The sequence below is a fragment of the Psittacula echo genome, assembly GCF_963264785.1.
Source record: "Psittacula echo genome assembly, chromosome: 2".
NCBI classification, from domain to species: domain Eukaryota; kingdom Metazoa; phylum Chordata; class Aves; order Psittaciformes; family Psittacidae; genus Psittacula; species Psittacula echo.
The window spans coordinates 28,934,088-28,995,035 of record NC_137737.1 but is presented as its reverse complement, the minus strand read 5'-3'; the positions used below and the strand labels follow the sequence as shown (position 1 = coordinate 28,995,035).

At 39.4% G+C, this 60,948-nt stretch overlaps 3 protein-coding genes across 3 annotated transcripts; 1 reads left to right on the top strand and 2 right to left on the bottom strand.

Annotated features, from left to right (window-relative positions):
* Positions 1-2,295: 2,295 nt before the first annotated feature.
* Positions 2,296-18,142, top strand: TSPAN13 (tetraspanin 13). The gene is made up of 6 exons (XM_080610644.1): positions 2,296-2,404; positions 13,121-13,288; positions 14,604-14,684; positions 15,719-15,832; positions 16,161-16,271; positions 17,415-18,142. Exons 1-6 carry the CDS (start codon positions 2,342-2,344, stop codon positions 17,487-17,489), a joined length of 612 nt encoding a protein of 203 aa, XP_080466770.1. The 5' UTR covers positions 2,296-2,341; the 3' UTR covers positions 17,490-18,142.
* A 4,954-nt stretch (positions 18,143-23,096) lies between these two features.
* Positions 23,097-26,705, bottom strand: AGR2 (anterior gradient 2, protein disulphide isomerase family member; the record flags this gene model as incomplete). Its single annotated transcript, XM_080611428.1, has 7 exons — positions 23,097-23,146; positions 23,756-23,839; positions 24,740-24,803; positions 25,169-25,242; positions 26,164-26,216; positions 26,300-26,363; positions 26,576-26,705. 7 exons carry the CDS (start codon positions 26,703-26,705, stop codon positions 23,097-23,099), a joined length of 519 nt encoding a protein of 172 aa, XP_080467554.1.
* Positions 26,706-52,815: 26,110 nt separating this feature from the next.
* On the bottom strand, positions 52,816-59,606 carry AGR3 (anterior gradient 3, protein disulphide isomerase family member; the record flags this gene model as incomplete). The annotated part of the gene is made up of 7 exons (XM_080611059.1): positions 52,816-52,865; positions 53,798-53,881; positions 54,922-54,985; positions 55,285-55,361; positions 56,003-56,055; positions 57,324-57,387; positions 59,501-59,606. 7 exons carry the CDS (start codon positions 59,604-59,606, stop codon positions 52,816-52,818), a joined length of 498 nt encoding a protein of 165 aa, XP_080467185.1.
* Positions 59,607-60,948: the final 1,342 nt, after the last annotated feature.

Below are 60,948 nucleotides of genomic sequence, written 5' to 3'. Positions count from 1 at the left end.
TGATATGCTGATGGCTTCTTGTGTTCAGGAAAGGGTATACATCCGAGATAGTCTTTCCTACTGAGTGGGCATCAAACAATTTCTGAAACCAGTCTTTACAACAAAATCAAAAGCAGCTGGTAAAATTGCACCAAGGCAAGTGACTTTATACTGGGCTGTGACAGATTTGGGCCCAAAAGATCAAAAGCGTCATCCAGTAGAGGCAGTAGTTCATCAGTAAATCGTGATTCCCAACAGGGTAAATTAGCCACAACAGCAACTCAGTTTAATTAGCAAAGGAAAAAAAAAAAGCACAACAGATTTTTCACTCATCCTGTCACTTCACGAAGTTCAGCAGCAGTGACAGCCTATGTCTGTCAAGCCTAGAAACAAACAAACAGAAAGCTTCAGCAGCTGCTGAGCAGTCAAATTTAATTTGCGGTCACAAATACTGGAGAATTTTGTTGCCTGGCTAGCAGCTGAGGTAGATATACGTCAGTAAAAAAATAATGAGCCTTTGTTACTGAATGAGAAAAAAATGTGCATTATATTTAATTGCAGAAGTCTGGCAAAATATCAGAGCACAAAAAAACACGTTTTTTTTTTTAAAAAAAAAAAAAAAAAAAAACACAAAAACAAAAAAACCCAAAACAAAACAAAAAAAGAGACCTGAGTGACAGACCAGGAAAGACAAAGCCTGCTGCTGCTGAGCCTTTTTCTTTCTCACTGCTGGTAAGGATTATTAGCCTGCTGTGGCTTCCCTTAGCAAACGAAGGGCAGCCAAATTGCATAAACCAAAATGTTTTGGAATTTCCTTCTTAAATTGTTTTGATGACAGGTTCCTATTAAGAACTGTTCTGAATTCAACAGAAAGTAGATGCAGCTTCTTCTGCTTCCTAGGAACTGATCATCACAACTTCTCTGGCACTGAACCCCAATAAAGTAAAACTTCTGTGCTATGTAACCTTACAGACATCCCAGGGGAGGAACGTATGTCTCCTTGCCTCTTTTTGAAGCCCAGCAAAAAGATAGGAAAACATCTTGGACACTAATCCTGCAACACATGTATGCACTGAAGTAGCTGTCAGTTACTAGATTTATTGTGTTTGTTATAAATGTCTGGCCTCGGCAACTGGGGAGGAAGGACTCATGAGACACTACTGAATGGGCACACCACTCAAGCCAATTAGAAACAGTGACAAAAATTTGGTACTGACTACTAGGAAATTACTGGTAGAGATGGAGGATTTTGTCTGACTGCCTACAAGTAAAAATATTTAACCCTCAAACTAAGAAAACACGCAGACGTAAATATGAAACAACAGGCGCAGTGAAAATACAGTCACAGAATCCTAGAATAGTTTGGGTTGGAAGCAACTTTCAAAGGTCATCTAGTCCAATCCTCTGCAATGATCACGGACATCTTCAGCTAGATAGGGTTGCCCAGAACCACATCCACCCTGGCCTGGAACGTCCCCAGGGATGGAGCATCCACCACCTTTCTGGGCAACCTCTGCCAGTGTTTCATCACCCTCATTGTAAGAAATCTTTTCCTCACATCTAGGCTAAATCACTCTTTTTCCTGTTTAAAATCATCACCCCTCATCCTGCCACAACAGGCCCTACTAAAAAAGTCCCCCTTTATTATAACCCCCCTTCAGGTATTGGAAGGCTGCAATAAGGTCTCCCTAGAGCCTCCTCTTTTCCAGGCTGAACAAGCCCAAGTCTCTCAGCCATTCCTCATAGGAGAGCTGCTCCACCAAACATGACTGTTGATAAAAATTTATATTTAAAAATTTTAAAGAGAGAAACAAATATGCAGCTAGCAGAACTGTAACGGCACTCCAAACACTGTAATGTTCTGGAAAAGTAAGCCCCTAGATGTTTCCTTTCGGCTACACATGGGGCTGGATCACCCACTACAGACGTGTTTATCATGGCTAGCACAGGCAAACACCTCCGCCTTCCTGCACAACAAAATGGAGGGCTAAACCACGGAGCAGAACGAACGGAAAACCCGGGAAGGGGAGGGGAAGGGAAGGAGGGGAGGGGAAGGAGGGGAGGGGAAGGAGGGGAGGGGAAGGAGGGGAGGGGTCCGGCGCTGGCACCGCCCCGGAGGCGGGCCCCGCGGTGCCGGCACATAACGGCCGACCGCGAACCCTCCCAACATCCCTTGCACCTCTTATTTGCATGCCCTCACCTTTGAGCCCGGGAGCAGCCAATCAGCGGGCGGGCGGCGAGTGCAGCTCACCTGCTGCGGCCGCGCCGGCCCGACGGCTGATTGACAGGCAAGGGGCGGGGCGGCGGCCTCCTGCTGCGCGGTTCTCGGCGGCGGCTTCCTGGCGGCGGCAGCGGCGGCGCGATGGTGTGCGGGGGCTTCGCTTGTTCCAAGAATTGCCTCTGCGCGCTCAACCTGCTCTACACGGTGCGTGGCCGCCGCGGGAGAGGAGCGGGTTGCTCAGCGGTGCCTCCCCTCCTGGATCTTCACCGCCTTGCGGGTTCCGCTGCAGAGAGGAGAGGGGAAGGGAAGGGAGGAGAGGCGGCGGGGTCGCTGCGGCCTGTGGCGGCCTCTTCTTAGCAGGCTGTTGCTGAGGGTCTGGCAAGTCTCCGGGCCGGGAACGGCGCACGGTTGCGGTCTCTGGCTCGGGGGTGGGGAAGGTGGCACCGGTCAGACTGAGCTTTGTCACCGTGGGGACGTGGCTACTCGGGATCAAAATGCAGGGTGGATCGGGAGCGGGCGGCACGGCTAGCGCTGCCTGCCGGGGGGTTGGGGGGTGGGGTGTCACATCTCCAGCCCTCTTCCCGGCGTGGCTAAGGGACCACCCCTTCGTCAGCCCTCCCCAGCCCGACCCGCTCTGTCTCGAAAGGTCGCTGCACCAACGCAGGCGTGAATGGGGAAGGGGTTATTTTGGTTTTCCTTGGCCAATGACTAGCGCCGAAATAAGGCAGTTCGGTGAGTGAGAAGGCCCCTGACCCTCTGGTAAGCAGGCATCCCCTATGATGGACCAGCGATTTACAAAGTCTGGATGCTTTGGGGTGGTGGGAACATATGTGAGGGGGAAAAAGAAAAGTAGTATGCTACACTGAAATAACTGACTTGCTGGGGAGGTCCAGGCAGGTGCCTGGTTTTGTTTGGGCAAGTTGGAGGACCCGTTTTCAACAGACTACAATAAAATCGTAAAATGGTTTGAGTTGGGAGGGATGTTAAAGATCACGTGGTTCCAACCCTCTGCTATGGACAGGGACACGTGATCCTAATCTCCAACTGTGGTATAGCTGTGCATTTTTTTTTCTAATTATCTATTTTAAAATTACTCATAAATAGCAAGAAATGGGAGCGTATGTAATGGCTTCCTCTTGCAGCACATTTGGAGAGGTAGTATGGCCTCTAATGTTTCATGTTAACAGCCGTGCTTGGAGGTGACTTTAGGTAGACTGCAGTTGGGGTCAGCCAGTGCTTGCAGGCAGCTGTATCAGTGTTTTTCTAAAAGCACTGCATGATCTCGAGTGAAGGTGAGAGAGGAGAACAAACAGGTCTAATGCTGTTCCTCAAAACAGCCAGTTCTTGTAGGTAGCAGTTACTGGACCTGATGATAATCTCCAGGACGGAGCACGAATGGATGTAAAAGTGCCTCTGTTTAAGCCAGTGTTGTTTGTTATTATATTTTTTGGTACATGAGGTGACTCTCATTCCTTCAGAAAAGGGCAGAACGAAAACCTTGGTATAGGACAAGTGGACTTATGTCCCTGGAAAATGCCTCTGGAGTATGCTTAGGGATACTCCGCTGCACACTATGGAAATCACTTGGGATCCTTGTGATGCTGTGGGTTGCCCCTAGCCAGAACAGAGGGGAGCCAGGTAGGCATTGTGTTTTTTGACATGTGTAGTTGGAGGTAAGTTTAGTCTATGTAGACTGACATGGTGAAGTTAATTAATATCATAGAATAGCCCAGGCGGAAAGGGACCTCAGAAGATCATCTTGGCCAGCTTCCTGTGGGATTACCTCATCCCGGTTGATTGTTATAGGTGAATTGTCCCATTTCAGTTTTGCTTTTTGGTAAACCAGAGGTTAATGCAAGACTTCTTTTTTTTTTTTTTTTTATCATTGTTGGTTTTATTTCTGGAGTGACAGAGGAGTGAGAAATCTGGATCTTTCTACCATGATATATGCAGAAATCTCATTTTGATGTCATGTGGACAGCAGGTGTTTTTCTGAAGACAGGATCAGCTATTCTTAAAGCCGCCTATTAACCAGGTGTTAGGGGTCTGGTAGGTCTTTTGATTGCATTTGGCCACAGCAGGGATGGGTTGATTCTGGGGACCTCTGTAGTTCTTTCTGCAATACCTGTACAAAGCACCTATGACCTTAATCTTGTTCTGATGTCTCCCTGACCAGAATTTACTTTGTGGGTGTCCCTTGGTAGTCTTTCATGTGACCTATGCTGAACATATGTTTCTGCTGAAGAGAAGGAATGTCTTTGAATTACAGGAACTGGAATATCTGATCGGTACTGCTTGTGTTGCTTATTAATTATAGTCAAGTTACAAGACTAATGCTTTCAAATTCAGAGTTTCTGAAATAAATAACATTTAAGGTGTTTAGTTGGCCTGGTTGAGTTGATCAAGCAAAAATGTGTGGGCTTCTCTGTTCTTTGGTTAGACAAAATCTTCACAATACAAGACTTCGGTTGCAAGTGAGTGATGGGCTTATTTTTTCCTAGCTGGGAAAAAACACAGAAGACGACTAGAGCAAGAACCTCATCATCATCTTCTTAAACAGCATCAGTTCACTGTGATAATTGATGAGAGGGGAGTAGTAGGGGTGAGAAGGGATATTAGCTCAAACAGGTAACACTTGAATGTTTTTCTAGCTAGCATTGGTGTGCCTGGATCACATGCTAGGAATGAATTAACCCTCACAACTGCATATTGGGGGTTACAGTTTACAATCTGCTTTTCTTTAAAAGACTTGTAGAAAAGGATATTGGAGCTTGATTTTTTTTTTTTTTTAAGTTTCTTTTTATTCTTTTTATAGTAGTACACTAAGGAAAATAGATGTCCTGACAGTAATAAATCTGGCTTAAGGCAAGAATCCAGGAACCTACTAACCTAATTGCTCACTTAATGTTTTTTTCAGATGGTACTTTGCTGATGACTTTTGGTTTTTCTGTGTACTAAGTTAATGTCTTTAGGCCCTGATTCTATTTTTAAATTTCATTTTATATGAGTAATTCTGGCATTTATGCTGAGTTGCTGAGTTCAGTATGGTTCCTTATGGGTATAGGAAGAGTAGAGAAAAAGAGACTGTTGACTCTGTAGTGACGTGTGTTGCTGGAATAGTCTTACATGGAAGAACTGCCTGTATTCAAGGACCTTTAAAATACTAGTTTTGGGTACCTGACCAATGTCGTATTTACTAAATCATATTTACATTTCCTGCTGAATGGCAAATCATGCAAACTGCTTAGAAGGTCTGTCCATGGAATTCAGCCAAATTCAAGGATGTGTGGCAAAGCCTGCCAGGTATGAGAACCGTTGTTGCTGGCTCGACCAATATTTGCTCGCTTTAACAAGATGAGGATTTCCTTAGGTAGACAGTGATCCTTCCAAGGAAGCCTTGAGTAATTGTGTTGAAGTGGGAACAGTTGAGGTATTATTTCAAATCAGATTTTCAGAAAGGAAAAGGAAATTCCTTATTCCTAGCTAGTGGTGAAAGATTGAAGTGGTAGCTGGGTCACAAGATTAAATATTTAAATTAAAAATTAAAATACTGACCATCAGTTCATTTGGATTGTGTGTGCTAGGATTGTCACCCAAGCAGCTACTTAATTGCTGCTGCAGCAGCAAGCATGAACTATTCATTGTGAGGTAGTCAGTCATCATGCATTTATTTTAATGAACAGGTTTTCAGTTTTCCTTGCACCTAGAGAGGCTGTTTGGTTTCAAATAAAACATATGGTACCTTTACCATTAGAAGTGTGTAGTAGTAGCACAGAATTTGTTCCCCAAAAGCATTCATATTTCCTCTTACCACTAGGAAGTACTCTATCAAAGCAATTTACTTTTTATATTACTTTGCTCTCTGAACCTGATTTATTTGATTGCCTATTAAGCATCCTCTGGGGTTTGCTTTCATTTTCAAAGCATTGTATTTGAAAGGTGGTGTTTTGATACTTTTCCCCTATCACTGCCATTTCTCTGGGTGCAGTAATTATTGTCAGTGCAACTAGTGCATTTGTGCTTTCTGCCCTCTTTATCAAAATTGCTTTGCCTGTATTATGGAAATATGCAAAGATGAGTACAGAAATTCTCAGATTTTAACAGCGTGTGCTTAGTGTCATAGGGGTTTTAATAATGTCTGTCTTAAATGCAGAGTTCCCCACGCAGAGGAGTTGAGCATGTTGCATCTTCCATGCAAATTTGCTACCTCAGTCTATTTTTTTGCTGCATAGGGGGAGCCTGGTGATAGAGGCAGTGTGAACATCTGGATTTTCTAAGGGAATGGGGATGTGACTGTTTTCTGTGTTACTTGATGATTCGCGACTGCTGTAGTGGCTGCATATCATCTGAACTGGATGCTCAGCAGTTTCCTTGGAGCTGTCATTCTCGAGGACATGAAGAAGCTTGTTACATGGTCAAAACCAATTAGATCCTACTTACTGACCAATAACTTGAAGAACTAGGCCTGAAACCGAAAGAACTGCCTTTCATGATGACACAGGAATGCTGTCTTTCACATAAATTGCTTATTCCACATCATGTGTCTCAAGGCTGTTCAGTAACCAGACTACTGATCACTTTTCATTTACATTAGTCATTTAAAGGTGGAAGATTTTGCTTTCTTGGAGGTACCCAGGGCTTTCCTTACTCCTCAGCCTTTACTTTGTTTTCAGTAAAGCTGAAGGAGTACTGTAAAGAGATAAAGTTGCTTACAGCTGTGATAGAAACCAATTTAGCTTAGTCTTAACTTGTTTAAGATGCAGCATTATATACTGTCCATACTTTTAATGTGGTGTTTTTAGATGAAGTTCAGGGAACCAGAAGAATTGTCTTCTAGATTCTCTATGGGTGTGGAGAAATGTTTGGCTAAGTTGAAGGCAAGGGTGGTGGAAACCTCTTCTTCAAAATACGTACCATTTGAGTTTTAAACTTTAAAGTCACTTTAAAAGAAGTGGAATATGAACTTATATGTGAAGAGAGAGAGGTTAGGAAGGATGTGTTTCATCATGTGTGTAACCTGGCTTTAGTTCCTGTTCCATGTACAGCTTGAAAGCTATTCTGTAAATATTTCCTTTGCTGATACCAGTGTAAATGCTATATAGTCTCTTTACTTGGGAATGGTGAGGATGTATTTCTTGAAATTTGAGTTCAGAAATGCAGTTTTTAAAAACACCTTTTAGGGCTGAGTTTAGAAGGAAGCAGTGGGAACACTGACTTCTGCATATGACTTCCTTCCTAGTGAGCAAGCAGTCCAAGCTAGCTGAAATAATGAAAAGTTGCTAGTTAGTCTAAACAGCAGATTTGTTTGTGGCTTGTTGAAGAAAGGAGGAAGTGGCTTTGGCATTTGAATGGTTTCTCAGTTGTGTTGTCTAGAGAAATCATTTGTCAGTATCTTGGTTTCTTTTTGTAATGTAGAATACAAGCCTGTGGATAAGCACACAAGGGGTAAATGTGAAGAGAAGTATGTTTTTCGAGTACAGGAGTGAAGGAAATGAGCAGCTGTGTACACAGAATAACTTGGATTTGAAGAACAGAGCAAATTAGGAGAAATTATTTTTTTTTTAATAGAATTTATGCAGCAGTAAGGGGAAAGTGAACCCCATCAAGTGCTGTACAGACTAATGAAGTAGTAAGGTTAATAAGTGAACTGGAGAACAGGACAAACTTGTGATGACTTTACCTATGTGATAAAGAAATTCAGCTTTGTCTACAAATTGTTATTTTTGAAAGAGCTCTGCAGTTGAAGTGTGTGTCTGAAAAATAGAATGGAAATCACTTGAAGTGGAGTCTGATCCACTGATCTTGGAGTCCCTAAGAACTTTCCTGTTACAGATGGAGTAACATTCTGTCTATTGACAATATGCTTGAGTTTCTTTTTTTTTTTTTTTTTTCCCCCCTCATAGGGAAAAAAAGAATTGATCTTCACTTAGGATTTGTGCTACCTGTAGGTTTGTTCCAGTAAAGCATTTGCTTCATTTCAAATTGATGAGTTTAAATATTGGGTTCTGCTAAGCCTGTGTTTGCCTGTGTGCTTTTTAAGTAAGGTTGCTAGGGTTTGTATTGATGGAGAAGATAGTATACAGTAAATAAGGATAGTATATTCAAAATGTCAGTCTGCCACATGCATACACTTCCCGTGGCTCTGTGTTGCTTATTTGTGGACAGTTTGTAGCATCTGTGTGAGAGATAAATTGCTCTAGCTTGAGATTGTAATAAATACTTTCGCTCCTAATGCCTGTTGGCTTTCTGTGTAAACATGCCTTAAATGAATGGGACCTTCTGAGACGAAGATTAGTACTTGTGTTTTTGAGTCTCTGTAAGTACTTCTGAAGACTCATTCATTGCTCTTTTAGTGAGAGACCTTAGTGCTTTTAAGAAGGTGGTTTGTTGATGCAGGGTTTAGGAGCTATTTAATGAGCTAGATGGTATGGAAGAGTCCTTGGCCAGTGTTAAATCTACCACTTATCTGCCTGTTAAACTTTAATTTTTGGTGTGGAGAGCTCTTCCATGGTGGAAGAGCTGGCTGTGGTATGTGGGATGATTGGTTGGGGGGAACTTCTGGAGCTCATCTATACAGGCTCCTGCTCAGACAGGATCACGAATACCACTTGTTTGCCAGCTGTGGCTTTGTCTACTGAGTCTTGAAAACCTCTGAGAAAAAAGTTTATCACCTCTGAGTATGGCACCAAACCACCCTGCTTTGTGCAGGGTATCTAATGCCCAGTCTGAACCTCCTAAACTGTTGCTTGTGATACTGAGAGGCATTTTTCTCCATTGGTTTTGTAATGCATTTTCAGCTTCAGTTACTATTAGATTATCCATTGACTGCCTTTTTGTTGCACTAAACAAACCCAGCTCCATCACCTGTTCCTCAGACATCATCCTCAAGGTTCCAGGCCATTTTGATGACTCTTTCCAGGTTCTCAAATTCCTTTTCAACCTGGGGGGCTTGAAATAGGACACAGCAGTTGAGCTGCAGTCTCACCAGCTTTTGGTTTCCTTTGATTGCGCTCCTTTTGGCTTTTCCTGTTTGCAGTGGGAGCGGACTTGGCTCATATTCAACTTGTAAATCAGTTTGATCTTCAGATCTATCTCAGTAAGGTTGTTGCTCAACTGATCTGTTCCTAGGTTCCACTGAAGCACCTCAGGAGCAGGTTTTGCACTTCATGAAGTTCCTGTTGGCTTATTCTTCAAGCTTATCAAGGTCCATCTGAGTTGAGTCTGTATTTGAAGAGTCAGTTGCTCTTCCTTGTTTAGTATCATCCACAAATTTTCTGAGGATTCATTCTGTCTTAATCACCCAGGTTATTGATGGAATGTACAGCCTTCGTGGTGCTCCTCAGGTACTACCAGCTGGATACTGAGCCATTGATTACTACCATTTAAGCTCAGGGATCCAGCCTGTTACTTAGTCTAATAGCCCATTTCTCTAACCCTTGTCTCTTCAGTTTACTAATAAGGCTACTATGGGAAACTGAATCAGTCTTAATCACTGAAAACTGGATTGCAATTTCATATATTTCTGGTAGGTTTCTCAAGCAAATATTTGAAGCGTTATTAACCAAAGCCATGTAAGTAAAGTGGAGTTTCACTTGTACTTCAGTCTTCCAAGGATGATGCTGTTTTCTTTGGGGTAAATCTGGTTCTCTGAAGTGTGGTTTCAGTAAAATGAAATGTGACATTCAGAAGCTCCATAGGGGATCCTTTTTCCCTTTTTAACACAAGTGACTTTTAGGGTTTTTTTATTATTATAAGTAAATAAAGCTTGTATGGTTAGAATGTGCTTATTACTCATTTAAAAACAGTTAAGGTCTCTAAGTAATTTTGTTTCAAGTACATTTTACTACAGAGTCTTAGGAGCATCACTTTTATAAATACTGCTTTTTAATCCTTGTGTTTCAAACACTGGAGTAAGCCCTGTTGAGCAGCCATTTTTAGTGGCTAAACAGTGCCTGATACTATGAGCCTTGTGTTGTTTTACAGACTTGTAAAACCTCTTCCCAAAACAACGTAAGGTTTTTTTTCCTGTTTGTAGTTGTATGCATTTGCTTTAGTTTTTCACATTATGGCACTATAAATCTATATATAGAGAGAGTTTTATTGCACAACATGCAGAGAGTCCAGTCCAAACCTGAAAATGAAGGAATAACTATAATTTCATCTTTCCCTCAAAATACAGAAGAGTCAAGAACTTCATCTGTTTCTGGAATGGTTTGTACGCCTGCAGTCTCCATTTCAGTTTTGAAACACAGTCAGTTTTCCACAATTTTTAAGTGGCCAAAATTGGAGTAGCCCTTTAGTTAGCTTGATCCAAATCGTGTTGGCCTGTCTGGATCCAGCATTTTCATGTGGCTTGCCAGCCAGAGCCCAGTCGCATGGATCATACTGAATTGCCAAATGTTTTAAGGAACTGGACAATGGACAATTTTGTTATGTGAAAGAAGAGAAAATACAGCTTTAGTATTACGGAGGTAATGCTTGAATATAGGACTAATGGCTCTAAAGCGAGAACGTGATCAAAAAAGATACTAAACTGTTTTATGTTATTTTTCAAAGCTGATCACCTGATTCCTGAACCTCCGGGGTTCAGTAAAGCATTTAAAAGCCAAAGAGGCTTTTTTACCACTTGAAAACCATGATGGTTCTAGATTCAGTATGTGTCTGTTTCTGCCAGAAAAGCTTTTTGGGCCAAGGGGGGTTGTGGTAATAACTTTTAGTGTCATACTCACTGATTTCATTTACATATCATCAGTATAATGGAAGCTGAGGTGAGTAACAGCAGCAAGAAGTAACCAGTACCCTGCAGCTCATGCACTGTGTTTATCGAGTAAGTATTAGGCACAGAATTTGTTTAGGCCTCTCCTTTTAATTTTGATACTTTAACAATAAAACTCATTTAATCAAATTGTTTTAGCCCTCTTATGAAATGAGCAATGCACTGAACAAATACATGTTTTGGTATCCTGGTAAAAATAAAGATCTGCAGCCATAGCTCAGGTGGAACAAAGAAGTATTGGGGAAAAACAGTAAAAGCAAAGTTTCTTCTGCCTTTTTTTTTTTTTTTTTTTGTGTGTGTGTGAAATACATTGAAATATAACATTGCCTTTGAGATTTAATTTTTTTTTTTTTTTTTTAATGAGAGATTGCTTTGAAGAGCTGTGTAGTGACAGTGTGAGTTCAGTGCTTAGACGTTCTTGCAGAGCATGGGATGTCAGCCAGCACTTTCTGACTGGAAATTGGGTTATAAGATTTCTTTTGTTGTTTACTTCTGATGCTTACATGGAAAAATAAACCTTCCCAGTGGTATGAGACAATGAAATGAAGTGAATGGGTATAGATCAGAACAGGTAGGTCTTGCACTTAATTGTCTGATTAGCAAGGCTAATTTTTAACATAATCATATCAGGAAGTTTACAGCCTTGTGCAGCATGCATTGAGAAAATCTGTCTGTAGCAGAGCCAAGGCTTTTGGTTTTATTTTATTCCCCTTCCACTCCCCCCCCTCCCTTTAATTTAGATTTACTGGTTCTGGTGCTTTGGTTTTAAATAAACATGGTGGTTAAAGCATTTTCTTTAAAAGAAACAAAGACAAATATGAAATAATCCTAAAACTCTACTGGTATTGAGCAATTCCTTTGAATTTTATATTGTTCTTTTGTCTCTTCATGTGGTAGGAGAAGCGTAGTTATGACAAACATCCTTTTCTTCTTGCAGTCTTTCTAAGTTTCCTGTGGGGATTACTGGCTTTTGGTTAAAGTGGTTTTGAGATACCTTCCTGTGTGAGCACATGAGAAAAAACAACCCCTGTGTGTTGATCTTGATAAGCATCACTACTTGTTTTGCCAGCTTTCTTGATGTTATCTTAGATTTCCACGTTTCAAAACCAGCATTAGATAGGTCAGTCTTCTAAAAGGTACTTAAAAAAAAAAAATATATACAGACATATTTGGTAAAGTGGAGGCAAAAATGCTCTGCTGTAGAGTAAGTACACTGAAATGACAAGTTGGATGTTCCCTCCCCTTACCGCCCCCTGGCCCCTTTGAATAAGCAGTAAGATGCCAAGAGATTGTCCTGTTTGAATGGAAACTGGTGAGCAAGTGTCATTTCTTGCTCTATATTGTGAAATAATGCCAATTACTTAAACTAGACCAAGTGCTTACTCTTCTGTGGTTTCTTCTGTTGTTTGTTTCTTTATTTATATATATATATTTTAATAATGATACAACTTCTGAGTATTTTTTTGGTGAGGTCAGGGTTTTGGAAAGTTAAAACTTGCATGTTGAATTGGTGTTATTTAACAGATAACGTAATGGGTGATATGTTACACATAGGTCTAACTCTGTTTCAAACAAGAGAGTGTTAGGCATCTTGTATATTGGACATCTGGGTTGGTTTTCCTGCTGCTTTCTTCTGCTGTACCTCATTACAGATTTCTTTGCAGCTTTTCATGATGGAATCCCCCCTCCCACTCTGTTTTGGCATAGAAGCAGGAAAGGCTGGAGCTTCCTGCTCGTATAAACAATAAATCCCAGTAAATTAACTGGGACAGATTCTGCCTGCCTTCCCTGAATACCATCTCTGAATTAAAGCAATGATTTTTGCTTATTTTTCAGTTCTGTTATAATCTACACTTGAGCTTGATGTCTCTAGTCAGTCACAGAGAGTACAACATGACGACTTGCAGGTGGATTAAGTTGCAGCAACTTTACGTTAACAGTGTTGAAGAATAAAAGTGTGTGCCTTAAAACATCTGGAATTGAACTTCTGTGATGAAGTGGAGGATAGATTTGTTTAGGGTTGTACTTCTCTTTGCACTGGAAATTAAAATTGTACCTTTCTAATAACTTTAACAAATGTGGCTCTTTATAGGTTAAGCCTCTTTTAATTTGCAGACTAACTCTTGTTTTCTTTTTTTCCCCAGCTGGTAAGCCTGCTACTGATTGGAATTGCGGCATGGGGAATCGGCTTTGGCCTCATCTCTAGTTTCAGAGTTGTTGGAGTAGCAATTGCAGTAGGAATCTTCCTCTTCTTTATTGCCTTAGTAGGACTGATTGGTGCTGTGAAACATCATCAAGTACTGCTATTCTTTGTATCCTTCTCATGAATGCAGCTTGGTTCAGGCAATATTAACAACCTGCTCTGTCAGCTGAGACTGATGTGGAAGGTGCTTCCAAAGCAGAACAGAAAGTCACAATCTTATTTTGGTCAAGTGCAGTCCAAATTAAACTTCCTTCCCATTTAACCTTATTCCAGCTTCTTTCTTTTCTCCCTTGTGTGTTCGCTGAAGACAGAAGTATCCATGTCTCCTTTTGAAAAATTAGAATACTTCAATTTTTGGAGAGCTTTTTATGGTGGTTCACTGTGTGACAAGTGCTTTGTATTGTGTGCTCAACCCTGCACCAAGCTAGAGTATATGCATTAGTGATGTTTAACAGTAGAGAAAGGTGATACTTCCAGATAGTGAGCTGGTTGTAGCGGCAGGGGAACATGTTGGTAATACAGGCTGTCAAGAAGCACTTTCTTTTCATACCTAGGTTTAATTGCAACCCAGACTAAAAATGAGCACAGGCCTTCTCAGTGTGCTTTGCTGCCCCTTCCTGCATACTGACACTGTGTAAACAGTCTGTTGTGCTGCCTTGCACAAGAAGATTGATCTGTTTGAATGAAAAAAGAGGTTAATCAGATAATTCTAATTTTTCTGGTTGTGCTCTATGGATAAGTCATGACCTCCACTTTACAAATAGTTGAAGTGCATGAGATAAGTATCTGCCTCTGAACACAGCAGCCAAATTGTGAAGACAGTGCCTGACTTCCAAAGCATGATCTTTAGTATCAAAGTTCTTTATTTTGTACTGGTTTTTGATGCTTTAGTCCAAAAGTATGTGAAGCTGTGTTCCAAAAGCAACTCTTTTTTTTTTTTTTTTTTTTTTTTTTTTTTTTACACCTAGGCTAAAATTATCTTTTATAATTAATTACAAGATTCTGTCATTGAAGAAAAAACCCCAACATATTCTGAGTATGCAATGCCTAGAAAAGTATTTTCTTTACTGCTGTAAGTATCTCGAAATGGCAACATGAGTACCTAAAGCTGAAGAAACTGGCTGTAGATTTGTCTCTCTCAGAGATCCTTTTATTAACCTCTCTGCTCATGTTGTCTTGTTAGGCAAGAAACACCTAACCCTGAAATACCAGCTACGTATAATTGTAGCCAAAAAGAGAGAATATATGGTGATTGAGTCCTGGGAACATATTTGGGTCATCTTTTCCTCATCCAGACAATTTACTTTCATAATTCTTTGTTTCAAAGGACTTACTTCTTATTTCATTGGATAATAATACCTTTAGGCCTATGTGTTATAAAAGCAAAATTAATTAGAGAGTATATCCTTAACTACTGTTTCCAGTACATGATTATTCTTTTGCTAGTCTTTATTGTGCAGTTTTCTGTCTCCTGTGCCTGTTTGGCACTAAACGAGGCACAGCAGGTAAGAAAAGTTTCTTGACTTCTTGGTTATCTGTAGCATAATACTATAAACGTGCATGTGCACACACACACACATTATGTAGGCTTCCACAAAATGGGGAGAGGATATTTTAAGAAAAATCAGCATTATCCTTTTAAGGACTAAACCTTAGGTAGTGCTTGGCTCTGGAAGCTAGAAAGAAATACATCTGGGTCCTAGAACGACTTCCAGCTGACTTCTTTTCTTTTATTGTTTTATTTTTAAACAATAAAATAAGGAAACAATAAAAAACCCCAACCAAGGCTTTCTGTGTAGGTTTATGGTCACAGGTGTATCAGTGTGATGTTTTGACTCTGTATTGTGTGTTTAGCTGATGAAGATAAGCTAATGAAATCTACAGTAATCATAAAGTTGAGAAGATAAAGCTATCAAATTGTTCTTGTGTAACTGAAGAGTTTGTAACTATATTATGAACTGAGGTGACCCTGAAGTGTCAGAGTAAAACCAGCTTCCATGGGGTGTGGAGACTAATTCTTTACCTCATAAGTAGCAGGCAAGTGTACAGTGACTAAATAATCAGCTTTTACATGTAAGTGCATTCTTTGTTTAAAGTCTTGAGCAGACCCGGTTAGATTAGTTACATAGAATCATAGAATAGTTAGGGTTGGAAAGTACCTTAAGATCATCAAGTTCCAACCCCCCAGACATAGGCAGGGACACCTCACACTAAATCATGTCACCCAAGGCTCTGTCAACTTGGCCTTAAACACCACCAGGGATGGATGTCCCATTACTAGTGCACTTGTTGGGTTTAGGGAGAAAAAAAAAAAAGGGGGCAGAAGAAAATTAATTAAAACCATGCATGTGCTGCTGCTAGGTGCTGCTGTTTCATTAGCTAAACAGGCTGTTTGAACATTCAAGTAATTCTTTACTATATTATCCTGTTAGACTTCGGGCTCTGAAGGTTTTAGGGAATTATCAGCCTGGCCTACTGTATTGGTTTCTAGTGAAATGTGAAACAGTTCAACTAATACGTATTTGCTTATGCCTTCTAGAGTCAACTTCTGGAGGTGGGATGGAATAACACTAACAGCGCAAGAACAGATATTGAGAGAAATCTGAATTGTTGTGGATTCAGAGTTTTTGATCTGAATGAAACCTGCTCCTCTGTAAGTTCTCCCAAGTGTGGAAAAAAAAAAACTTTTATTGTGTTTGTTCAGAAATGTAGAACTCTTTCCATAGTTAGAGAAAGCAGAGATTTTCAGCATGTAAGGTAGCTGTTACAATTATATTAAGCTCTTTTGTTAATTATTGGAAACATAATCACAGAGCACCCTGCAAAGGTACCCTGTTGTCATTTATATACTGACTCTTTTGGAGTCTTCTAAAGCTGCTGGAGTTTTGTTCATGGGTGGCAGTCTTCTCTAGAGCTAACTGTATGCTTTCAATCAATGAAGTGTTGTCAGAAAATGGAGTACAATTATCTATCTGCTACAGGATTGCTTTAGAAGTCACCAGTGTCAACCATGTGCACCAATAATAGAAGAATATTCTGGAATGGTTCTGAGATTTGTTGGAGGCATAGGACTCTTCTTCAGTTTCACAGAGGTGAGTAGAATGTTAGAAAATGAGTGCTTTTCCTCCACTTCTAAGACTTAATTTTATGAAACAATTTTATGGTGTGTATTAAAAGAACTCCCAGTGCTATCTTGGGATTCAAATAATTAGGACAGATTTTAGTAGGCTATCAGCTTGGTGGAGGGTTTGTCTTTTGCAAAAGTGTTGAATACTTTGTTATTTATCTACAAAGCATGATTAGGCACCACATTAAAATGTGCTGCTGTAAAGTTTAGTTTTTTGCAGACAATTACCTATTTAGGTTTACCATTCTCCAAAACTAGTGTCATTGCCTTAACTTGTGCCCCTCTTCTTCCCACCTTCTGTCACCTGTACACACACAGGTCCCTGGTTTGGGGATTTATTTGTTTTTTGTGCCTCCTGTAGTGCAAAGACACAGTTTCATAATGAGTGAATTGTATTTAAAACATGAAGTTAAAAGGTCTTTGACTCTTTGCTTTAGTGACATACTGATCAGTGAATAAAAATCCTTAGAGTAGTTATTTTGTAACCCCACAGTAGAGCATGTCAGAATACTCCTTGTGCTGCTTAGTACAGTTTTAAGAAGGTTTATAGACAATTACAGCAACAGGGGAGAGAGAGTAACTAAAACAGAATCACTCTGACATCTGCCCTCAATTTCACTACTAAAAATGTGAAGCAGCTGGGAGCTGCAGTGGTAGCTTGGGGGAATGACAAGATTTGAAAATGTACTAGAAAAATAGCCTTGTAGTTAAGTGGTAACTGTAGGATAAAACAATTTGGAGGATTTGTTTATTATTACACTAAAAACAGGGTTATGAGCATGTACCATGGGGGGGAGAAGAGAATAGTTTAATGCTAGACATGCCTATAGGATATACTTTGCACTGCATTGCATATATACTTTTTTTTGCATTTTGTTTTGTTCTTCTCTCTATTGCTGAGTGTGGATTCTTTCTGAGAAGGTTCATTCTTTTTTCTAATTAAGAAAGCTGGCGTGTGGTTGTGCAATTTTACCAGCAGTAAAATATCCTAAACTTGTATGCTGGAAATTCATTGTCAGGATTTTAAGTTTAGAACAGATTTTGTAAAAATGGGAGAAGATGGGGTGGAGACCCTCTGCTTAATGATATCTTTGGTTTTTGTTTTCAGATTCTGGGAGTCTGGCTGACATACAGATACAGGAACCAAAAGGATCCCCGTGCAAACCCTAGTGCATTTCTTTGAGGTTTATAAAGGACTGAATCTTCTCTCTGTACTTTCTACTTCAAAATACTGATTCTCTATAGTTCAGTGTTTCTCTGTAGTATGGGTTCTACATGCTCCCAAAAGAAACCTGTTATTACCATAAAAAACTTGTAGTTTTCATATTTAATTTTCCATTATTTTTCTTCTAAGGATCTTTATCTTGAAGTAGACTAGTGTATTCAGTAGCTGGGCAGAGCAGCTCAGAGCAATTGCTGCTCTGAGCAGGTTAAATAGCTCTGTTACGGCTTTGGTGTGATGGATCTGGTGAACTCTATACAGTGAGTTTTACAGCACTACTGGCTTCTCTGGTGTCTCAAAAACCCCAGAAGTGTTTCCTGCTGTATTTATTGATTACAGAAATTCACATGATTTCTCATTAAAATGATAAAAATATGTGGTGGATGGTTGGCCTGTATGATTTAATTAGGCTTTAGAATGAACCATAGTCACCTTTTTTGTCTACCGCTTTCCTGTTAAGGTAAAAATAGAAGCTAAAGATGTTATTTTCTGTAGTGCACGTAAGTGTATGTTAATAACTACTGTAGTCTTCACCCCACCCCTTTCCTGTATGTTTTGGCTTTCTGGTAGCTTTAGAATTTTGTTGAGAATAAAAAGGATTCTTTACTTTTTAATGAATATCTTCACTATGAGAACAATGAATGAAGAAAACCAGAAGAGTATAATCTGCAGCTGATTAACTTGAAACCTTTTTTTTTTTTCCCCTTTCCAACAACTGAATGAAGTTTGGTATTTGCACAGCATCAGAATCAATAGTGATCTGTCATCTTTAATGTAAGAAACTTGATGTCTGGAAAAGTTGTTGTACAGCTATTTTTTTCAGGTGGTGTAAAATTATTGTTGTAATATCTCAGCAGTGTATATTCCTCTGTCATCCAGCTAGCAGTCTTGATTTCATAAGAGATTGAATGGTGTGTAAAAAAAAAAAAAAAAGTAAAAAAAAAAAAGGTGAAAATGTTACAGTTTCCAGTAGTTTAATTCTTTTCTTTGTTTGAAACAAAGTTAGAATGGTGTGTTATCAATGTAGTAAGTGTTGTCTGAGCTGAAGGAAAGCATGGTCCTTCTTCCACCCTTTTGATAGAAGCGATGCATCAGCTGCAACACTAGTCATCTGACCACCTGAGGTACACAATGTTCCATTTGTTTTTAATTATGCTGAATTGCAGACCTCCACTGCACCTTTTTCTTCATTCAGTGGCTGCCTCTGGTGTGGTAGGCAGCTGCTGTAGCCTGAAAGAGAGCTCTGGAGGAAGAAAAGGGGAAGGAGTATTAAGGCCATCTGCCAAAGAAAGAGCAACTGAGTGGGGTGGAAAGGGAGACAGGGCAGATCAAGTGGATTCTCTTTCATACAACCTCACTTTACTAGGGAGATGCCTCCTTCTGCACAGGAGGCAAAAGAAGTTGAAATGCATGCCCATCAGAATGCTATCAGACTTCTATGTGCCCAGTGTTCCCAAAGAAGAAATTGTCTGCAGGTTTCAAAGGGGAGGAGTTGAACCTGAATGCAGAGGGATTTCAGAAGTTGTTAAAACCAGCTTCTCTTCAGGTGTAGCTGATTCTTCAATGCCTGCTGTCAGCGCCATCTCCTGGTGCTTGATCTGTGAATTACTGCTTTATATGCCATGTTGGTGGCTGTTTCAAGCACATAATTGAAAGTTCAATGTAAGTGTCCACTCGTGTACTGAAAAAACCTTAAAAGCCTTCAGAATATTACTGAAGTATAGTGTAAACGTATGCAGCTTTCCCCTACTTGCCAATGCTGTCCTGTTTAAACAGTTAACCAGCTGTTCTCAGTATGTGTCAGGAAGATGGTGGTCATCTTGTTCATTTTCTGGTCTAGAAAGGCTCTATATTCTGTACATTCCTATGATAAATTAAAGGAGGAGTCTTACAGAGAGGGTTTATAAAGCTTAAAATAATACCACATTGCTGCTTCAATTTTTACTTTCTTCCTAATTGTTTTTAGTGCTTAGTTTTGGGTTGTTCTAGTGTCATAAATACAGTAGGTGGTATTGGAGAGTAAATGTGCATCACTGAGAAAATACCAAAAGTTACTGCTTCAAAAGCTTTCAAGTCTCATAATGTGAATTTGGTTGAGTAGTAGAAAGACAGATCAGCAGATCATATGGTTTGATTAAAGTTTTTCTATCATATCAGTACTTTAATAATCTTTTGAAGATTGTGCTTTAGGGAAAGCTAACAACAAAACAAAATAAAAAACAACCAATACAAACCTTGACATTCACATCAGAGGTGTGGATTGACTTTCAGAACCTGATTCTTAAGGGAGGTGATAAAACATGTTGAGTCTGACTTTGGTTTTTGGGGTGAAGAGCATAGGAGCATCTCAGAGGAGATCTGACTTGCACATCAGTATACAAGAAATGCTGGACTTTTCTGATGTGTTGAAATGGAGCATTTAAAAAATTATATCCTTGATATGATTTTGTCTTTGAAGTTTTTGTTGTTCATTGCTTTGTCTTTTCTGTTAAGAAAATAGTTTTGGTCATATAAAGACTTTATTGTTTGTTTTTCTAGAGGGGGATTTTAATTTTTATCTGAGTGCTTGAGACTTGGGCTAAATTGTAACCAGATTTTCTGGAATCTATTTACAGCAGCAGTGTATCAGAACATTTAAGTTGTTTAACTTGGAGCATTCTTATTGCTTACATTAGATTTCTTTTGAACTTAGTTATGTCAAAATGCTTCTTGAAGTTAGTCATTCTGATGGAAAGCTGTCTTGACTTCCTTCAAGAAACCTACACATTTTTACTGCATAAAAATAACTAGCTATAATAAAATAATTCTGCATCTGTGTGAGAAAGTGAATGTAGATCTTAACGTACTGATATTACTGCACAGTATCTGCCTCCTTTCAATGTGAAAATAACTACTACAAAAAGCTTGCATAACTTGAACTGGTACCTGTAAAAATGTACCTTAAAACTTCTAGCTGACAAGTGAATGGGAATGTACTAGTGCTATTAACTTGCTCTATATTTTTAAGCCTAATTATTTAAAGATTGTCAGAATGCCAGCAGAATTCTGTAAAACCCATCCATCCTGTGTACTTTAGGTTGTCAGCAATGTTCTTCAGCAATGATTTCCCAGGTTTTCCAAAGAAATACAGGTTTTATTAGGTATCTCAGCTTGGCTTCATGCTTCTGTAAACCTAAATAATTTAGAGTAGATGAAAAGAGCAGGATTAAGTGGACCATTTATATATTAAGGATCTTGAAAATTTGGCTAAAGGCAAATAGCCAAAAGCATAGTCTTGAGTGCAAAACAATGAATTTCAATTTCAAAACTTAAATTTCTTGATACCTGCAGGCTGAACTAGCTTGTGTATTTGCATCTATAGCACGTAGACTGCTAAACTGCTGTAGGTTATGCTTTATATCTATTTGCTCTGTATTATCCAGAGCATCTGTACATCTGCTACAGAAAATGCTACTTCAGTAGTGTTATAAAAACAGACTTGTAAAACATAATGGCACAACTAGCCTTCGTTCTATGTCAGATACATGGCTCTACACTTTGAGTTCAGTGGATAAAGATGATTCTGATAACCAGTTCCTCCAGCATCCCCCTGTGCTGTCCCTCTGTGAAGTGGTGTAACCACATTTTTTGCCATTTGTGGCTGATAGTTAGTTCTAGAGAATATTTCTGCCTCACTGCATCCTTTTTTCCTCCATCTTCTGACAGCTGCAATAGAACATCTTAGTGAACTGCTGAAGGAATAGTGAATTGCATGTCTGGACCATTTCCAGGTACCACTTGATATTTTCTGGTTGGTAGGGTTCACATGGCTTGCCCCAGCCATATTAGCAGGTGCCTTGCTTCTAATTTTGCTGAGAAATTCTGCTGAGCTGAAACCCTTGCTTTTCTTACCTGTCCTACCCTCCCAAATGTATTCCTCCCTTGTGGTTTTCATTATGACTGGTAGTGGTAGTAATGGTAATAGTAGTGGTGATGATGGCTGACCAGCAAAAAGCTGAGAAGATAGTGGAGGTGTTAATCCTGGGCATAGTTTTTCTCACTAGTGCTGCTGCTGATTTCTTAGATATTTGAAATTAGGAAGTGTCCTTTTGGCCTGAGTCTTAAGGTGGTGTGTACTCCCATGGTGTTAAGATGCAATGTTTTTTCCAGTTCTGACTTCTCTTATCCCTTGTGGGCTTGTAAATAGCAATGACAAGCCATAATGCAATCATTAAACCAACCATGTACTCAATACGGCATCACTTCTATTAATCATGTCAAGGCTTTACTGAAATCTGATGTGAGCAGAAATCTATGAGAAGTAGTTTTTATCTTTTAAAAAAAAAAATCTTTGACTAGATAAGGTGATCCTTGGATCATTTCAGAATGCAGCCCCTTAAAAAAAGAAGCAAAAAAGCCCTATGTGTAAACAATTGAATCCTCTAGTCTCAAGTATTTTTCTGTAAAAGGTTTGCACTTGTTATCTAACTGTAAAGAAAGGGCTGATAATGAGAGCTTGGCATAGCTTGGTGCTACAAGAAAGTAAATGGAGATAAGGCAGGCTGAGCAACACAGAGCTTAGCTAGCTGCTGAAACAAGATTAAAACAAGCTGCTTTCCTCTGCTGGGTTTGGCTGGGTAGAGTTAATTTTCTACACAGTAGCTGTTGTGATACTGTGCTCTGGATTTTTGACCAAAATAGTGGTGTTAACGCACTGATGTTTTCTGTGATTGCTGGTGCTTACACAGAATCAAGGCCTTTTCTGCTCCTCACACCTCCCTACCAGTGAGTGAGCTGGGGATGCAGAAGCTAGAAGGGGACACAGCCCAGGACAGCTGACCCCAACTGACCAAAGGATATCCCATACCATATGGTGTCATGTTCAGCGTGTAAAGTTGGGTAAAGGAGAAAGAAGGATGAGGGGATGTTTGGAGCGATGACGTTTGTTTTCCCAAGTCGCCATTACATGTAATGGAGCCCTGCTGTGCTGGAGATGGCTGACCATGGGAAGTGGTGAATGAATTCCTTGTTCTGCTTTGTTTGTACACACAGCATTTGCTTTACCTGTTAAACTACCTTTATCTCAGCCCATGAGTTTTCTCACTTTTACCCTTGCAGTTCTGTTACCTTATCCCACCATGAGGGGAGTGAGTAGTGGCTGTGTGGGGTGGAGCTGTTAGCCCACAACAGCAGTTACTACTTCCAAAGTCCTTAGATGTGAAAATGCAAGCTTGTGGTCTCATGTAACACAGTAGTTTTATTCTTTCTAGTAGTGGTAAATGATAATAAGAAAACCCAAAACACAGCAATGTTTTGTATGTAAACACTTGAAACAGTTTTATTTTTTAAAAAATCATTTGTACAGTTGGATCATACAGTGTTCTTCTGTACACCTGAAATTAAAAGCCTCCAGCTTTTAAAAATGCCACCCAGTACAAAAGTGCTAATGTAAAACTGTGGTGTTTATGTATATAAACCAGCACTACACATCACTAAATATCACTCTAAATAGTCTCTTCACCGGTGTCAGTGAGTGGAGAAGAGATGGAAGATCAGGCTTCATGGTGTTGAAGGGCTTCCTTCTTCCCCTTACAGTTCAGTCTTCAGGAGCTTCAGTGCTTTCTGCATATTTGAATACACTAGAAATTAAATATTCATAGATGTTATTTTTGTTGCAACTTCCTCTGCCAGCAGCTACAAATTCTGTAGAGAAAATGTCACTGTTATCAAAGCTTTTGGTCATATGCATATTGCTATACAGGTTCTGATGCACTGTGCTCTTCCAAGCTTTTTGTGGATGTCATCTATTTAACTGGTGAGAATATACATCTGTTAATACAAATACACAGGCGTTTGCAGGGCTGAGATGTGTGCTGTGCAGCGCTGAGGGAGGGCTGTAGCAAACAGCTCTTCCCTACTCCCAGGAGGTTTCCTGGCCTGGCAGGGCTTGTGTGCCAGGGTTCTCAATGTTGCTTACAATGAGCACTGCTGAATTATGTAAGTTCCTACTGACGTATGCTTGCTTTCAGAACAGATGGATGTTTAAGGCTCTGGGGCTCTGCCATCATTCTCTTCACCTCACTGAGTTTAAGTCTAGCACCCTGTTTAATTTTAATCCTAGTTAGCTGTCATTCAGCAAGTGCTAATTGCGAGAGTCTGTGATGTCTGGTGTTATTCCTTGTCGCGTGAAAAATGTGACTGCTTTAAACACATCTCAGAGTGTTTCAGAATATGTCAGAATTACTTACACAATGAAATGTCAGAGGGTTCGTATGCATAAAGACGGTTTGAGTATCTCCCAGTAATATCTGCTCTCACAGTCAGGGAAGGATCTGGAAAATAAGAATGAGAGAGGCTGCAGATGACAAACGAACTTTCAAGCAGAAGGTAAACCTTTCTGTGTTTCTGCTTGCTTCCTAAACGTTTCTGCAGGACCCATCTGCTTCCACTAGCAACCAAGAGATCATTCCTCTACAAAGTCACTGACATTTCTGTTTTAAATGTTTGCAGGTTGATTAAGAAGGGAATAGGTTTGATTCTGATCAAGTTGATCAGCATGGCACCCTGTGCTACTGCATAGAACCTGGAGTAACTCTGCGAGCTGAGGCTGCTTTCAGGGTACAAATGTTACTAAAAAAGAAATAATTAAGGAAGAGAGAATGTGACGGTTGCTTTCCTCTGTTGCAAAGGGGTATCATGACCTAGGTTTATAAAGGTATGTGTTAATGATGCATGTGTGCAGTATGGGAGGCTGCAGACCTGTTCTGGGAGAGGGTATACTTGAATACATGCATGGCCTCTAACGTCTCCAAAATGCAAATGCATTGGAGGGTTCTGTGCATGTTAGGGGAGCTTAGAACTGAGTACTGAGCTTTGAAAATCAGCCCCTGAAGCACTCCTGTTCCTGCAATGTCCGAGGGTTGCGTTGCAAACCACAACCCGTCAGGTTTACAGTATTTCTAGAGATAGGAGAGTGAGCAAGGCTGAGCCAGTGCCCATTCTATGGGATCATGTCATTTTGATGGAAAGAATTACATCATTCATGGAATCCCTGATTGAGGAATCCTGGAACTGTGAAGCTAATGACCCGGCTGTGTTGCTTTGAAGTCTGATGCAACAAAACCAGAAATTTCATATTTCCCATGGAATAAATTAGTAAGGCTGAGGGTTTGAGATGCATGGCACAGCAGGGGCTTTGACCTCAGATAAGCTTTGATGCTTGAGGTACTCACCTATGAACAAAATCCGAGGGACATACTGGCCATCAGGTGAAAGATTCTTGTCTGTGGTTTCATACTTAAGGAAAACAGAAGGTTCCCAGTCAAGGAGGGCATAAATACTTTTTTCCTTCATTGTACTTTGTCTTATGAAATACACCCCAAATAATTTTGCAGTTTAAGACATTCACTGTCTGAATGAAATCTTTTAACAGCTGGAGTTGCAAATCGGTAACAACAGCTCACATTATTAGGAAACTTTAAATTCCCTCATAGTTTTAGTTTATGATAGCTACAGGTGAAAGAGACTTGCTACTAAATCTGTTATGCTTCAGCAATGGCCATTTTCCTAGCCATTAAACTGACTAATTATAGCTAGAGGAGCCATAATTTAAATTAGAACTTTGTTGCATTCACTTGCTGAAGTGTAACTGGGAAACTTACCACAAGGTTCAGGAGAATGAATTTTTCAGCCAGTTTCTGTATATCTTTATGTTCAGCAAAGACCTTCTTGAGGGCTAGAATGGAAACAAATGGAAATAAAAATTAAAAATATGCCGCTGAGATCTATTGTCCTTGAAAAAGAAATTCAAACAAACTGATAAAATCAAAGTGAGAATTCCCAGTTTACAGTGACAGCAAAAGAGATTTTTCATTCCACTGGAATCAACTCATTTATATTCTGTGATTAAAAGAGTAATGGTACGAAATGTCTCTTCTTCCTTCAGATAATGCAGCTCACTCTCAAATTTGTCTGCTTAAGTTTGAATTTGAGCATTTGACCCTCTAAGTGCTATTCTACTATTGCAGTTTCTGGCTCCAGTTCTTCAGGCACTACCAATGCAGTGTGTAGGACTGCAGCCTGAAATGCTTGAAGGGATTTTAATGCTTGTACAAATATCCTTCTGCATCCATGGCAAAGGTCTTGCCTTGTGGGTCGGCTTGCAGGAGGAAGGGCCCTCAGGTAAGTTCAGGAACACTGGGAAAAGAGCAGTCACAGTTACCAGAAATCACACAAGGACTCAGTGTCAGCCTAGTATGGTTTAGTCCCTGGCCAGATTCAGTCTCAGTCATCAGCGATCCGTGAGAGCTGAATATGTCCTTTCCGATATGTTGTTGTTTTTTGCTACTGGTCTTGTTATTGGTTTTGGCTGATCATGAGACCAGCCAAAACTACATTTGTCACAGCACAGGTCAAAACCTGCTGACCTCTGCTTGTTTCTGTATCCATTCTGTATCACGTAACACCGAATTACCATTTTTATTTTACTTCTGGACATCAGAAAAATACCTATGTGGGACAGTGTCTTGAAGAACGCTCCAAGTTAGTGTTTCACTAAGCCACCGGAATGGTGGCTACTGATATTTTTTAAGCAGCATTTATCCAGAAACCAAAAACCTGATGATTTTATTATTCTTCTTCTGTGCAAAGGGATTACCTTGGCTGTGTGGGCAGTCATCCAGGTGGTGGATAATCATCAGGGGTTTGTTGCTGGAAAAGAAGAGTCCTCATTAGGGGCTGAGGAGGTGGAAAGGAGTACAGGGGGATGTGGGGTGCAGGGTGGAGCACAGTACCCATGCTTGGCACGGAAGAGGGCTTCCTCGTAAGTCTGTGTCCAGATGAGCTGGTCTCCCCAGCCTGCAGGGGAAGAACAAGCAGCATATTTTAAGCAGGGCTATGGATTCAAAATAATGAATAAAGGGCGAAGGGGTACTAGGAAATACTAGAAAATGTATTGGCAGATTGAGTGGCAAGAAAATTAATGTAGTGGAACAGCAGAGGAGTCAAAACTTTAGCAAATTGCACCTCTTTTGTATGTGTGTGTGTGTGGTTTTTTCTTTTATTTTTACCTCTGGAGAGTGTCTGAGGCAGTTTTGGTTTAGTAGTGGTCTCCTTTGTCTCCTTCTTGCCCGCATCCTTTGCCAGAGCACAGGAAATGGCAATGAGCAGCAGGAACATGGACATGTAACTCTTCTCCATGGCTGCTCCTGGGAACAGAAGAGAGAAAAGTGACGTGGCCATGCCTCCCAGGCTGGTGCTTGCTTTGAGGCACACAGCAGATAAGGACTTCAGAGCAGCAGCAGGTCAAGTCACAGGTATGCAGCTGGGTGAGTCAGGGCTGAAACAAAGTGCTCCAGGCAGGGGCCTGGGCTTGGGGGAACAGCAAGGAAGTGTGCTTAGCAAATTGTCAGGAAGGAGGTGCCTGCTTTCTCCTGCCCTGTTCATGCCCTTGGGCTCTGGTTCTTTGAAGATGCACATGTATGTGTTAGTTTTTCTCTCTTCTTTTTACGCATAATAAATTTGCTCAGTAAAACAACTGAGCTTTGGCAATTCCAGAAGTAATTGCAGGTGCGAATAAGTTCCCAGTTCTACCCCGATCTCCCAGTGTTACAGTAACCTAGCAGCAGGTGCTGAAAAATTAGCTTGTCCCAGCTCTTCTTCCATTTTGCAGTGGGAGCAGCTCAAATGGGAAGTCAGAATATCAATTAGCCTGTACAGTGAGCCATTGGCATAAGCACAGCTTAATGCTGTTGTTGAAACTTCTGACCTGGTCTTCCCCCTTAAAAGCATGATCTAATCCTTAAGCCAATAGAATCTATAATAAAGAGTGTGCATGTGTGTGTGTGTGTGCATGTGTGGGGGGTTCTGTGTGGAACAGTGAGCACTGAAATGGAGTTTGCTGGTGTAAGCAACACCAAGCAGAGAGCTTTTCCTGAGCCAGACTCTGGGGCATGGAGATGAGACATGTTGGCTGGGAAGCTCCTTAGCATTTCAGCTGCGATGCTTCTCTGATGGGGAAAAAATACGTCAGCAATGTGACCCTATGTTTTCTCATTAGATCTCCTCCTAGAAACTAGAACACCAATGTAATGGGTACAACAAGAAAAGCTACGATATTCCAGAAGCCATACAGAAAACTGAAACAATTTATGCAAACCTACAACAAGCTGACAGTTTTTAAAATTCAGACAATGAAAATTAAACTCTGAGGAAACAGCATTCTTCTGGGTAGGAACTGCAGGAGGAGACATAAAATGAGTTTCCATCAGAGGTACAGCATTCTTTGCTCTTGGGACGTCCAGTAGACCTCAAACATCCACAGAATCATTGTTCTAAGGTCATGAAATATGACTATTGCAGAAGACTGGCTTTCTGCCCTAAGAAAAATCTCCTTGCCAAGGAAGCAAATTGCATAAAACTAAATTAAACCCAGTGGATTTTTGGGTTTCCTCAAGAGTTGTTTTGGCCAGAGGTGTAGAGTGGAAATAACGCTTCTTTGAAAGAAAAGAGAACTTATGGAACAACCAGGAAATAGAAGACCAGGTAAATTTTATGCTGTTGCTGATCCAGAAAGCAGAAAGCAAAGACACAGGAACATTAGACCTGCTCTTTAAAACTTTCCTTCTAGAAGGCTATGTGCACTTTCACTAAGTTTTCTGCTTTCCCCTCTAAAACCCTCCTCTCCTGGTTCTTTTAACCTGCAAAGCCGGAATATCTCTACACAGTTGTTTTTCATAGCAAGCTGTGCTGAACTATGCCCACTTTGCTGCAGTTCCTTTCTTCCTATGGGTTGGCCACCCAGTCCCAGGTAACCCAAGCTTACAGCTCCCCATGTACTTTCTAAAGCAGTAAGCATGCTCCACCTTACCTTGTTTGCTCTCCCAGATGCTTGCCCGTGTGAGAAGGTGATCCTGGTTACAGTGTGAATGCTGCCGATTCTACTGCCTATTTATGCACCTTCACACACCCAACTCCACCCACAGGCTTTGGATTTGAATACTACTTACAAAGAACTAAACTTCCAACTTTTTTTCCCCACCAAAACATTCAGGGTTAATTTTGTAATTAAATAACATCACATTTTCTTGTCAGACGTTGCATCTGGAGCCCAGAGATGTTTTTATAGACTTTTGGGACATTTACTGAAAGGTGCTTTTCAAAGACTGGCAAAGATCCAAGTCCAGGTAAGCTTAAATCAAGACTCCTGATTTGCCTGAAGACTGATTTGTCTTTTCTTGATTGGTTGAAAAACCAATTCGGGTCATTGTTCTTTTGGTCTTTTGAAAAAGTTAAATTGATGACTCAGAGCTTTAGATTTTAATTAGGTAATTAACTACACACATTCTATAGATGTGTGTATATGTGCACTTATAACAGCACATAGGAAAATTGTAGTAAAGCCTAAAAGTTTAAAAAGATCACCACAAAAAGCAATGTGCTCAGAAGCTGTAACAATGAACTGTGTTCGTAAGTGGAGGTCTAAATAAACATTTAATTCAAATTCTATGCTTATATGCTTAGTTATATAGGCATTTATTTTTAACGACTACATGAAAATCAACCATTTTAGGTTTCAGATACAGTGCAACGCTCAGGAAAACAAGACCTTTTTAGGTGGCTGGCAGGCCATCCCTCCTGTTGTACTGACTGCAGGTGGCCCTTCCTCAGAGGTCAGCGCAATTCTGTCCTCTGCTATATATGTTGAAACTACAGTATGTTCTCCTTGGTGCATGCCTCATATATTTCAGTGAGATTAAAATCACATGTTCATGGGCAGCAAACACTTAACATTACTCAGTTGGGTAGATGAAATCCATCAGATATGGATTTTCCTGTTTGAAATTCATAGTGCTCTCTGATGGCTGCTAACAGCACCCATTTCTTTATGAATATCCTGAAGAGAATGTGGTTCTTTGGATCATGCTTTGTTGTTTCGTTTGCGGTTGTTTTTAATCTTTCGTAAATAGCAATTGGGAAATCAAAGTGCAGAAGCAAGATAGTGAAGTGAAGCGAAAGAAAAATATTGCTGTTCCTCACAAATGTACAGCAGTACCGTGCTTTGCTTAGATGTTTTACATGTTAGAAGGGTGAAACCAAAGCTCCCAGGGAGGTCAGTAATTTTAATTCCTATTTTTGTATTTTTTATGATAAATGTATGTTTTCCTGATACAGAGATTAAATGAGAAAGTTTGCATATGAACTTCTGCTCCTCCTCCCGCACTTCTCCCTGAAGATTCAGAGATGTATTTTGTTAGCTTCTATATCGTGTATCCAAATCACATCCATGCGGGTTTTCTTCTGAAACATATTCCAAAAAAGTTTCCAGGATCTGCATTTAGACATGGGAGCACTTGCTTTGGACAATCAGGTTACAGCCTTAATTCACTTCAGTGTAGATGTAGGAGTCGAACATTAGGTACCCACTTCTCAAATCTTGGGCTCAGCTCAGGCAATTAATAACTGTAATTTAACATGTGTTTGCTGACTGTCTTCTCAGGTCACACCTAGTAGCATTTGGTAGCTTTAAAGCCTGTAGCAGAAGCTCTGTTTGCTCTCTGGTGATGTGAAGACGTCAGGAGCACATAGGCTCCCACTCACATGCTTTTTTAAAAAAATGGATTTTGTCTAAAATATATCCTTGAAACTAAGCCCCCACCTGCGCCTTGGCTCCTCCTTTAGATATATTTCCATTTAACCTGCACCTTTGCTTTCTCCTCTTTTCAGGAGATGCACTTACCTTAGCCTATTCCTACATAGCTTTGTGCTGAACTGTTTCCTGTAGGAAACTCAGTAGTTCAAATACAGCTACTCAAAGGGACTTCCCTGTCAGCTCAAACCCGGTGATCTCAATGTAGTGGTTGAACATTTCTCCAAACTATCCTTGTGCCTTGTTAATGAAGAGAAGGGAGCTCAGCCTTTCCCACAGCTCCTTGCTTGGGTCCTGAGACCAGACCCAGCCTCTGAGTTAGCTTCTGGCTGTTTATCAGCGGCTATTTTCTCTGTCTCAATGACTAACTCCTGCAGGAATTGCCCCAGGAGAGCTTGGAACAAAATAGGACAATCCCAGAAGGTCTTTTGCTATAAAGATCTGGTAGACCCCATTTACCATTAATATTTAGTATCTTTACAAAATTAGTAATTGGATATTTCTTTTGATTTTAATTTCTCCGGTCTGAAGGTTCATTATGTTACATAGAAATGTCTGTGTTGTGTATGTTGGTGAAAAAAAAATTACACTGTAATTGAAATCCTGATTTAAAAAGCCAGGTTAGATGTGTCTTTGAGTAAGCTGGTCTAGTGGAAAGTGTCATGGCAGAGGGGTTGGACTTGGAAGAGACGTTAAATATCATCTAAGCCAAACCATTCTGTGATTCTATGAAATCAGCACAGTATCAGGGGAATGATGTTACAGGTGTTTTGAAATAATTTTCTGAAGTGCTTTGTTTTTCCTTGTGTTTTGTAACACACACCATTTAGGATTCAGCCATTTCTCCTAAGTTAATCACAAACATGTGCTTCCAAGTCTTGTGATCTGCTGCTCAGAATAAATAGGAAAATTTGACATTAGAGGAATAAAAGTAATGAATAAAATGTATAGTCATTCCCACACTAGAAATACTCCGAGTAAAAGCTGGAGACAGCCATATCTGGGAGTCACTGAGCTCCCAGTGCTGTTAAAGTAGTAGTATGTTGTAAGACATGGTGGTTGAAAGTAGAATGCGTTAGTTTGAGAACTGATCAAACTTCTTTCGTCAATGCTTTAACCACATGAACTGCATAATAATCTTTTTATCACCTGAAAGCTGCTTGGATGAAATTCAACTGATAATTTTTCTGGAAAGAATTCCAACCCAAAATTTAGGACACCTCTGACACCTATGTCAGATGCAGGTCCCATTCTATTTCACTCGCCCCCCAAATAATTGAAGTCCTTGTCTTGAGGATTATGGGTAGGTGCTTTCTGGATTGGGGTATGGCAGTCAATCCTGTCGAGACTGTTTCTTTTTGTATAATAATCATTTATGCGGGAGCAGGTACCAGACCCCAGATACCCCAATTTCCAGCTTAGTTGTTCATCTGTCAGGCAAGAAAGTGATTTTTCTCACATTGGAAAAATTAGGAAATGTTTGCTAATTCATGCAAGTGGGAAGCACTGCTAAAGAACAGACTAGGAAGGACTTGATGTCTTATAAGTGGTCCAGACATTCCCCTGAGAGTTGGAAGATCATGGTTCAACCATTCTCCTGTCTATTTTCAGTACAAAGCCACATTTCAATGCAGAGCTGGAAAGTCAAAAGTTCAGCTTATTTCTGCTGCTGAACACTTAAAGCTGGTAACTGGAGCTCAGGAAAATCTGATGATTTGTCTTGAAAGATGCGGTTTCCCAGAACATGTCAGCCCAACACTTTCCTCTTTTTTTTTTTGTTGAATAAATGACTCAATTAACTTGCAGAACTTGCAGTTTATGGCAAAATTTTTCAAATTGGACAGCAGAAGAGATGGTTAGGATTTAAAATATGACTTTCTGATTCTTTGATCACTGCTTTCAAAGCAAAACATCAACCCATCAGGATTTTGATACCTCTAAAAGCATTCTTTTCCACTTTCCTGTGCATGTTTACAATACAAATTGCCACCACTTGATGTAAATTGACAGGCTGGCATAAAAAGCGTGGAGCATCCTTTATAGCTTCAGATAAAGGTGGGGATTTATCATGTAGCTAGTTCTTATATTATACACTGGTTTGAGCTGTGAAGTACTGGGATGTCTGGAAGGCATTTATGAATGACATTTTAAAATCAGTAAGTCATTTGAACAGCAATAGTAAGTATACTTACTCTTGCACTGTTTAATAGCTTTTTTCCCAATGGTAAGAAAACTACCAATCTCTTGTTACACCAAGGCATGTCAAGGTTTTCAGCATATGTGGGGCTTAATTGCTCATCTTGTGTTTGGTAAGAGAAGGTGTGATCCTGACAACATTTAGATTTAACTTTGAAATGTTTTGTTCAGTCAAAACAAGGGAGGCAGTGAATGAGTGAAGAGGGGTTCTTTGATGAGAGGGATTGGGAAGCTGAGGGTGTTTCACACACTGCAGAGGAGACTGTTTATCTGGTTTTCTTAACTGGGTAAATTGGGTATGATTTGCAAGGCTTCATGCCTGAAATTCTTGTACTTAAGTAGATGTATTTTAATTGATTGAAATGACCAGCCGTGTTTAAAACCAGAAGATTTGCTGTGTTCCAGGATTAAAGGCAATGACTCCTCCCCTATCTGAATAACTGATACTCAGTTTTCAGTATTGTTTGAAATTTGTAAGCCAGCAGTTTCCGGTTTTTAGTATACTGTAATATATGAGGATGATGGGAAGACCTTTGTGTTTTGGACACCTTGGTTTTGTATTTAGTATCATATGGATAATGACATGAAGATTCAAACTTTGTTGAACTAATTCTTGGAAACCTGAGAGTGAAGTTGTCTTTTCATCTCTCTGGGTAACATGTACCAGTGCTACACTATCCTCTGCGTGAAGATGATTTTCCTGATGTCTACTGTCATCCTCCCAAACTACAGCTCATGGAAAAGTTTGAATCCTTCATCTTTGTAGCATCTGTTCAAGTAGTTTCAGGCTGCTATTACATAGTCCCTTATCCTCCTTTTCAAGAGCCCAGCCAGCATCTTGAATTTTAGTAGAGAAGGTCAGTTGTGGCAATAGATGGAATTTAGAATACTCCACTTCAGGGTAAGGGGAAAGAGAAAACTCTCCCCCCAGAAAGGGGTACTTCCTAATGTTGAATGTGCTTCTGAAGGCTTCTCACTGCCATTCTTGTCTGCAAATATTGACATAATATACTTCCTTTTGTTATGCAGTATCTTAATGACATATTGTAGACCACTTTTTTTCCTTCTCATTGCATAGTCATTCTCTTGCAGAATGCCTCAAACTTCACCTTTTCCTTAGTGTTTTGGTTTTAGGTTGACTATGTTCTATGCTATGGTGATATTCTGGATCCTAAAATAATATTTTATTTGCCAATATAACAGAAATGTTAAGGATAGAAACCTTTAGAAGGTCTTTACCAACATCACCTTTAAAGATCCCTGTAGAGCTACAAATCCTTACATAGTCTCAAGACAGAATTCTTCCTCTTTTTGCATTCCATCATTGTGTGAATATAAAGTTTTTTGCTGAATTTTCAGCAAAACCCCACTTACTTCAAAAATAGCCCATCTCACAGCGATGAGAATGTTTCTATTTCTTGCAGAATAACATTTTACTGCTAATAATCTCTTAGCACATGTTATCAGTAAACTAATTTCTTGCAAAGAATGTGTTTGTGCAGGAAACTGTCACAGGAGCAGCATTAATGATGGTGGCTTCTCAGAGATCATCTGTATTGAAGGAACTGAGCTGTTTTCTAAGTCAGGGAACATATCACAACACATTGTCATTGCATGAGAGAAGATACACTTTCCCATAGCTTCCCTGCAGAAAAACTGATAAAGTACGGACTAAGTAAGAGGAGAGTGATATGGACTGCCAGGCTGAAAGGGTTGTGATTGGCAACACACGAGTTGGATGCCAGTGACTAGTGGTGTACCCCAGGGTCCATAATAGGGCCAGTATTATTTAACATCTTCATTAGTGGATGGAAAGAGTGCACCCTCAACAAGTCTGCAGGTAATACAAAGCTGTGAGAAATGGTTCAAGGCCAGGCTGGACGGAGCCTTGGGGGACATGGTTTGGTGTGAGGTGTCCCTGCCCATGGCAGGGGGGTTAGAACTAGGTGATCTTAAGGTCCTTTCCAACCCTAACTATTCTATGATTCCACGCAGAGGGACCTTGACAGGTTGGAGAAATAAACCACATGAACTTCAACAAAGGGTAATAAAAAGTCGTGCACCTGGGGAGGCACCAAGACATGCTGGGGTTCCTGGTGGACAGCAAGTTGGACATTAGCCAGTAGCATGTCATTATGGCAAGGGCAACCAACAGCCTCTAGTGCTGCATTAGGCAAAGCATCACCAGCAGGACAAAGTGAGGCCACATTTGGAGTTCTGGGTCCAGTTCTAGGTTACCCAGTACAGGAGAGACATGGACATATTGGAACAAATCCAGCAAAGGGCTTCAAAGATGGTGAGGGGATGGAGCATCATTCAAGAAGAGGCTGAGCGAGCTGGGACTGTTCAGCCTGCAGAAGAGATGGTTCAGGGGGATCTCATCAATGTGTATAAATACCTGATGTAGGGAAAGTAAAGAAGACAAAGCCAGACTCCTCTGACATCATGTGGCAGGATGGGAGGCAACAGGCGCAAGCTGAAATTCAGGAAATTCCAAGCAAATGAAAGATACAACTTTTTTTTTGGTAATGTGAAGATAATTGAAGACTAGAACAAGCTGTCCATAAAAGTTGTGGAATCTCCATCCTTGGACATATTCAAAACACAACCGGATACAACCCTAAGCAACCTGCAGTAGGTAACCCTTCTTTGAAGAGGGGTCTTGGACTACACAGTCTCCACAGATGCCTTTTGAATCCAACAATTCTGTTATTTTGTGATTCTACATATGTAGCATATATGAAAGCAGGTTAAATAGCTCAAAGGCGAAGTTATAATTGCACCCAGACATATCCCACTCTGAGCTACAGCTGACTGTTAATATAGCTAAATTAATAGAAAGATACCATACTGAATTCACAGATTAGGATGTTTTTGCTGGAACAGTAATGAATGGTTATTAACTTTGACCCAAGAGGTGCTCATGTTTCACCACTGTGTGGGTCATGCACCTTGACTATACAGTTGTAATACCCCTATCAGGATAGTTAGCTGGCTATTTAAGCCAGTTAAGGCAACGTGTACTTAAAGTCTTGCTTAAATGTTATAACCTCGAAGTGGTGAGCACACTCCTGCAGGTGGTGACACTAAATAAGCAGTATCAGTCACAGGGAGCTGATAGGAGAATGGGCGTTCCCACTCTCCTGCTGGCCCAGTTCCTGCCAGTGTCATGACAATAATGTGGCTCTATCTTTGCATCAAATTCTCAGTGCATCTTAAAACTACATTTTCTGTAGCTGGCATAAGCAATACTATCCCAAGTCTTGTGAAATACTTTGCTGATAGTAGTCCAAGGGCTAAATTTCAGCTATGCTTAACATAGAGACTTGGAAGCTGGGACAGAGCACCCAGCTGTCATTTCCCTCATAAGGTCATTCCAGCAGCTGAGAATGGCTGAAATAGAAGTGAGCGTAAGCAATATGGCCTTTATTCATACAGCTGGTTCCCGCACTCAGTTGTATCATTTAGAGATTCCCTGGGAGTCAGGGAATTCCCACATAGTCAAGTCACAAGTAGCATAATCTCTGTATGCCAATAAAATTGGGTGGAAAAGATGAAGATTGGAGTGTGATCTGAAAGCAGGCCACTGAAAGCTTCATGAAGTCATGAATATGTAAAATAGAGTGGTCTGTTAGGAGCTATTTCTGCTTTTAAGATGTCTGAATGGAGAAGATGGAATTAAATGTCATTTCTCATTTTCTGTTGAAAGACCTGTAGCTATCCTCCCTTGGCTAAGTTTTCAGAGTTCAATGTGTTAAGTCATTGCAAACACCAGCAGGTTGGGCCATCAGTTCCTGTACTCTGATTTTATACCATGCAGCTGCTGAAGGTGCAGAGCAAACAGGCAGCTGGTGGAGCACTGCCTATGACGAGCAGCCTGCTTCATTCTGCACATGTTGCTGGGCAGAAATAACCTGGGACCAGTTGGTAACACCCACCTGCTTTCCTACTTTCTAGCACAGATGGAGGTATATAAATCAGCAACAGGTATAATGGGGAAAATGGCTGTGTTTGCTTGGTCAGTGTGAAGCTCTGGTGCCTGCTATTTTGGTATATTGACTAGCAGTGCTGACATCCAAGTTGCTAATCCAATACACAGTGCTGCTCCCTCCCTTGACTGTAGGTTTTGAGTGTCAAATATCTTACTAAAGAGCTGAGTGAACTGAAGATAAAGAATAGCAGTCAGGTAGGTGATGTCAGTTGCCTAGAGAGAAACAGATAATCTATCCATACTCTTCAGTAATATGCAGCTATGTGGGTGCCACATGCCAACAGACCATAGGCATGGGAGCCTGTAAGTATTTTAATTAAATTTTTATTTTAATTAAAATTTATATGATAGGTGTTACTTTCACCTGTTTCTTTCATATGATCTTTCATATGATCACATAATAACCTGTAAATAGCTGTCAGGCTCTACCGTCTGTTCTAGCTCCCTATATTTTCTATCTTAAAATCCTAAAAAGAATGGGCAGAGATGTCACCTAAAAGCTAAAAATGATTTGTGGCTTGAGGTGATCTCTGTGTGGACGCTTGGATGTTACACATGTCATGCCTGTGTATGTGTGAAACGGTTGTCTGTGGTTAGGAGCCAGGATCTCTGGCATGGTATCCTATAAAAACTTTGTATTCTTTTTTTAGAAGAAAATGACAATCTATCAGATGGGAATCCTGCTAAGGGTACATTAATTGTTTTGAGAGATGTTCATTATACCCAGGTTTCTTCTTTCTTTTGACCAATAAGATTGTCACACCTGTATTTTCTTGTAAACTTCCTGGTTGATGTGTACAATACATCAGCATTTACTTTGCTTGACTTTGTCTCTCATGTTGGTATTATACAGAACCAGTCCCACTTTCTGCTCTTACTGTCCTGGCTCAGCCCATAAAACAAATAACATTCTTATAACTGGTTAATTAAAGTAGAGTCATCAAAAAGCCTAAGAATTGATGTAAGCAGTAGCAGGCTGCATCTTGAACCAAGACCCTCCTTCTGGTGATTGACATTGCTATGTCAATGAAACTTAAGCATGAGTACACTATAATAATAGGAATTTTCCAATTGTCTCTCTGAGACAGTCAGATAGGTTTTGAAATAAACCCACCCCATTTCTTCTGTTAAATACAGGAAATGTAGGAATACAAAACTCCTGATGCAGGTAGCTTTACCTTTTAACTGTTTCAGTTCCAGGCTGTAAGGATTTCTGAGAGCTGTCATATTGTTTGAATCTATCGGGATGAGTGTGGACTTCTACCGCCTGTGCTGTGAAAATGTGTTGTGCTGCACACTCAGTGAGGTGCTCTGGGAAAGCCAGTGGGACCATTTGCTGCATGTGAATTTGGCTAGCAGAGCTTGTGTCTGACTTACAGTCTTTTTAGTTTCTTCTGACTTTGGAAATGAGGGGAAAAAAAAGTTTAACATTCTTTTTTTCCAGGTAACTAACATGTACTTTGGAAGACTAAATATATTCAAAGCTGTTAATGTTGAAAGATTAAAGATGCTCATTTAAGATGTAAAGAAATGTTAAATTTACAGAAGTGTGGGGGAAATGAAAATGGTGTTTTATGTTTACAGATAATTTCAATTATAGAGAAAACTTATTATTTTTATTGCATGATCATGAGGTTTTCTTCCTGTCACTATCATTGCTCATGTAAAGAAGAATGACTCCTTTTGCTCTGCAGCATATGAATCTATTAGCCAGAATGCCTCCAGGGAAGTTGGAGTTTTGCCTTTTGCCTTCATGACGGCACACCATGTTGCCGTACTTCTTTCCTGTTGCTTGTTTGGTGAGCAAACAAACCTTCTGTGACTTCAGTCCATGATCTGGCTCAGTACCGTGCAGGGAGCTGTAAGCTTCCAGCTTCTCTATGCAGCTTCCTCTTAAATCAGTCTTGATGCAATTTCTGACAATTTTTAGGTTAAAGCCAAACTGTTGTTGACCACTTGTCAAAAGATCATCTTTGTAAGGGAATGCTACTGTGATGGTCTGTTAGGGGACTTGAGCCTAAAAATGACTCAATTTCTGCAGGCCAACTTGTGTCTGAATCTCAGACTGAACACCCCTTGCTTTTTCTGTCTGCACCATCTGGTGCAATAAATTAAATAAATTCTTGTTGCAAACCGGTTTATATAGAAAACTTGCTTGATGAAATGCTTTGGTTCAAGTGGAACATACATTGTGGCAGGAGCTGAATTCTGCAAAACCTTCCAGCCAGTTGCATGGCGATGCTGCTCTCAAGTTTTCTTTGTTTCACTGGATTCTGCCTGGTGAGGGAGTCTCACTCCGGATGACTTGCAGAGCTGGTGAGCAGGAATCTAATAGCAGCAGCCCTGGGTGTTGGCTCTCTGCTCTGTGGCACCATAGCAATTTGGGAGTGACTTTGTTTAATTAATAATTAAAAATACTTTACTTGCTGCTTTCAGTTTTATTAGGGAAGGGGAGAGAGGATATATCTGTGGCTTAGCACAGTAATGAGGTCTAAGTATTGTGGTGGATAAACAGCAAAGACTTTTTTCTATCCATGAAGGATGATACCCTTTTCCTTTCTCTTTGTGCGTTTTATGCAGGGTGTTATTGCATTCTGACCATATTGGAGAGGGCATCCTAATGCAGGATTGCTGTTCTCAGTGGACAAATCTGAGATGGCTGAAAGTTAATGGTGGGTTTAGTGTGCTGGTTAAACAATAGCTTGCAGCTAAGTAGTACAAATTGTTTTACTGCAATTTTACTAACAGGAAGTGAATTGGATATAAAACTAAATGCAAATAAAAGCTCCACTCTACAGGTTTGGGCATTTTGTTATATCATTCTCCGTTTTTAAGATTGCATTATTCTCCAGTTCATGCTACATCGATGGTAAAGATATTAATGAAAGATCCTGGAGCATTTCATTCCCCGTTAGCTGCATGAGCCAGCGTTGATATTTTGGAAAATTAATGCATATTTGGAGTGTGTAATAGCAGCATTAGTTCTTTGTTTTAGTGCGCATACCACCCGTCCCATGGCCTATTCAGAGCTCCTGCACCATGTGCAACTTCAAAATAACAATGGAGTCAAATTCAGGGCACTTTGATTCATTTATTTTTCAATTCATGCAGACCTTTGCAGATGGGTCAAAACTACGACTCAGGCAACCTTTTTGGAAAAGCAGACTGGAGATCCAGACAGTTATTTGCTGTCAACCAAACAGCTTTAAAAAAACCTATTTGCAAAAATAACCCCAGTGAAGCTTTACACGACTTACTTACTCTGCAGAGCTCCAGTCTGAAGCATAACATCTTTACAGCTCTATCACTAAACTGTTTTGGGAAATGATAATGTTTTTGTGCCTAATATTTGAGTGTCTGATCAAAGAATAGGATTTTTGTTGTGTCAAATTGTCATTTTGAAAAAAAATTAATCTATTTGGGAATGAAAAGTAAGACTTTCAGATTTTCTCATGCAAAAGAAATACTAATTGTTTAGAAACGGTAATTATTTAGATTCACTTCCCAAAACGAAATCGTGTTGCAGAGAATTGCTTGTGCTGCCTCTTGTGCTTCCTCTTACTGGAGATCCAGTAAGAATTGGCAGTGTGAAGAATTGTATAAGTGAAAGCATGGATCAGTTACACAAAAAAGACTAAAGTCAGTGTTTTAGAAAGGATTTAAGTGGGTGGACAGTCTCGTGGGAGATTGGTTAGATGCAAGAAAATGATGGAGAAAAAAATGTGGCATGACAGGTGAAATGTGTAGTTCTTCATAGGAGTCTTCCACTCTTGGTAGAAAATTTTCTGGAGGAATTTTTCCTTGTGGAATAAGGTGGAGAATTTGTGTGCTCCTTCAAGTGCAGTGAGGCTTTTGAAAATATTAGGACAAAAAATTCAATGTTCTGAAATCGTGATTTATTCAACCTGCAACTCCAGGATAAAACATCGCTGAAATTTGAGGAAGTTTGGACTCAGCACTTGGGTCTATAATCCAGTTTTGCGTATGGTGCCTACCATCCCTGAATTTACTCAGGACTCTCTATTCAGTCACCATTCTGTTCTTGATTATTAGAAACACTTGGTTAAATATGGGTTAGATGCTTAGCACTGCATGATGACTGCAGCTTTTATCTTTCTGGAGGAATTTGTTTTGGATATGAACCTGAGTCATTCTGAAGTTCTTGTTGGTCAACTCAGTATGACGTCTACAACTTGGGTCAATTTTTTTTTCCTTAAAGAATCTCTACCACTTATTCCTCCAAAAAAAAAAGAAAGCAAATAGCCAACAACTGTAAACATATAAAATGATTCCTATAGATAAATTCAGTTATGAAACTTGTACTATTACAATAACAAAAAGAGAATTAGTATAAATGGAGATGTGAGAGCACAGAGTGCTCAGTTGATGCTACGTCTGCCAGAGCTACTGGAGCAGAGGCATGTAGTAAATTCACACAGCAGTGCAGGAGTCAGCAAGTCACAACATAGTGACATGAATGTTTGGAAAAGCTTCTGCTTTTGAGTGGGAAACCTTTGCTTATGTGATATGATACTGTGAGATATTTTAAAACTAGCCTATACAGGCCTGTGGTTATTTGGGAGACAGCAATGATCTTACTGTCATTTTGACAGATGGAGTGCATCACATTCGTAATGATGGGTGATAAGTTAAGTGCTTAGCTAGGTGCCTTTCTCCCTGCACTGTCTCTTTCTTTCAATCACTGCAGACCTCTTTCTTCTTAGGTGAGCTCTGCTATATTTCTGAACACCTCTTCCATCACCAGGACTATATAAAGAGTTTCACTTCTGCCAGACATAGTTTTAAGGTTAAGCTACCTGAGGTATGCCTGTGTATCATGCATAAATGCTCAGTTTTGTCCTGGTTCTTTTCCAGTTTCTGGGGACTAGCTTTGAACTGAGGCATCAACTCAGGGTGAGATCTCAGTCCACACCCTAAATGATCTGGGGGCACGATGATGTGTGACTGTAACTCTTGGTTTTAAAATAATGCAAGGCAAATTTTGTTATCTGCCTCAAATTTTTTGATTCATTCCTTCATTTTTCATCTTTTCCAATTATGGAGATGTCAAGATTTAATAATTTTTGAAACCCTGTCCTTGTGGCATAGAATGTGGAAATATAAACCATGCTTGTGATGGAGTGTGCATGTGTTCACGCATCCTGAACAGGATATGCTGGCACTAACTGCCCTGGAACTTTCTCTTAATTCCAGCTTTTAGCTCACTTGCAAAGCTAACTGAGTATAGTTTCTCCATGTAAGCTGTAGCTTGTCTTGTATTTCTGCTTGGCTTAATGACTAATCTCCTTCCAATGTATGTGTGTTCCATCAGGAGATGATTCTGTTAAGAATTACTGCCATATAAATGCCTTTCAAAATACTTTTACTGAAGGAGAGAATATGTGTCAGATTGTGAATGGCTGTCTCCCTTACTTCCTCGATGTTTTCAAGAACAGTTTCAGGGGTACAATATACCCATGCTATATTACCCCTGAAGGTTTCCGTTTCTCAAGCTGCTGCTAATTAAAGTTTCAAATAACTTCCTTTGGTATTAAGCAATTATTTATAGGTTGGTCAGATTGAAATAATTTGTCCTAAATAGCAGACCTGTCCTTAATCTGTTTACTTTCATTCTGTTATCTTTCCTGTTTCCAATAAATGCAAATCTCTCATATCATTTAAGCCTTCTCTACCAATTTCAAATTGTCGTGTCTGTCAAATCTGCATTCTTTTAACTTTTGTCTATGTGTGACTATACACATGCAGACTCCAGCAAAGACAAGGGGTCTTGCTGAATCAGTGACACAGTAGGCCTCTTTCTCAATATTTGGGAACAGGAAATGAGCTTCTTTCATGGCCATTTCAAATATTTGAGATCCATTAAGACCACTTCTTGCTGTTGCAAAATTTAAAAAGATTCATGGACTTTTCTTATTGGGTTTCTTTTTTTTTTTGAAGAGTGACATCAAAACTCTATCCATCTGAGGGTCTTTTCGTCATGGTCAACAGCCAACATTTAGGACTAACACAGTGCCGCTAGTGGCACTACCTTGGAGGAGAAATGCCAAAGCAGAGATGATGCCTGCTCCTTTATGGGTGAATGTATTCCAAACCCATAAGTCATGTCTGGGAAGGGAGACTGTCAAGTTGAATGAATCTGCCCACTGAAAAAGGATGTGCTGTCTTCAGTGGACAGTCAGGCCTCTCATTACAGTGCCTGGTGTGACATCCATGGTGTGGTTGCCTCTCTGATGAGGGAGAGGGCAGAGGACCAGCTCTGCCAGCCCAGGCTGAGGAGTGTTTTGGTGCTGGCTGCAATTATATTCCTGCTTCCGAGGAGCCCAGCAATGAGAAACTAAACAACTGAGCTAAGCTGCTGCACTGGGGGAAGTACAAGGAGGTTTTTCACACGGCAGCCTGTTCAACAAAGCCCCTAAAGCCACTATTCCACGTGGAGGAATAACTGTCATCCTGACTCTGGCTATTTGTTTTCTTCTTTTCCTGGTTATTGCAGATGAATATGCTGTCTTCCCCTACCTCCCCCCCTCCCATCTTCTCTAATAATCTGGCCTTGATGGAGCAAAGGAAACAGCATATCCTATCAAATAGAGTGGTAGGGCATGGTTCTTGAATGCTTGATTATTCCTGTCATACTGTTTGCCTACACTTTTTGCATTGTAAATGCTCGGTAAGACCTTTGATCCCTAAGCTGGTCATACTAAGATCATTGCTCAGAGTAAGGCCCTGCTGTGCATTCACTAAAGTTGTTGCATCTGTGGAAAAAAAATTAAGGAACAGAGGCTGCTTTGTGCAAACTAACCTGGGAGGATAGTTGTATTCTGGGAATCAAGCTTCAGCGTCTCTGCCTGAGCCATGTCTCTGTGGAGGGGGGCGGCATCGCTGTGCAGGGCTGGCTGCTGCAGCTGAACACAGCCTTGCCTTGCTGTGTTTGCCTATCTGGGTGGATGCTAGGAGACAAAGGGAAAGTGGATAGAAGCTCAGATGGGTTTGCCTGTTGTGTGTAGGATCCTTGACAAAGCACAGGAATCGTCATGCAGTGAAAGGGAAGAAACCTGCTCTGCATTTTCTGTGCTGAAAAGGTGGGGTTGTGACAGTTACCAACAGCAGTTCCTGGCTGTTTCTTTGCTGGATGCAGCTCAACGCTGGAGGAGAAAGTGAACAGTCAGGGTGGCGATACACACGCTTTTGGTATGAACTGCCTGTAGTGTAGGAAAGGATGCTGTTATCTCCCACAAATCCTCCCACAGACCCTGTAGGAGTAATTGCAACTGCTCCTAACATGAATAATCTTGAGCAACTCTTTAGTAGAGACCACAGTGAATAGCTGCATTGTGGAGGGTTTGGCTCGCTTCTGTTCTCACTGGTGTTTCAGAAAGGAAAGATCTCAAGGTAAATGACGGTAAATAGAATCTGTAATATAATAAATCAGACAGTGTCAGTGACAAAGAAATGTTGAGCAACAATCAAAACTGTGCAGGGACCAAAAGTTTGCTGTCATGGATACATGCCCAATTCTGAGTTATTTTATTTGTGCAGCTAACTTTATAATACAGATAAAGACAAAGAGCTGTTTTAGTGAAAAAAAACCCAAGAAACCCCAACCAAACTCAAACCAAAAAACCAAACCTCTACCATCCCTATCATTTTACCTTAAAATAAACATGTTACAGGGTTGTTTTTTTTTTTTTCTGATTGTGAAAATTCCCTTGATCTGTCCTGGTGATAAAACAATATTCTTGTCACTTTGGAAAGAAATCAACTGGAGAAGTATTTCCTTATTTACACCACTTGCTGTAGAAGCTGCCACTCTTACCTTCTTTGATTCATTTACCAGCTCAACTATCCAAGTGGATTTCTTTGGTCATGACTATAATTCATTTTATTCTTTGTCCAGGGAAGTAGCAAGACAAAAACACAACCTGCCTACGTGAGGTAGCTGCATGGTCCTGCGATATGAGGGTGAGTGCAATGCATAATCACTGTTAAAGGTGAGACCAGATTCCCAATCTCCTTCTCTGGCAAAGCTGTGCTGGAAAGTGGCTGCTAGAAGTAACTCAGACCAGCATCTTTGGTGCAAAGAACTTATTCTTTCACTTCACAGGTATAGACTGCATGGAGAAAACAGCCTATAAAGACACGTTTTGCACTGTTGTCCTTTAAAACCTGTGACAATTTCTCTTCCCTGTCATTCCATCTTTCATGGAGTAGGTTGAGACTACAATATTTATCTTAAATACTTGTGAGTGTGATGACCCTCCCTCCCCCTGCAGCCACTGACGGCTGACTCACGCTTCTCTCCTAGAGAGGTTTCTTTCTGAATTTGACTCTGAATCAAGTTTGGGAAAATATAATTAAAGCTATGCTGAGGAATTTTTGGTCAATATCTTATCCTTTCTTCCTCTGCTGTCTTCCAGATTCAGTTTTATCTTTGGTGCTGCTTTATTTCTTGTTTTTCTTCTTAAACCAAAGGAACATACAGAGGTGCAGACAAGGTAAAAACGACCAGGAAAATTGAGATGCCTGTGCAATTTTTTGAAACAAAGTAACATATATCACTCTCTTAATCCTTAGCATCCAATGTTTTGCAGTATATTCACTAATGGTTTAGTAGTATTGGTTGCTAAATTGTCATGGTCATCTATTGTCTCTCTCGCTGTCTTTCCTAAAGAATGATTTCAAATATAAAGATGAATTTCAGGTCCATGTGGTATGTGTGGTTTTGTCAAAATGAAAAAACAAAAAAACAAACCCCACCAAAAAACAGCTGTAGAAAGAGGGTACATTTTTCAGGCTTAATCGATGTGTAGTGTGGCTACACTTACGTAAGTTACTCATATGATTTATACTTGTATAAGTTACCATTTATTTACATCAGTCTAAAATTAAAAAAGAAATCAGTACTTTAATTCAGTACTTCTAGTCTTGCCTAGCGCTGTGATTTCAACTGTGCAAGATGCCCTTTTTCTGTTAAACAAACTAATCTTTATATGCTGTTCTATTCTGATTGCACAAAGCCTAGCTTATATAGGAGATGAGTTTGAAAGTCTCTGTCATCATTGCATGGCAATCACCTTGGTAACTATGTGGATAATTAGAGAAAAGATTATAATCATCCCCGCAATTTAACCACAGAAACACATTTACAATGTGTTTGATGTTTCACACAATAAGCATCTTTCTTATGGGCAATAAATTTAGTAATTAAAAATACTACCACCCATTATAGGAGAGATAACATGTTACAAGTACATACTTAAATTGCATTAAAGCACTTCATGTGTAGGTATATCACAATGGGTCCTCATATGCTTGTGCTCACTCGCTTTCAGGTACCAATAGGGCATTTGCGGCATCCATTCTAATTGGGGCTGTTTATGCTAACAGTTATTCTGATTTAAGAGTAATACTGGTAACATAAGAGAAAAAAACTTGTAAGAAAATTTCAAGACTTGAACTAGTTTGTAACTAACTGTACACTGCAGAAAAGGCTCTGCTCTGAGGTGATCACTGCTCCCTAAATAGAAGTTAGCTCCATGTATGGTAGATGCAGTACATCCCTTTATTCCTCCTGTAGCCTTCCTCAAGCTGTAGTGGATACTCTGCCTTTAAACATAAACTTCTCCCCTTAATTTGGACAAAGCCAACTACTGTTTACCTACATGATAAACTCCAGATAAGATCATAACAATCATGGGATTATGATTATTGTTTAATCAAAATGAACCAAGAACATAGTAGAGCAGCTACTGTAGCTTCCTTTCATCTAAGCAGAGCCAGCATAGTCAATGGAGAAAAGTGTATTTTATTTGTGCAGTTATCACTCACATGAAGTGCCATATGAGGGGTATAATGGCCAAAAAGGAGAAATGTGTACACATCAGCCTAACTCATGCTGTTGGGCCCAGATTCTTCCCCCCATTACAGTCCCAGTAAACCCAGCAACTGCATGCAGAACTCTTAATTCCTCTTGTTTGTTCCCCGTGTTGTGTGGTCAGTGGGCAGGCACTTCAAAGAGACCTCCACCTGTGCTGGTTATTTACAAAAGTTATGAGAGCCATAATGATGACACTCATATTCATGCAAAGCATCTACACTTCTATAAATGAAATACCCTTAGAAGTGTATTTTTTATTCCAGATTTCATATGTGAGTTTTGCCAATGCATTCAGAATTCATGCATACGAATACATAAGCTTTCTTCCCCCTCTCCGCCCCCTGTTTTTTGTAATTGTTTTTATACATTTTACTTGTTTTTCAACTTTGCAGTTTCAGAATGTGGTTGTCAGCCTGACAACATTTTATAACTTGCTGCTGCAGTCACTCTGTAGTTTTGAACATTTCCACGATTTATCAGCATCCTGCCACCAATGTATTGAGTCTACATGACTGAAATACACACATTGAGTAATGCCAAAGTATTTACTGGCACTAACAATACTCACTATTGTCAGACTTGGAACCACAGTTACTTCTCTAATTTTAACTTTACTAGGGGACATGGTAACAACCATAAAACCTCTAGCACTGTAGTTAAGGCTGTAGAATTATCTGTTTACCACAGATATTTCTGGAATTTACTCTATCTCAAAGACGTTGTTTATTCTGGGTTTGTTTGTGGCTCAGTAGAGCATGTTATGAAACTAAAGCACAGGAAGAATTTTCCTCAGCTTTCTTGGTGAGTCACCCTTTTCTAGAAGGACACGTATCTTTTGATTTGCTTCAGTGCAGGAAGGAAAGGCTTTATTCTTTCAGGTTTATGCATTGGTTATGAAATTGTGGATTTTCTTAATTTATTTTAGTACAATGCCTTTTCCCCTTTAATTTCAAGAATTCAAATGACTAATAGAACACATTGCACAGTCAGAAAGGGGCAGCACTACTTTGTGCTTATTTTCATTCATATTGGCTAAATAAAATGTACATTCAGTTCTTTGTCCTGCCACATATTTTTTGTGTGATCTTAGCCTGCCTTTATTTTAGTTCCTTCTGTATGTAGAAAGCTAAATATCCTTAGCTCCTGTGACTCTCTTCAGGGTAAAAAAACAAAGGATCTGTCAGTCTCTAATGCTACTCCCATTTCGCAAGCAACCTTCAGGCAGCATACCTGCCTGTGGACGATAGCATTGACTAATGTTTAAACTGTCTGGTCCTTCGTGCTCTAGAGATGCCCTGTAGCTGTACCTGGGGGTTAAAAAGTTCAGCTCACCAGCTGTGCAGTCAATACATTTGGTCAGGAAAGGCAGCCTCGAGGTATTGCCAGTGGTCATACTTGATGTTGTTAATATAGTAGATACCACATAAACACCTAAGAGAGATATACATCTGCACTGTAGCTTTCATAGAAATATCCTATGAAAGAATGCTTATTCATTTAGAAATCACTGTGAGACATCAACAAACCTGTTTCTTGGCTTTTATAAACAACAAACAAACAGCATCCAAAGCTTGCTTTCTCTTTGAAGGAGTTGTTCCACATTCTGTATCTTTAGCTCAAGAATACTGAACAATCCATAATATGTTTTCACTGGAGTGTGGCTCCCTCTATTCATTTACTTGGTTATTAAGTAAGACATGGAGTTTTTCCAAGGAAAGAAAGATTGTTTGTTTTTTTTTTTTTTTGTTTGGGTTGGTTTGTTGGTTTTTTTTTTTGATTTTGGTTTTGTTTTTTTTTTTTTTCCCAAGGTTGAGAGTATGTGAATTATTAAGAACTAAAGCCACTGAGGCCATGAGGGAATATTCCTTTCAATTAAGGTGGGAGTGCTCCTCAGTAGGCATATATATGTGATAACAGTAACACGTATTGAATGTGAAGCTGTCTTCCAAGCGAAGCAGTGCAGGTCTGGGAGATGCAGGCTCTTGCTTGGCTCTCACGGTGCTATGATACAAATGCTCAAGAGCTGTATAAAATCACGGCCCCACTTGCTTGCAGGCTTGAAGCAACAAATAACTTGGCAGATCAGGCCTTTTCTCCCCATTCTGTACAGCACACCTCACCCTAGTGTGTAGCTTCTTCTCCAGGCAGTCACTGTCCTCTTCCCTGTATGTGAATGTAAGTAGTGAAGCCAATGGTTTGTATGTCCATGAACTCAGCTCTCTCTAGCTGGCTGAGTGCTAAATAGCAGCGTGGTTTAATGTGTGCCAACCTTTTACCAACAGTCACTTGGGGATGTGCAGCCAGGGAGTGCAAAGCAGTAACAAGTGATCCTCAGTGTGCACAAAAAGGTAACGAAAGACACAATAGGTCTTTCTGAAGGTTCTTTCCTGAAGCAATAACCAAATTAAGCACCAAAAACTACCTGAGGAGTGTTGTGTCATGAGCACTATACCTTGAAAAATTATTACATGTGGTATTTTTTCTCTTTCTCACAGGTTACACTTAGACATGCACAAAGATCTTGATGAACATCTACTTAGGAACAGTGGAGTTGGAATCACAGGGGAATTTTCAAATACAGTGCTTGATATGGCAGTGTGAACTAAAGGATGACTGCTGTATTTGGACTCCTTATTATGCAGAAATAGGGGAAGCTGTTGGTTTTGTGTGTCTTCTCTTATTCTGAAAGGATCAGTAAATATCCAATACCTCCTAAGAGAAAACAGGCTGCTAAAGTAGATCCACTTGTAGTGACTAGTGGGTCAGTTACTTTACAATACCCAGTAGCCACACAAGACGGCAAGTGATGAATAGCATGAGCATGTCGAACAGCTAAAAAAGGTATAAACATATAGATTTTAGTCTGGAGATTTTCTGGTGGAAGAATAAATATTCATCCCCTTCTAATCCATGATTTGGACTTCTAAATTGCCATGGAGACTTTTTGTTTCCACCTGACTCATATTGTGGATCTGTACATCCATTTGAACAAAGGATGAAACAGAAGGAAGCAGACCCGTGACTTGGCCAATCCTGTGGAGGACACCTCAGCATCTGGAAATTTCTCTGTGTATATCAGCCTTTTTCATTTTAAGTGCTGAGGTGTCCCACAGTCACTCAGCTCCATGGTACATAAAGGTATCGTGGCTTTTCTTTTGTTCCAGTCAAGCGCAAATATTTGCACATGGGAAAATGTTTTAGCTCTGCAGACTAATACATCAGCCATCTGCCTAGAAAAGCCAACACCCTTCTGTGCTGAGACGGATACATGGGGGAGGATCCTGTTCTCTCAGTTCTCAGATTCCTGTGCCTCACCTCACTGACGTTAAGTCCACGTTTGTTTGACTACCCTTGGTCTGATTACAACAGATAAGTCCAGACAGTAAAGTAGGTATGGATGTGTGAACAGTGGCAGTAAATTTGGTTTCCCAGAATGTGTTCATAGCAAAGGCAGAACTCGGAGAAGTCTTTTATAGAAAAAATCAGCTTCCACAGGTGACACTATATTATGCTTATGTTAATATCAGCATCCATCCATACAGTATACAGGTTATGAATTCTGTAAAAGCACACAGTTTACACATGTAGGCTTTCTCAGCTATTGGTCTGAATTTATATTGTGACTGAATTTATTCTGTGTGAAACAACTTCTGCGCTCACACTAACATTTTCAGTCTTATTCTTTTCTTTCAACAGTAACCCAAACAATGGAGGTCAATAAAATCTGTTTTGTTTTGTTTAGTTTCAGTTAGCCAAGGTACAAAAGGAATAGTTTCCCACTCTTTCTTAAGAGAGGGAAGTAGAGAGTGTGAATAAAAATCTGCTCACTAATCTTGTGAATAAAGCTGTACGGCAAGAAGGGAATAAAAGAGGGAGTAGTGCCTTATGCCATTCATTTCAGAGGAAAAAAGGGGGAAGAATCATGCTGTAGCTGCCATTGCACAGGCTACAGAAGTATTATCTTATCCCAGAGCAATGAGACTTCAGTCAGAGATCTGATTTTTTGTTCCATCAGGCAAGATATTACCTGCCAAAATAATACTTGAAGGGGAGAATGCAGAAATATAGTAGCAGCGCTAAAATTAAGAATGAATGTTGAACTAAGCTGCAAATCGAAAATATGTGTGCAATATGCAGGGTGTTTTTTACCTGAGTGTCTAGCTCCACCAAAAGGTCTGAATCTGAATCTTTAAGAATCACAAAGATTTAGTCTGATTCCTCAAAGCTATGCTAAGGACAGATTTCAGCCTGGTACCCATGGGGATTTGAGAAGGGAGATAAAGGGCGAAATCTCCTTTAGTCACTTTGCAAACAGATCTCATATGACACAGAGGAATTTATGTGCCCATGATATTTCTAGGAAGTGGTTGTTGGATGAGTGGTTTGTCAAAGCTATCAAAAACTTCAAAAGCTATCAAGTATCTGGACAGACTAGGGTAATCCATGACAGTAGTCAGGGCAGGCACATGTCATCTTTGCAGTTAATAGAATTGTAGTAGTAGGCAAGGAAACAACAGCACCTTGAACAAAGATGTAGTTACTAGAGCTAAAGGGAGGACAACAGTTTTGTTTTGTAGCTGATTTCCAGATACGAAATTGGATGTTTTTGTTCCACACTGCAATTAAAGCATAGCCATGCAAATACTTCCACAAGCTCAGCCTTTTCTCAAATATCCATCTAGAACCTGCAACCTTAGTCTTCTGCATCTTAAGTAGGTGAAGCAGGCTTTGACTGATGCTGTAACTATCCCACATTTGATTTCCTGACTGAGTTAGAGCAAAGGTTGTTTCAAGCCAATGTCTCCTGTGATCTGGGTTGATGTTGAAAGTGAATGTATGGAAGGAAAAAAATCCCTGCAACATGACAGCAAAGACTTACCATTTTCCACCTACTCTTTTTTGGTAATATTTTGAGTCTAGCATACTGAAGCATTTCCAAAGTTATTTTGTGTTGTACTTTTCTGGCCGTAAATCTTCACTCGACCCTATTTTGTAAAAGTGCTGCCATGGCTATCCTGTGTTGCCTCTGGCAGCTGGCTCACATCCTTTTCTCCTGAACATCTCTGGCATGCTTGAAAGAGGGTATGCCCACAGACTGGGAAATGTTGCTAAATCAGATAGATTGATCAGATAGATCAGATCAAATATATACAGAAACAAAGGAGTAGAGTCAAACACAAGTCAAAGGAATGTGATTACCAGTTTAATGTTGTTTCTAGCATTTTCCCACCGGTTAAAAAAATCATTTAACTGATTATGAAGACAGTATATTGTCAATGACTAATACAAGTTTTTTATTTATTTTTCTCTTGGTGTACAGGACATTTATCACCATTCTGTTGGAATATATGCTTATATCCAAATTTTACATAATTATGAAGTCATATGTAGGTGCAGTATAACTCAATCATGACAAATTAATACTAGGTATTTCAAATCAACAAAGCTGTCCTGCAAAGATCCTTTCTTCATCTTTTATGTTTGTATATAGGCAACCTCATAAGAAATGGCAGGTAGCACAAACATAGCTTTGCATGTTTGCACTCTTACTGCACATGAATCACTTAATATTTTGCTCTAATGAAAAAGCACATTGCTAGGATAACAAACTATTTCAACTGACTTCAGCTTTTTACTTAAAACAGATATCTGACCTTGCATATTGTGATCCTGGGGAAATTTTGTGTAGACTTTGTATATACAAGCTGTCACCTTGACATCTGGGTTGGGATGCTGCAGAAAAATAAGGGATGACCTGGGATGAGCTTCGCATGATTCAACTGCCATTTAAATGAACAAGGACAATCCTGCTCATTTTTCCCATACTAGACTTTACAAGCATCACTTAGCCTCAGGAGTGGAGCTCTGGGACTATCTCCTTCCATCTCTCTTGCTTCACTGTATCTTTATCATAGCAAACCCTGTAGTTGCTATTTGATGATTATCACCTCACTGAGACCACATTCTCAGTGTGAACTATCTGTTCTGTTCTCAGTGTATTGGAATGACAATTAAAGAACACAGAAGAAAGCTAAGCCCAGATCACTGGTTTATTTCTGTATAAACTGTTCAAAAATGTATAGGAAGAGCCTTCTTCTCTGCTTTGCCAGCAAAGTCTCTTTTGCTTTAAGGAGAAATAAATGCACAAAACAGAGGTACACTAATGACTAACAAGCTTCTTGTCATAAAAATAAAAATTATGAGACAATATGCACCTATTAACCTATATAAAAAATTGCAAAATGGCACCAAAAACATTGGTTATAAATCTTGGTCAGAAGTCATAGCTGATTTAACAAAGCCATAGTTGGATTGATAAAAAGTACAACTCAAAGTTACTGCACCTTAAACCATCACTTTTGGTTATTCAGATAACTAATTTCAAAGTATTTCATAGATTTATCCTCTTGTTTTCCAAATGGGCATTATAGTATTTGTATGTTTGTTCTTCAAATAGTATGCATAAATTTCTCATTAAATCTGACATACCAGTGCTGCTTGTTAAGAGTTCAAAATGTTAGTAGAGACAGAGAGGTGCAGCTTCACCTCATAGAGGCTATGGTTGTTTCACTGTTGCTGACTATAGTTCTGTTTGAATGAGGCGCAGTGCTTTCTTCATGTTCTCTATTACTGAAAGAAAAAAGATAACTGTAAAAATGTACATAAAGTGAATTTGTACTATTAGAAAACTCACCTTCTTTGATTAGTAAATTGTTCACACTGCAGTTAATTTATGGTCACACATTAAACATTAGAGTTTTCTGTTGTGAAAATTCTGGCATTGATACTGAAACAGAAGGTAAAATTTTCATGAATCAAAATGTTTAACTTAAGGGGATTTGACAACACTCCTTTCAACTCCTTCATTTCTCAACAGCAAGTCTGGTAATCAGATGTGACGTACGTATTTGTGGTATGGTGTCAGACTGATGGTATAAAGGCTAGCTCAACCTGAAAAATCACATTCCTTTCTGAAATATAGGTGTTAGGTGATACTCAGGCTATCACCAGCATTTCTTTACTGATTCCCTCCTACCACTGACTGTTCACATTGTGCAGTTGGTTACCTTCGGGTATACTGACTTTCACCATTCTCCAGCAAATTGCTGAGATCTTGATCCTGAAAGTTCTCACCCATGATCCTTGTCTCACCTGAGCAGTCTCAATAAATTCAATGGGACAATAGTTGTGCTTAAGTGTTTTGCTAAACAGGTTAGACTATTATAATTTATTTAGGGTGATGAGACACTGGAACAGGCTGCCCAAAGAAGTGGTAAATGCTCCATCCCTGGCAGTGTCCAAGGCCAGGCTGGAGAGAGCCTTGGGCGTCATGGTCAAGTGTGAGGTGTCCCTGCCCATGCAGGGGGTTGGAACTAGATGATCTTAAGGTCGTTTCCCACCCTAACCATTCTATGATTCTATGATTCCATTGCAAATGCTCACACAGTCTTTATTCGTTATTTTGAGATCTTAATGTATTCTCAAGCAAAAATAATTGGATGGGGTATATCTGGCTGCTTACAGTGTGAAACGCAGAGTAACACAACAGAGGGGACACTTACAGATTGGTATGTCTTGTGGCTCATAAGTGTAAAGTCGGTTGGAGTATCTTCCTGTGATATCAGCTCTTACTGTGAGAGATGGGTCTGAAAAAGTAATTGTATTAAACACTGCTTCCCATTCCCACAACAGGTGAAGATGATGCCTGTGTGTTCTGCTTTCATCAATGAGGTAATTATCATGTTTTTACTCTCTGTTCCAACCAACTACTTTTTATTTGAAGAAATCCGTACAAAAGCTAATGTTCACTTTTATATTATGCAGGTATTTTAAAGTGACAGATTACACAGACATTTCACCCATAATTAAAGAAAAATATCCTGTTTTACAAGTTTTGAGGTTACATCAGGAGAGGCTGATTTGACTAGATGCACACACAGTGAGGATCACGCATACCTAATGCAATATTTGCATGACCTACCTAGAGCCTTCAGGATGAAAATCTTGTGATTCTTAATGTTCCCATCATGGAAACAAGTTGTTGTGGACATCTCTTTTCCCAGTTCCCCTTCCAAGCTTTTTGTTAATCGACAGACTCCTGTTACTACATTGCTTTTTGTCTGAGCGTGGGCTTCATTTCATCTAACTTTGGATGCCACCACAGAGCTTGTCACTCTAGACTCCTTGTACAGCCAGTGAGAAGGCACAGGCATTCTGCAGCATGATTCATTCTATCATCTATTCCAGAAGTCTGCTTTACGATGGAATAAATAATTTCTTAGATGTCACTAACCATTGACTTGCTCTGTGGTAATGTCCACACTATAGATATCTACATTCAGTCAGATACTGGACTGTTCCCAGTAAACATTGTCTTACAACAGCAAGCAAGAGGCACAGAGAGCAAAAGCCCCTACACTAACAGATATTTAAGCATCTTGCCCCCAAGCACAAATTAGGTACCCTCCTAACATATCTATAATCTGAGGAAGTTTACAAGAGTTAAAGCCTATGACAGAGGGAGAATTGAACTCAGATCTGCCAAGTTCCAGACTAATGCCATGGTAATGATAAATCTCGTGCTATTTTCTTTTTTGCAAAATGAATTATTTTGAGGTTTCCAAAAGAGGACACTGGTATATGTTCAGATATCACACCTCTGAAAATACATAAATATCGTACATACCTATGAACATGATTCGAGGCACGTATTGTCCATCAGGTGACAGGTTTTTATCTGTGGTTTCATGCTGGCACAGAAATTAAAGCTAGTTATTAAAATATTTCTGTAGATTTTGCCAAAATATTACCACATGTGAATAACCTTCTATCAGAGGACAAAACTAAAATTAAAGTGCTACTTGTGTGTGGATACACATGCACAAATGCCTGTATTTGCATGTAACAGAAATGCCAGAGGTATTTAGCTACAATAACATGAAAAAGCACAAAGAATGAGAAAACACCAAAAAAAAAAAAAAAAAAAGAAAAGAAAAAAAGAAAAGACCAAAAAAAGAACCCCAATGAAATAACCCCAAACCCTTCATACCATGAGATTCAGCATAACAAAGTTATTTTGGGCCATTTCCTGTATCTCTTCATTTTCTGCAAAAGCTTTCTTCAGTGCTAGAAAAGACATGACCATTTTGAAGTTCATCTGAAACTGACTTTCCATCTGCGTTTAGGCATCACATTGGCCAGAGACTGGCCACATTGTTACTGTCCCCGCTGATTCACATTCCTGGGGAGACACTTAAGGGCTCCACCACTGCTTTTTGTTTTTTGACCCACGTCAGTACAACCTCCCAGCTATGAAAATGGAAGCTTTCTTCTGTTATTTGTGAGGGCTGTCATCTCAATGGATACCATGTCTCAGCTGGACAAAAGTGCATTATTCTCAGAAAATTCTTACTAGATCGATTTCAGCAGCCGTGTCCTTGTGTCCTTCTTTAGTTACTAGTTCAGGAGAGCCAAACAATATTAAATCTGTTCAATGAGTCATTAGCAAATCTGTGCATCTTAATCTAAACTGCTGAGTTAAGCATTAGGGATAGCAGGACAGCAGCACTGAGTATTTTTTGTGTTCTTTGTTGGATAGCTTCATAGTGGAGTGTTTGTAAATAACACTAATAAATTCTTAGCTTTTCAAACACATTTTTATTTCCCTTTTTAAATAGTTTTCAATAAGGGCATGGTAAATATATAGGTAGATGCAGTTTCTCATGAAAGTATTCACATAATTTTTACACTCAAAAAATCAAAATTACCTTGGCAGTATTGACAGTCTTCCAAATGATGAATTACCATCAGTGGCTTGTTACTTTATTAATAATAATAATAAAATATGTAGTTAGATCATTTGACAAATATATACAAATGGGTGACTTTATGAGCAGACTAGAAAGGCAAATTACATTTAATTTTATGTTAACCCACAGTAAAACCATGGGTTTTTTTACAGACATTCTGTAAACAATTACAGACATTTTTTGAGAAACGGAAAAGGACATAACTCCTTCATAAAAGAAAGAAATAGAGTTTTCATATCTAAATAGGTTTTCTAAAGTAAGAGATTTTAGAAGAAAGAAACAACAGAGCCATCATAATTTCATTCTTAGTTTGTATATAATCAGACTGAAGAAGTATTTAATACTGCTTGGGTATGAATTTCTCCATAATTAAGAAAATGTAAATAATCTGTATGAGATGGAATAAAATAATTTTTATAACATTGGGTTTACCATCAAATACTTCCACGAAAATTCCATGGGTTTTACAGTAAATTTTGTCTTCTGTAAATATTTTGGTAAGTATCAAAACTCGATATTTTTGAATGTCAAAACATTAACTAGTTCTGTGCATTTTCTCCTGTATTTTTTTAAACTACTGTTATTGTTCAGCAAATCAGTTATTAATCTTGATCTGCTATCACTGTCAATAATTATTCAGTTCCTAGCCATTTTCATGTTATATGAAATTAATTGTCTTTTATTTTAAAAATAATTTGGCTTCAATTTAACATTATTATCTAAAACAAATTGCAAGAGACATTTAAATAATTAAATGAATGCGGAGATATATTTTCAGCTGAGTCCCAGAGAAGATGTAGAGTAAAACTTTCATTTCTACCAAGACAATGAGAAACTGTGTGTACATCATGCACCTGTGTCAACTAATAAAGTGTTGGGGACAGCATGACAGACAGTAGATCACCATGCAAGAGCAAATGTAACTGATTTCCAGATGTTAATCTTAAAGAAGTAAACAGAGGTACATGCTATTAAAAAAAACCCCAAAACACAACAGTTGTATTTTTCAAATTATAATACCTGTTTACCATTGCTTATTCAAATGACAACACTGCTCTTGTAACAAAGAAATGATAATGTTAAACTATTGGCTCATGATGTTGCTTCAGAGCCATAAGACCCCTAATATGGCTTTTACTTATAGAGACAAAATATGTTTTATTTAACTGGGTGGTCTGCAGCTCAGCTGTCATGGTGTTTTTTTGTTCTGTTTCATTATAGTATTTTCAGGCATGACTGATTAACATCTTTGTCTTTCAAACTGTTTTTAATCCCTTACCTTTTTTTCGCTTGATAAAGCCCTTCTTCGTAAGTTTGTACCCAGGTGATTTCATCTCCCCATCCTAGAAATATAACAAAAAGATTAACTGGTGGCCAAGCAAGTAACTCATAACAAGTTACATTTTAATATCTATCAGTAGTAGTACACAAGTAGGATTTGGTTTTTTTGTAGTCAAAGTCTCCTAAACATTGTGGATATGCTTATTCTACATATCCTGATAGGTGCATTGGAAGATTTTAAAACCCCAAACAACCAAACTCCTCCAAAAAACCTCTCAGCTGATTGAGCGTCCAATTCAAGTCCTTTGGCAAACCTGTCAGATACCTTTTAAATACTCAGACATCCCTAAATCAGCACCCAAATCCTTTATATCTTTGTTGTCTGCTCCATATTTCATGTAGACTTTCATGTGTAGCTTAAAGAGAAAGTTGGCTTATAAAAAAGAATAAAATATGACAGCTCAAATAAGATCAACTTTAATATGAATGTTGTTAGAACAGTCTTGAGTTATAAACTTAGCTCCAAAGTAATGAATTTCAATTTACAAGTATTTAATTTAGTTGCATAATTTTTTTTAGAAAAAGGCCTTTAAATAAAAATGACCACTGAAACAAAAACCCTAATGAATCATCAGCTTCATAGTTCATCCATATCTGGTGATACACTGATACCAAGAAGCAAATTGTCCAGTTGGTTTCATGCCTTCAGATGTCAAAGACACCAACCCCTTTGTAGTAGATCCCTGCCTCCCGGGCAGTATTCCTCCATTCATGATGTTCCTCAAGGGAATTGTATAACAGCTTCTGGATCTTGACCAGGTTAAGGTTGTGTTTCTTCTGTGGTGTCTGGACAGTGCTAGGTTATGCAGATCTCAAGGGACATTTGCTTCTTATGCAACTAGGTCATCTCTTCTTTCAGGAGAGTAATTTCAATTACTGATCTGTCCAGTTAATGGTGGGATTCTGGTATGCTGATCAGTGTGTTCCCAGCCTGGCTGAAGTTAACTGATGACATAGGTAACTTCATAGAGGAGTCAGCAAGGGTCATTTTGCATCAGGTTTGAGTATTCTCCTTTGATCTGTGGAAATTACAGGCAAAGTGCTCAAGGCATCTCAAAAGGCCTGAATCAGAATTAGAAAACTGGTACTTGCTTTCTGTGTTTCAAAGTTGTCAGAATTGAAGGTACTCTGTTATCTTTTTATGAATTTAGCCATAGTGGGAAAAATAGATTCTGATATATGCAAGACAGGCGTAGATACCAGATGATAATAACCTTTCTCCAGGGATACTTCTTAGGAGAAATGATCTGCAGTTTCAATTTGGTTAGTCCAGGTGCTGCATGATTTTGTCAAGTGCTTCCTGAGCAATTAAGACGCAGATGGGATTTCTGTGGTAGGTGGGATTTTGCCAGTGCTTTGTATAGGAAGACCCCAGACTTGAGCTGTGGGTTCTGCAGGTTTTGCATAGCATGCAGAAGGGGTCAGGAAGGGAGCTGGAGATTTTTAGGGTTGAATAGGCCCAAAGAAGACGAAGAAGAGCAAAAGACCTCAGTAACCTCTCTCTCTGCTTGTATTTCTAATGATTGATCAGACACAAATAATTTAAAATAGGGTCTTTAATTAACACCCAGGTTGAAAGTTATGCACAGCAAGGGAGTGAATTATTCACTGCAAAGCATGACTGTGACTTTGATGAAAAGCAAGAGAAAAAAGTCACTGAGAAAAACCCAGTAGTGGATCAGACTGTTGTTTTGTGTATAAAAATGGGTCTATAGGAAAATTGTTCCATAGCAACCGAAGTTACCAAACTGTAGTTAATAAGTTGCCATAATAAAATATCTTTTAAATAGTGTATGGATGAATATTTTTTCACCATTTTTCCTACAAGTTCATCCTTATTTGGGAGACTCTGTTTAGGATTTTTGCTTCTACTAGGTCACTGTGAATTATATAAATTATGCAGGTTATATGAGGCCCTCAGCCATACCCTTAAGAGCAAACTGACAGAGTGAAATGGCATGGAATAAAAAGATGCACTACCTAGAGTGTCACTTAACACTAGAGAAACATGCGTCATAAGTATATATGTGCTTCCACTTGCATTCTAAATAAAAGCATTTATTGACCTATATGGTAAGATAAGAAGGTAACTATATACAGTAGATAATACAATACCTCTTGACAGTGTCTGAGGTGCTCTTTTTTCCTTTTTGATTGCCATTGCAAGGTTAGAAGAGACTGCAATTAGCAGGAGGGATAAGGCCAGTGTTGAATGGAGCATTATTTCCCTTTCAATGAAGCAAGGAGACTGGAAAACAAAGCAACAGCTTTAGTCTAATGGATTTATCACCTGGAGCAATGTAAATCAATGCGTTAGTGGTATCCTAACAATCCATACTACAGAGACAGTTTGGGTTATTTCTCTGTGAGAAAAGTGCAAAATGGAGGTGCCTTATTTTATCGTGCAACACTGCTTTCAGATGTCAAAATTAGTCTGCGTGGGACAGTTCTCATTATTAGCCTGGACCAAGCTAAAACCCAGCACGTTAAAGACTGTGAAATAAATAAATGTCAAAGTAATTTCCAGCTGTTTCTCGCAATAAAAACTTGAAAAATTTTCCCAGTCTTCATGGCATTTTTAAACTCTATTTTCAGCTCTACTCCTGCTGAATAAAACAATTCATCTGTGCTCCTATCTGTTTCAGTATTCTGAAGATATTTGCTTCTCTTCATGACAAAGGTCATCATTCAGAAGTTCAGTAACTTTTGGTCTTGATAAAAGTCAGAGAACAAAAGCAACGCTTGTAGAGAAGCATTACAAAGCCAAATTTTTTTAATTTATAAGTCTTCTTTTTGCCTGGTACAATCATATTTATGCATTAAAACTCTGATATTTAGGTGGATATCTGATGGTTTGAACTAAGTTAAAAATTACAATGCATGTAACCCAGGATACCACCCAGTGAGCTTATCGGTTCTCACTAGACATTCCAGTTTCCAGAGGCTGAACTTTAGGAGTTACCAGGATGACCCACTGAGAAAGTGACTTGACTTACCCACAAAAATAATTCTCCAAAGCACTTGTGCCTTTATTGTTAAAAAGAAAAAAAAAATAAAATCAAACTTGATTTAAAAGGTGATATACAGTATGGAATTGCAGCTTTGAGCACTGGCAAAAGAAGACGCTGTGTGCTTCTTAAGGACATACGTCCTTAGGCTTGTTCAAGTTAGCTATTACTGATTTAGTTTTAGAAAGGAGTCTACTTTGGAGCTTACTAATTATGTACATTAATTTGATGCTTGGAGATTATTGATATTTAATAAGAAAAAGGTTTTCTAGTGTTTCCAAAGGAGAGACTATAACTTTCAGTTAAGTCTAGGGGGGCGAGGATTTTTTGGTAGTAAAAATTCCATTTGAATTTTCCCAGTGTTTGTACAGAATACGAACTTCAGTTGGCAAAACCACCCTGCTACTAAACTCTTGATGAATGAGTATTTGTAGCAACTCTATGTGAAAGTTAATAACTGTCTTTAATGCCAGTTTATCCATTAGATGTTAACAATAAAATCTAGCATTTCTATTAACTAGCTAAAATGATATTTAAACATAAATAGTTATGCCT

Coding starts and splice junctions, on each gene's coding strand:
- TSPAN13 (XM_080610644.1), top strand. CDS start 2,342: ATGGTGTGCGGGGGCTTCGCTTGTTCCAAGAATTGCCTCTGCGCGCTC. Junction 13,289..14,603: donor ATCAAGTACTGCTATTCTTT/GTATCCTTCTCA, acceptor TACTGTTTCCAG/TACATGATTATTCTTTTGCT. Junction 14,685..15,718: donor CACTAAACGAGGCACAGCAG/GTAAGAAAAGTT, acceptor TATGCCTTCTAG/AGTCAACTTCTGGAGGTGGG.